The sequence below is a fragment of the Psammomys obesus genome, unplaced genomic scaffold (genome assembly GCF_907164565.1).
Source record: "Psammomys obesus unplaced genomic scaffold, mPsaObe1.curated_primary_1811, whole genome shotgun sequence".
Taxonomy (NCBI): domain Eukaryota; kingdom Metazoa; phylum Chordata; class Mammalia; order Rodentia; family Muridae; genus Psammomys; species Psammomys obesus.
In genome coordinates this window covers 26,281,185-26,353,273 of record NW_026585895.1, presented here as the reverse complement: position 1 = coordinate 26,353,273, position 72,089 = coordinate 26,281,185, and the positions used below count along the sequence as shown (strand labels likewise).

The window sequence follows — 72,089 nt, the reverse complement described above, 5'->3', positions numbered from 1 at the left end:
TGTCCGTGCGGACCACTGGAAAGGAAGAGCCGGGTTAACGCTGCGGCTGCGTCCCGGGATCCTCCGCGGAGGCAGAGGTGGGAGCTGAACCTGGAGGTCCAGGGCTCCTCTGCTTGTGAAGACTTTACTGACAAGAAGCACTAATAAAGGCGTGTTGTTTTATACCGTCCTCCGTCTGGGCAGCATACTTAAAGACGGGGAGGGCGCGGACGGCTTTCTGTTAGGGAGGCTGCGCCGCTTGGCAGCGGGAGCCTGGAGTCAGGGGGGTAGGGAGTGAGGCCGGACCCGAGGCCGCAGGCAGCTGGTGGCCTTTCGAGGATGCGGAACCAGAGGTCAGAGGCTTGCCCCAACCTACCTTCTTTAACCATCCCAACGGCCAGGCACTTCTGAAATCGACAGTACTGACAACGATTTCGGCGGCGCTTGTCCACTGGGCAGTTTTTATTCGCTAAACACACGTATTTCGCGTTTTTCTGCACCGTGCGCTGCAGAGGGAGAGAAATACAGGCCCCAAATTATTATTTGTAAGTTTGTCCAACAAACTGGATACATTTTTTTTTTTTTTAATGGCTTGGATCTGCCCTCCTTCCCTACAAACACAAACACTGCTCCTTAAAAATTTTTTTTCCTTTTCTTTTCTTTCTATTTCCTTTCCTTTTCCTCCCCAGGGCATTTACCAGAAGAAAATTGATAGCGTTAACATTTGAGCTAACCTTGCTGCTCCTTGCTGTGTTTTATATGCCAGGAGAAGGAGCAGGAGACGCTCAGTAAATACAAATCCGTGGGCATTCATATTATTTACATTCCTTGGAGACCTTCTCTATTTAAAATGATAAGATTATTCAATCAGGATGGCGAAATAAAGAGATCACTTAATTTGACCATAGGGAATTCTGTTCCACTTGGTTAGCTCAGACACGGTTCTCTGTCCTAACCAATTTCAATCTGAACAAGGAAGACAGCGCCTAACACATGCAAATAGCCCTCTTCCAACTCTGGCTCCAGCAATTTCGGGTGGGAGCCCGCCTGGCCGGCAAGTTGCTGTGGGGCCCGGGGTGGGGGGTGACGGGAGGGATGAGATCCTCCCGATCTTCCTCATTTCTTTTCCTAGACCCCCCCCCCCCAAGTAGCCCCTTCCGAGGCCCTTGAAAAGCTGCGGGGAGCTAGAGCTGGGCTGCCGACCGGGAGGGGAGGGCGCGCTCCTGCGCCTCAGGCACAAGGTCACCGACACCCGCCACGTCCGCCAGCCCGGCTCACCTTAAAGAAACCTTTGCAGCCCTCGCAAGTGCGGACACCGTAGTGCTGGCAGGCCGCGTTGTCGCCGCAGACAGCGCACAGACCCTCGTTGGAGGGAGAGCCCCGCGACGGCGGCGAGGGCACCTGCGTGTCGAGCAACTGCGACGCGTGGCCGAGCTGCAGGCCCGGGAAGCCCATGGACGCCGGCTTGCGGATGGGGTTGGGCACGGCGAAGGTCTGGCCGTCCACGACGTGGTGGCTGCCCGCGGGCTCCGGGTTCATGGGGACGTGCAGAGGCCCGTCGAAGCGCATCTGGCAGCTGGACACGGGAGTGCCCGGGGGCGACTGCTTAAAGGAGAAGAGTGAAAGGCGGGAGACGGGCGTCTTCCTCTGCTCGATCATGTGCGTCGTGGCCACGTAGTTCTGATGGAAGTTGTGGAGGGACCCCGGGTCGTCCCACATCGGGCTGTGCTGCACCTGGAAGCCCGGGGTGCTGGGGGTCGGGGGCGAAGAGGGCTTGTAGTAAACCGACCCGGAGTGCGGCATCATCTCCTCGGACTGAGGGGGCAGGTGGCTGTGCTGCTGGTAGTTGTGCATCTGAATATCTTCTACCTTAATGGAGGACTGCTGTCCGGACAGGGGCATTTGGTACAAGCAAGGTGGCTTCACGTCGTAGCCTGAGCTGTAGTTGTCCATAAAGGTACTGAAGCTGGGGAGAGAAGTGGTGGCAGTGATTTCAGTGTTGGTGAGGTCCATGCTAAACTTGACAAACTCTGGAGTTAAGAAATCGGAGCTGTATTCTCCCGAAGAGTGGTAACTGTAGCTCTGAGAAGCGGGGCTGGCTCCTTGAGGCGAGGACCCATACTGCGCCTGAACACAAGGCATGGCTGGAAACGAAACAGGGCGATAACAACACTCAGCCTGGTCAGCTCAACACTTTCTTCCCGGCTCGGGTTCACCTGGAGCTACACCAGCAGCCCGCGGCGTCGGGGGCGGGGGCGGCCGGGGGTGGGGCGGTGGAGGGGGGCGTCAGGGGCGCAAGGGGAAGGGCAAGAGAGGTCGGAGCAGAAAGGAAGAAAGGAACGGACCGACCCCCAAAGGACCCAGAGCCTGAGAGCTGGTGAGGGTCTACAGTCCCGGCTGTTTCCAAACTCTCACCACCACCACTACCACCACCACCCCCTTCCCACGACCAATTTCACTCTCGTGAGCCTCTTCTTTGAAGCTCAGGATCGATAGCATTTCTAGAACCCACGATCTAGAAATGGAAGTTCAACTGCACGAGCAGAAAATTGTTCTCTGTGATCATAATGTTCAGGCTTGGCCTGAGAAGATCCTGTTGCCCTGTTTTTTCTGGGTATGCAGGGGGACTCGGGAAAGGTAATGAAAGAGAAAGTTCACTAACCTTCAGCCGAGTTATTGGAGTTTTCGAGGAAATTAAAGGTGGACAGTGTCGTAATTCAGCGTAGGCTAAAGTTTCCAAGATTTTTTTTTTAAAGCAATTGGGAATCCAGCCCGTCAGATCTCCCTGAAAAACAGACACAGGAAGTTTCAGGATGTCTTCCCACCCAGACTTGGCTGGGCAGATGCAAGACTCAGAGACAAGACAGGCCCTTCAGTGCCTCCTTGGAAGTGAGTGTGAAGACTTTACCAAAGAGCAGCTTAACTGTGTGTGCAAAGCAACAGATAAGGCCACTCATCTACCGGTGAAAATCCCTGCAGGGAAAGCGTCCTGGAGGGAAGTTATCCACCAGTCTACCTGACACTTACAGATAATATGAACTGGCCCCTTTGCTCTAGACAGAAGGGTCATTTTCATTCTACTTTATTTCAAATCTGAGAAGGCTGGCTAGAGAGAAAGCAAAGCATCGAAGCTTTCTCTTAAACATTTTTCTTGAGGTCAAACGGACTCTTCACTTAGAAGGAGAAAGAAAGTTAGTAGCACTCAACGCACAGTGAAAGAAAAAAAAAGCGATAGAGATCACACCCTTAGAAAAACGTTAGCATTAGCGAGGCCTGGACAACCAAGAAGCCAGTTTGGGTGCAAGTGTGTGGCTTCTGCAATTGCTTTTGACCCAGCACGGTGGCTTGGGATATAAGTGAATTGGTGTTCCTCCAGAGAACTGGAGTTCCAACACCTTCAGTGGCTCAGGGATGACGAGAGAGACCTCTGCTTTACCAGGAGCATCTTGGGTCAACATCAGAGGGAAGGAGATATTACGCATATAACATTGGCACCAAAGTTAGAAGCGCTTCTCAGCCCAGCAGCTTAAACCCCTTCTCCACAACGCTTTCCACGGGCTGCCTACTCTCTTAGACAAGGCATTCTTGTGTCCTAGCTAGTTTCAGATGTCCCCACTTGCAAGGCATTTTAGAGCATAGACAATCTTGTTAATAAACATAAAGGAACACCGTACAACCGCTCCTTCTGCTCCCGCTCCCCCTTCTTTCATAATCTCACTTCAAGGAGTGGAGAAGGTTACCCAGAAGAAAAATAGAAAAGGGACTCCTTCCCCCAACCCCCTCCCCCATCCGCCGCCGCCCTTGGAAATACGTCTGAGCTGGATATTAACGCCTAGCAGTGTCTCAGTCGCCCAACTGGATTCTACCTCACGCGCGCGCTCTGACACACCAGCCAAGGACAGCACATATCAAAAAACGAGCAACCTCAGGCAACTCATCACCAGGACCCTCCACCGACAGCACCCTTACTCGGCGACACCCGGGGAGCAGCGGTACGCGGGCGAGCGGAGCGACACTGTTCCCAAGCAACGCAGAAACTTTCTGTCCCGGACTGTTTCCCCACACGCTCACGAGATCCGGAGTCTCCACGAGCCACAATCGAGTCCACACCGAGAGCAAACTTTGCGCACATCTCCGCGGCCAAGTCCGCATCTCCCTAAAACTGTGGGAGTCCCCCCCCCCCACTTCCCCATCCACCAATGAGGAGCCCGGAAGCCTCTGCCCACAGCCAACTCCCCCCCTAACGCTACAAGCCCGAGTTCCAGCCAAGGCTCGGCGGAGCCGCGCGCGCCCCCTCGCCAGCCTCCCCCGGGCCCCTCCGCGCCCCGCGTCTCCAGCGCCCACTTGCAGGGAACCGGCGGCCGGTACCCGGGGACCCTGAGCGCGCGAGACCGCGGGCGGCCCCGCCGCCGCTTCACTCACTTCTCCGATCCCTTCATTCATTCAACTCCGCCGAAGTGCAGTCCCCCCACCTCCGGGGAGCCGGGGCGCCGGGGTCCGCGGGGACACTGCGGGAGCGGGGCGCGGGGAGCCACGCGCCGCCAGCCCGGCGGGAGCAGAAGGCGGGCAGCCGGCGGGGCAGCCGAGAGGGACGCGCAGCCGAGCGGAGCCGCCGGGCGGACTGGCCCTAGCCGCCAATGTGCCTTTGTTTATGTGGCTCGCGCCGCCGCTGCCAACACGCACCTAAAGTCTGCGCGCGTCAGCGAGCGTCAGCGGCCCGCGGTCCAATCGCCGAGCCGCCGCGCTCCCCGGACTCCTGGCCCGCGCTCGCTTTGGTATATTTCCGACCTGACGTCACGACTGGGGTTGATTTTAAGGTGGGAACCGTTCCGCGGCTTTCACCTTGGTAGCCCACTTGGGTGGGTATAATATATATATTTTTTTATTTATTTATTATTTTATTTAAATTTTCCGAAAGAAGTGTGACTTCTTCTGCAACCCAGGAGTCCGCGGAGAGCTCGCGGGGATGCTACGCGTCACCTGTCCCCCCACACCCCCCCACACACCCCGGGCTCTAAGCCCCCGCTCCCGGGGAGGGTGCAACAAAAGCTTGAACGGAAAAGAACGCGGGCGTGGGCCAGGTAGCTGGCACCTGGGCCGCCCCGCCGACCTGTGCCCTGGAGCTTCCCAACATCACCCTCCACACGCTCCTTGGAGGAAGTGCAGACAGTTGTCCTGTGACTCTCCAGAGGCTTGGGCATTAGGTGGGATTTCCTCAGGTCATGCACCCGCTCCCCTCCCCCCCCCCCCTTTTTTTATCATCCGAGTCTTCCTCCCTCCTTCTAGGGATGAGGGGATGGGGCCTATTTTTCTCCCCTCCCCCCTTTCCTGAAATTAAAAAGATAAAATACCGACAGGAGTGAGTGGAGAGAGAGAGGGTGGGCCCTGAGTCAGGCCTTCGGGGACCCCACGCGTAGGAGTGAACTGTTTGCTACTTTGCTTTTGCAGACAATGCAGCAGAGAGTCAGGCAACAGGTGCGCCTGCCGCCGAGAGGTGATCTGACTCGTCCCTCCCCTCCCCCCCCACCCCCGCCAACTCTTAACACCGTTGACATTTCGCTGCGCCCACCGAGCCCTCCCCGTCCCCCCTTCAGGGGTTTCTGAAACGCAAAGGCTGTGGTGCCCGCAACCATGAAGAAAGCGTGAAGGGGGTGGGGGGTAGTGGAGCCCAAGGCCGTGGTGGGCTGCTCGGCATCTGGGCCAAAACGGAGAGAGTGTGCCCAGGGTCCCCGTGGACTGTGGAAGCGTGCCCTAGCCCCCCACCACCCCCACACCAGCCCCCTGAAGTCCTCCAGGTCGCCTCCCGCTCTGCTCTGCGAGACCATCGGGCCGCCGAGCGCGTGGATCTTTCTAGCCAAGGAATCACCGCTCCTCCGGGGAGCTGGCCCTCCTCCCAGCGGAGTTGGCCGGGCAGGCCTCCCCGGGCTCCTGCCGAGGCGGGGAAGGGGCTTGGGCCCAGGGTGGGTGACTTTGGAGAGTCTCCGTCTTCGTCCAGGACGGCGCTCCTCCTCTCCCCCTCCCCTCCTCCCGCGCCACGGCTCGCTCCCCGGCTGCGGGGGACCGGGGAGGGGGGGCGGGGAGGGGGGCCGTGCGCCGAGCGAACCCGGGGCCCCGTCTGGGCGATCCGAGCGCCGGCGAGGCGGAGCGCGGAACTCTCGGGGTCGCGGGGCGGGCGGCTGGTTCCCAGCCTGCGCCTCCGCCTTCGCCGGCTCGGTGCCGAGCCAGCCTGCGGCTGCTGAGGCGTTGCCACCGGGTGCCCTGCGGCTGCCCAGACAAGCCGCGGGCTCCGCGGTGCAGCAGCCTCGGGGAAACCTACGTGACCGCCTCAAGTTTCCCCCCCAGATGTTGCGGCTGCTCCTCCAGCTGCCGCCGCCACGGCTCGGCGGTGCCCTAGTGGGCGCGAGGGGAAAAAAAAAATTAAAAAATTAAAAAAAAAAAAAAAAACCCGGGAAGGGGGGGGGGGGGGGGGGGGGGGGGGGGGAGGGGAGGGGCAGGGTGAAGAACAGCTTATTAGTGTGAGCTCGGCAGCGTCAGCGCCCCGTGGGCAGGAGCGATTCCACGCGAACGAAAGGGAAAAAGTGAGAGTTTGGAGAGCGGTGGAGAAGGAAGGGGGTGGGGGTGGCGGTGACGCAGGGGCGCAGGCATTGACGCACCGGCCGGGCTGGGCCCAAAATAGCAGCGACTCCAGCTCACAGGCGCCCTCCCGGGTTCCCTTCCCCTTCCGCGAGGGAGCAGGGTGCGGTCGGGGCTGGGGGGGAGGGGGGAGGTAGCTCTCCTTGATCCACGCGGTGGGCCAGGTTCCCGGCAGCTATTTTCAGACCGTCGGAAACCCAGGCTTAGCTGCACTCGGGTGGAAGTTATTATTTTTTAATACAGTTCCAGGAGAGCGGGTTACCGGGAGAAGTTTAAGGTCGCAGCCAGGAGCCCTCCCTACACAAAAGCCGCCAGGAGATGTGCTGCCCTCAAGCTCGCTCCTCTCCCTTGGTCATTAACAACACATTGTTTGGGTTGAGTTGAGTTGGGGACATTTTGGAAAGTGCCCTCCCGGAGAGAGGAAGGGGGGCCTGGAGTGGTTCCACTGAACACCAGGAACCAAGCACAAGAACGTGACTTCTTTTTCTTTAGCAACTTGGAGTGCTTGGTTCCCTGAAAAGAGGAGCCCTTGCTCGCTAAGTCTTGATGCACCCAATCAAAAGGCAGTTGGCCATAGCAATTTACTACGATGGTAAGCGAGAGTACAGTAATAACATGTAAAGGAGAAAATGAAGGCTTCCCCCCCCATCCGTGTGTGCGTTTTTCCTCTTCAATCGTAGGTCCAGCTTCCTGGGATGTTGCCGCTGCTTAGGAAAGACTCCTCAACTCGCTTGAACTAATTCCTGGCTGAGACTCTTCTAGTGTTGGAGTTTGGGTCAGGGCTCGCGCGTGCTCCGAGTGGGAAGGATGTGAGTGCACAGATTGGAAAGGGTAAAAGGGTCAGGCTCAAAACCTCGGTCTGCTGTTTTTCCCCACTTGGTTCTGAAGGGGGCAAAGCTGCAGGAGCAAAGACAAGGTCTGCAATTGACTGGTTTTGACGGTAGGGGGCCCGACTCCACAATGTTCGAGAAACAATCTCCCACACAAGGACACGCACGCGCGCTCACACACACACACACACACACACACACACACACACACACACACACACTTAGCTATTTACTACGTAGGCTAACTAAGCCCCAGGAGAAAAGCCTGCAGGCACAAATGTTCATATTGTGTTGGAATTCATAAACAACAACAACTTTTTTTTTCTTCCTATTTTCTTCAAAAGGGAAACAGTTCAACACATGAAATTAGGTTCACAGTGGATTTTCTTTATTTTCTTCTGCCCATGTTTAACTCACTGTTAGGTCACAGAGGAAAAAAAATGGCAATAAAAATCTCTCATTTTATCTCAAAGCAGTTCAAATTGGCATACAGTTTGGAAAAATGAAAACATGTTTTAAAATCCTATGATTACATGTTTAAATAAATTATAGTTTAGAAGAGAATTCCTGTGGGTATATTTGCTAGTACATAAGAGAATGCTTTTGTGCATAGAGGTTTAATTACACATATAATGGAATCAAAATGTAGAAATGAACAACCTTTCAGAAAATGTTAAAACGATGCTTTAGGCTAAAAGAAACTGAAATTCTGCATTTATATGGCTGCAACCCTTCTGCATTCTTATACATAAATATTTCAAATAAAATATTTTATAACTCAATTAAAATGACAATTTTTTTCTGGATGTAACTTTAAATTATTGCCATGTTTAAATGTATAAGGTTTCCCCAAATAGAGGTCTATTTTCTTAACAATTTAAAATAATGGAAGCAAAAAATTGGTGTTATACATAGTAGGTCCTTTCTTATGTAAATTATAAGTTATTGCTATTAATAAATATAACGGTGTGACAATAAAAAGCATTGATGAAGGTAACATTGTTATATTACCTTTTATGATACTACCACATACTAAGAATAATATTTGCCTGTATGTAGAAAATATTTTATTAAAAATCAGTATAAATGCACATAAACTCACATCTAAACCTAAGTATTTTATTTTATGCATGGCTAAGCAGATTTTACTTAATAAAACTGAGCTTTTGGTATAATTTAGAGAGCAAACATAAATGTAATCCCATAGGATTTTCTATTTTAATGCATGGGGAAGAGGCCTTTGTGGGCTGATTTCAGTATTCTCCCCAAATGAATTCCGAGGAGACCTCACAATGCAGATACAATGAAACAAACATACCTGCTATGCTGTGAGAGTTGAGGCAACTTCAAGCTCTTTCTTTAAAATTATGTAGGTTTTGTAACTTACAAATGTTAAAATGAGATGTATTTTCAATTATGTTCGAACAAACTTTCATTCACAGCCTTTGTTGTTATTTAGTAGGCAGTCTTACAATAGTGACAGAAAAAGAATATTTCACTTTAAAACATGTGTTTCTCAAAAGAAAAAAAATAGTATTGAAGATGTTTTATTGTTTTGCTTTTGCCATTTCATTTGCATTCATGGGCTATTAATCAACCAAACTGCACCTTTCCTATTGGATACTTGGAGAAGTCAATTGCTTCTTTGATTTCCACATTTTGGATAGATGCAGCTTTTACTGAGTTTTACCCAGCCTGTTTTTCACCAAAGGCCATTGATTTTTAAAATGTCTTACTTTAATTCATAACCCAATTCTAGAAAATGTGTAAAGATGTGCAGGAGTAAACAGCACTTTTTTTTTCTAGAAGCTTCTACTTATAAATTAAAATCATAAAACTGAACATATGGTAAAACCTCATGCCACTCAAAAACTATTTTACATAATAAAAATCTTCATTTTTTTTCTTTCTTTAATACTTGGCTTACAGTGGTCCTCTCCTAATACTTGCTTTTATAGCAACGACTTAACATTTTCCTTATGAAAAAAAAAAAAAGCTCTTTTATTAGAAAGAAGGATAAGTTTGGTTTTGGAATTTATTTGCTTATTTTAATAAGCATGGAAAACATTAAAATTACAATGTCCTAAAGCACATTTAAAGATTCAGAAACTAAAGTTATACACTAATATAAAAGATACCTGAAATTCTATCAAGACCCAATGACATTATTCTAACAGTACTGCACAAGATAAACAGATAATATATATACACTTTGCAACGGTTTAATGTAAACCACAAGTGGCTTCTTTTAATGATAAAGTAACACTATTTTTATCTTTTTTCTCTCAAGCTAATTGGTAAAGAACCTCTTAATTTAATAAATAAAAAGAAAGATAAGGTATTGCTGTGCTCAGACAGAGATATATATGCCCTTTTCATCATAATTCTCAATTATCAAGTTCACAATTTGAACACTACAAAAGTAACTTATAGCAAGGACCCTTATAGTGATAAGAAATAAATCTAATTATCATATCCTTTGAATAGATGTAATATAAATTTCATTGCTCACTTAAAAGTTCTAAAGTTAACAGCATAAACTTGAAGTTGAGTAATTAAGTAATCCTTATATAGACACTTATTAAAGTATTTATACATATTATCTTAAATCTACATCTATCATTTTGCCAATTAAAATTAGGACTTTAATTGCAATTAAGTAATTTAATTGCCAATTGAACAGCAAAATTGCTAAGTGACTAATTTTAATGCCTATTTTAATTACCAATCATGACTGGGGAGGGAGCTAATCAAGTTACATCAAGCAGTACCAGGGTAATGATGTGAGAAAAAAAAAAAGGAGAACAAACATTCAAGTCTACATGCTTTAAAAAAAGAAACATAAATTAAATAAATGCAAACACAATCTTAAAGATGTATAAAAATACTGTATTTCAATACCTGAACTGAACATGAAAGAGAACAAGATTAATTAAAGAAAGGGCTCCTGTCAACCTTCAGTCAAAGTAAGGGCAACCCAAGTCAGCTTTTTATGTGATATTTGTATGGCACTCCTTCTAACCCATATAAAAACAAAGCTGCATATCGATAAGACTAAGAGGCTGCTTTCTGCTTGGCTGGGGTAAATATTACAGACTGACTCTTTTTTTTTTTTTTTTTTTTATAAAATGCTCGTTAAAAGAGAGAAACAAGTTTCCAATGCAACAACATGGGCTTTGAAATGGAAGAGCAGATTCAAGTGCAATGGGTCCACACTTTTTCCTGCTCACTCACAAGCCCCCTCGCCTGAATGATGAGTTTTATTAGAAGCCTAATGCCTGTTCATTACTTGTTCCGTGTCACCTTGAGAAAACCATAAACTTAGCATAACTTAAAAATCACAGAGTTATCTGTGGGTTTTTTGAAAAAAAAAATGGAAAAGCAGCTTGGGATCATATATCACAATTAAAATTACCGAGTATGGGAAATACACCTAGTTGTAAGTCTTGCCTTGTGTGTGTGTGTGTGTGTGTGTGTGTGTGTGTGTGTGTGTGTGTGTGTTGTTTAGTTAGAATAAATACAGTTCAAGATAAGGGCCCTATTTCTATGGGCAACAGAAATGCAGGAATATCTTCTTGGCCAACACATGCATATTTTCAAACTTTTTCGCTGTCTAAACAAATTCTCCAAGTAACAGCATGGAAAGGCAAGACTGAAAAGAGCAGTTTAAGTTTGAGGACTCTAAAATGTAGAAAGTGATTTCCTAGTGGACAATAGTAATTCTAGTACTCTCTGGTTCTGTTCTTTCCCCTTGGCAGCCAGACATGTTCTTTAGAGTAACAATGAATATCTATGAAATCTTTATTAAGTTGAAATGATGCTGACAGGTATGTACCTCAGGTTTGTTGCCATGTAAGTATACAAAAATATGCAGTTTGTTTCTGCAAAGGTGCCTGAGGTTATCCATGAAATGCACACATAATGGTACAACTGGAGACAGAGAGCAAAGAGTGCTGCTTGAGATTTTGCCTGAACTCTGAATGGAAGCCCAGGAGGCCTTTTGGCCTGGATTTGAAGGAGGAACACTTTAATAATCACAGGGTTTGACAAAAGGTTGCAGTATCTGCCCATGACAATAACAGCTTTATAAGGCAGGTTCTGTGTGGCTGATTAAAGGACACACTCACAGGTCATGAAGATGGAGTCATTACTGACAGGCTCACTCCTGATCTGGGTTTAAACTCATCAAGAAGGGCTGCCGCAGAACAAATGAAAACCTCGGCTATTGGAAGATTACGAAAAGCAGCCCCAGCAGAGAAGCTTGCCTTAAGTTAGATGTACCATCATTTGTTCTGCACAGGATATTTTCGCTATATAAATATGCAAAAGACGGTAATTACAATTACCAGAACGTCTGAACTAACCCAAGCACTAGTTACCAAAACCACCAGCCAATACAAGGTGTATGTGTGTTTGAAGGCGGGGGTGTCATCTTGTCCTTTCAAAATGATTCTGAAAGGACATGATGCATAAACTTTGAAAATGTTAACCACTTTCTGAAAAGTAAATACATTTTTAGACTGTCCGTGTCTATCTCATATGGTTTGGTAGTCTAGTCTATGAGCTCACATCAACTACCTCTTCACATATTGCTGATTGCATAAAAAGCCTAGAGTCTATGTCTCTAGCTTTAAGATATCCCTTCATATGTAAAAGTAAATGTGAAATTAAAATGTGGATGATGCTTTAATTTGTACCCTTAGGTTACTGCATGTCTATCACTGTGATCTGCATTTGTGAATCAAAAATACAGACTATGATAAAAAGACAATCGATGCTTATAATCCAAGCTTAAAGGCAGTTACAGTGTTTTATTAGCGACCAGGAGATTTAAAAATCTAATGTGAAATATTACTAAGCCGTTCCAGCAGGATTTCAGTGTGTCGATACTGACGTCCTGGGAAGAAAAAGTCATTATCTCCACAATCATGACTTGGATTAAGACACACAGAGAGGGAGCAGGAACTGGTCTGCAGAAAAGGTTCTACTTAGGTTATAAGTTCATTATTTCTTAGAACTGTTTTCCTAAGAGTTGAAGTGGGATTTTGTTGGTTTTAGGTGGAAAACTTCAAACAACTATCTAGGTTTAGGAGTTACACTGAAACACCTTTTCCTAGGGGTTGTTTGATTTTCAGGCTTTAAAGTGTGATGGTTCTTTGAAAAATGCTCACTGTGACTAACTCCGGAGGAAGTCGTATTTTCCACCTCTCCATACCTCACCTGCTAGGAGGTAGATTGGCAATTTCCAACACCAGTTTGGTTAAACTGTAACAATTTTGCATGTCTAGAGGTGGATGAGGGTGGAAGGAGGAAGGAACCGCTTTTCACAGCCAGAATGACGTGACAGGGCCCCTCAAACTTCCAATAGTTAATACAGAATTTGAAATGTAGCTCTGTAACTCAATTTATCCCACAGCAGTTGGGCGGTGCTATCTTCCTGTTGTTACAACGCATCAGGTCAAGGGATATAAATTGTACCAGGTAATTCATTTTGCTGTTCAGAGTCATTAGGTTCCTCCCAGAATATATACGATTGATATCCCTGGAGGTGAAAGGCTACAGGAACCATATGGCAACGTGTTGCATTCCGTCTGCTACCTGCCCATCCGTGCTTAAGCTGCCGTTAGCAACATCTGTACCCTACAGAAATCCAGCTGCGCCAGACGACGGCTGACGGAATTGTATTGGGGGCGGGGAGGGGGGCAAATCTAGCTTAGTGCCATTAACTTGAGACTTTGAGTCTGTCTACCAGGACGAATGGAGGCTTTCACAATTAGACAAGACGACACAAATGCTTTATTAAAGTTTAATTTTGAACTCCCAATTAGCGAAAGTGCATCACAAATCGATTGCAATTTCCTAGAAGGCGCAGCAAGTCCTCAGCCAGCCTGCTTGCCTGCCACGTGCGCGGGGCTGCAGAGCAGCCGGAAGGGCAGGGCTCAAGGCTGGCCTCTGTGGCCCACAGTCCCTAAAAGTCCCTCCCTGCGAGGGCGACAGTGGGGCATGTGGGGGCCAGGGTGTGGGCCAGAGGGTAGGGGTCCCTGGAGTGCCGCAGGAGGAGAGGAGGGGACGGAGTGGCTGGGGAGGGGCTAGCGACAGGGCGCCCGTGTCGCACCGTCCTCCCGGGAGGAGCCTGTTGGGACTGGTCACACCAAAGTTTCTCTCCAGCTCTGGCCTCCCACACCAACCTCGGCATCCTGCACGAGTGCAAGATACCTCGGGAACAGGAGTCCGAGAAGGGCTGCCCCCGGCCCTCCCCGAACCCCCAGCCCGGTCCAGTATACGTTACCTGCCCGGCGCTCCCGGCCCCAGGTCGCCGCGTCCCCGAGCGCGGAGTGGTCGCACAGCCGCCTTCAGCTCCTTCCGCGGTCCCGGCGCGCGGCGGGGAGTCCCGGGGCCGGGGCCGGTCCCCACCACCACCACCGCGGGGACGCGGAGCCGAAGGCTGGGGGCCGGCGAACGGCCCGCGGCGGCGGCGGCGGCGGCAGCGGCGGGGGAGGCGCGCGCCCCGGCCCATTGTCGCTGGCCGCGCGCGCCCCGCGCCCTCGGCCCCGCGGCCAAGCGCGTCAGCGGCCCCGTCAGCCCGGCCGGGCTCCGTGACGCGCGCAGCCGGCGCTATAAATAGCCCGCCGCCCGCCCCGGGCGCCCCGCCAGTGACGCCGGCCCGGCGGGGAGGAGCGGCCGAGGAAACAATGACCCGCCGCGCCCTGCAGCCAAGCCAAGCCCTCCGCGCTCCCCGCCCAGCCCTGGGGCCATCCCACCCTCCCGCGACCGCGCGCGCGAACCTGGCTGTATCCCTGGCTCAAGTCGTCACTAAGTTCCAACAAAGTTGTAGGACATCTCGAGGTTTCTCCGCCCCGGCTCCCCCTCCACTACCGGTCCCATGTGCTTTGGGGATAGTAAATTGTCAATGAAAACCCAAAATAAAGAACTTGACTGCTTGACTTCTTAAATGTCAGGGCAGGGAAGGACATGGCTACTATTCAGCGATTGTACCCAAGGGCCCAGAAGAAGCATCGAGGCCTGGGTCCCAGGACTCACCATCTCAGCCACAGTGTTCTTTATATCTTCATGGCCTTCATGATGGTGCAATCTGTAGTCCTGTGGCAACTGGGAGTCCATTTAAAGGAGGCTTTCCTTGTAGGTGAATATTTCTGCAGAGACTTCCATTGCCATCTTCATCTTCATGCTTATCTGTCACAACACTCCCTGACACGCGTCTTATTCATCAAGGTTCCCATATACAAATGAAGATCAGCTACTCGGCTGGAATTATCTATTATCAGTTGATTGAGACTGAACTCTTTATTATTGCATTAATACTGATTGTGCGTTTTGCATGCGTGTGCAAATGCGCGCATGTGGCCTGCTGGTGTGGAGGTTATTGGGTAACTTTCCAGCGCTGTTTTCGTCTGCCACGTTGATCTGCAGTATCCAACACTTGTGGACAGCCTTGCTGATAAACTCCCTTACTGGCTGAGCCATCCTCAGACACATGAACTATGTTTTCTGGGGTGCTGATACATAGAAAATTTGCAAAGCTAAGCAGGGCAGCGAAGTGATAAGACATGGAGAGTGCGTTATGAAGGCTACAGAAATGGTTCTTAGTTCCAAATCAAGGCGAAGTGGCGTGGTGACCCATCTCTGGACTGGAAGGCGGAAGGTCAGGAAATTTGAGTATTGTGTCTTCACTGCCCTCTTCTGCAGCATTGTTATTTGTGTATTTTTCCAAACCCTAAACATACTAGTACTACTTGAGAAAGGGACACAGGATATGGCAGTTATTAAAGAGTGGCCTCTGCTATTTCATTCGCATGCTAGTAGCCATGGTTACTGTCTGATGCTGCTCTAGGCCCTTTCCAGCGCCACTTCCTCATGAGAGAAACAGGTTGACTATGTACACTAGGACCACCTTTTTCTATTTTGTCCCCGTCTCTGACTTTTTTCATCTGAAAGATAATAGGTTCTCCAGCAAGTGGCTAACATTCGAGCAGTGTTCTCACTGACCTTCATAGATAGTCAATCAGAAAGAAGGTGCCTTATCCTCCTGTCTTCAGGTTGGTGGGGTGGGGGGAGAAAGAAAGAAAACATAAAAGAGGAAGAAACAGGTTTGGAGCCAAAACATTTGCTTCACATAGACACCACCGAAGTGTGATCACAACTAAAAGTTAACCAATATTTTTTCCAGTTTCAAAAGCGTATCTGCCTCCTTTCCTATCAAACGCCTCGTCTCTTCCTTAAAACTGCTTTACCGTCCTTGCGATGCTCAGAAGACGAATCTTTCTTTTGCCGAGGCTTTCCTGAAGCATCCAGCTACTGCCATAGTTTTAAAAGTAAACCACTCTTTTTTCTTATCGCTTTTAATATGATCTTTGCATTAGCATTGTCCTTACACTTCTTTTTATGTTTACAATTGATTAATTTGTCTTGTGTGTTCAAGGTGTGTGTGTGTGTGGGGGAGAGGTCTGAGCTACCTCTGTGCGCGCAGTATGCAGGTTAAAGGGACTCAGCTCTCTCCTCCACCAGATGGATTCTAGGAACCCAGTCTTCCTAGAAGACTTTACCCTCAAACCCATCTCACTGACTCTGCCCTTAAGTTTCTAGCCGAATGAAAATTAGCACAGCTTGGCTAAATATTAAACATGGCCAGATTCATTAGTGGCTGGGGATGTGTTATGGTTTTGCATCTGAAATGTCCCCCAAAGGCTCAAGTGTTGAAGGCTTGATCTCTGATAGACATATGTTCAGAGGTGGTGTTTTTGGGATATGATTGGATATTGAGGGCACTGACTCAAGTGATGGGTTCATAGTTTAATGGAATACTGAGAGGTGATAGAAACAGGAGGTAGGTCCTCTTTAAAAGGAGTAGATCATTGGGCACTTGCCCTGAGGAACTACATCTTCCATGAAAATATTATGAGAGAAATTACTATGCACTCTTGCCTTATTACTTAGTAAATCCTGACCATTCTTCCACTCTATCTTTGCTCTTTGGGTACCATAGACAAGCAGCCCCTACTTGTCCACACATTCCCCCACCAGGACATCCTGTCTCATCTCAAGCCCAAAGCAATGGCAGCATCGCACCTTGGGCTGAACTCTTTGAAACTAACTGTAAGATAAAAATTTTCCTCTTTCAACATGTTCAGCATTGGTAGTTTGTCACAGCAATGCAAAGCTGGCTAACACAAAACCACTTAATTCTAGAACCAGTAGAGAAACCCAAATAATTTCCTGACAATAAAAAACAATAGTACTGAAGTCCTTGAAACAGAGGAATAAAAAATATTTTATAAATATTTGGGTTTCTTTGGTAGCATAAAGCTTGTCACAGTTTTCCTAACACTGTGGTTTAGAATGTGGACCTTTCCCAGTATTTCCAAAGTTTCTGCCTACCTGAGATTAAATCCTTCAGCGGGCTCTTTTACAATAGCAGTGTTGAAGAATTTACAAGAGGAGCTACTGTGCACCCTTGCTTTATGGCTCAGTTAATCCTGTTCTGTATTTAAAGTGGTGCCTGTAAGCTTGAGATTTCAATGCTAGGCGCACAAACATTTGCCATATCCTGTACAGTGAAGCGTTGGTGACTGACACACACACACACACACACACACACAAAAATTACTGACATTATAATATAAGCAGATCTTAGGGACTGTCAAACAAAAAAATAGAAAGTTGGATATATAAGCCACAAAAATTTGAGTATTGCAAATGAAAGAAAAGAGACAACCTGAATTACAGAGCTACAAACTTTATTTAAAAAGACAAGTCAGCCAGGTGTGGTAGCACAACCCTGCAATCCAAGCACCTAGGAGTTGGAGGCCTCAGGGCTAGGCCATCTTCAAAGTCATTTCTTGGTTACATTGAGAATTTGAAGCCAGCGTAAACTACCTGTCTTAAAAAAAAAAAAAATCTACCGATCAATCAACAAATGGACAGGCAACATTTGTAAAAATAAGGATGATTAAATTCAGAAAAACTGCAAAACCTACCATCACTGAAGAATTTGGCAAAGATGCATAATTGATTTTTCTCATAAAATTGACTAGTTTTTTTTTTTAAATGGTTTTCCATTGTTGGAAAGAACTGCAAGCAACTGTGTTAAAGGTATAAACTAACAAACTATCATGTAGACAGTATTTTGAAATCCTTTGTGAGGCTGAACCAGAAACACTGACTTGGCTAGAACCCGGTTTTGGGAGCATATACAGGCTGTTCTGGGGTTAGTAACTCCCTCATCTCCAAACCTCCATTTCAAAAGAATCTTTAGTGTAGAAAATGGACGCATATAAAACAAGGGAGAGGGCACTTCAGTAAACTCAATAATCATGCCACTGTGTTGAAATAACCATTGTTACTATTTTGAAAGGCATTGTTTGTCTTTTCACTTTGCAAAATACTCACATTTTTGTCCAAATGGGCTCACGGTGAGCCCAATGTTTTTCATTTAACAACGTATTGTGAGCATCTGCCTCTCATTCCTCCAAAACAATCCTTCATGAGAGTTCAGGATCCTGCTCTATACACGTCTCTTGAGCCTTCCTCTGGTTCATAAAGCCAAAGCTCCATTTCCATGGCTTCCTTATGCACTGGCTTCCAGCTGCGTTCGACCAATCAGAGTCATGAACCAAGGATTAGAGAACTGGAGAAGAAGAAAAGCCTTAGTATTCTCCACCCCTCCCCCACGCTCCCACTAAATGACCAGTGACCCCTGACTCTGAGCTCCAGAGCCACTGACTCCTCCCTTAGGAGTTTTGGGATGTGATCTTGTTTCTTGCCACAGAATGATCCTTTTGGGGTTTCCCTCTTGAGCTCCTTGTTTTGCACACTACTGGAGTTTAAGAGTTTAGTTCTCCTTGCTCTGACTGTGACAGCAGTGTTTTCCTGCTTGGAGCCTGAATCCTCACTTGTGATAGAGAAGCATCATGGACGGCCTGCACAGCAACGCCAATTGTTCCTGGAATTTCTTCTGCCAGCAATTTTTTTTAAACATGGTGCTTGAATTAAGTGGCTCAGTCTTAAGAGAAGCAAAAAGAGAACTCACACACTTTGAAGAAATCAATTTTCCAGGGGTGTAATTAAAAAATTCTAAACAAAAAATGTGTAACTTTACTGAACATTAGTCAGAACCTGGTGAATCCTTCATTGAGACTCAGGCATAAATTTTGTGCTAATGAAAAGGGTGGCATATAGTACCTGTCAAGGCTTAATTTACATTACACATCTTCCACAAGACCCACTCAATCACCAGCTTATATTTGTCAGTGGTGTCTGCTTCCTCAGATCCTGGAACACAAAGAAAAAGACAAGAATTCTGTATTGCTAGTTAGAATTCCGTATTGCTAGTCTTTAGGGAAGTATTTTAAATCTACATGATATCCGTGGTTTGCTTCTCGCTGTATTTTCTGCTATTGCTTCTTTCCTGTTCCCCAACTCCTGAACAAAATAGGAGGCCATCACCTCACAGATGGCAAGGCAAACAGAAAGGGTCTATAAGGATTGCTAACTTTATAAAATTCCAAATTCTCAGAGGAAAGGGTTACTTTTTCCTTTCCTTTTCTTTTCTTTTTACTTTCCATTTTAAGACAGTGTCTCACAAAGTTTCTTAACTGGTTTTGAACTCACAGTGTAGCTCGGCAGGTCTTGAACTTGTGATCCTCCGCCTCAGCCAACCTCCTGAGTAAGCTGTGATATAACCCTGCCTCCCACCCCACACCTTTTTATGGCCAATGAAAATAAAAAAACAAGTCCTACAGAAGTGTACACATGCACCCTCTCCTGATACCACACACACATCACATGCACACAATATCACACACACACATACATACATACATACACAAACAGAGCGCATATATACATAGCCACACATCCCCACAGCCCCACAACATACCACAGCACACATAAACACATCACACACATGCCTACACCTAAACACACCATAAACATACCTCACACAAACGCCATAGATACACATCACCCATATATCACACACATACACACATAGACATACATGTCATACACATACTACATGCACACCACACATACACACACACACACACACATATACACACCACATAACATACTATCACCATTCAGAAAAAGCTTCAAAGGAGGAAACATTTCTTTGCACCTAGAAAAGGGACCCTGAGCAAGCAGAAGTAGAGACTGACACTGACAAGGATCTAGGCCAAAGAACAAACAATTCACTCAGAGCTGATACTTAAAGGAGTGATGCAAGAAAGAAGAGGCCCAGGGTAGACTTGGCAAAGGCGTCCCATGACCTCATGATATTGGCATCTAGGTGTGTCACAAGAGAGACACCATCATTCAAATGCTGCCCAGCCTGAATTCATTTGTACGAAATGTGAGACGTCTCCATTTCCCACTGGCCAGCCTGCATCCTGGGAAGCCAAAATGGCAAGTCAGAACTTGCAGAGACCATCAGAAAGAGACCACTTTCTGTTCTCTACACTTTAACCCAAGAAAAGGTTAACTGACATTATACCCCCAACACAAGGACAGTGGACCCAAGAGAGAGAGAAGAATGTCAGACGGAGTAGTAAAGACACTGAAAGCTGGAGCAAGCTGTTCCTGGTGCTGAAGGTGAATCGTCAGACAAGTTGTGTGAGTCGATTTTTGTTGTCTTTTAACTGAAGTAAGTTTGATTTGAATTTCCTGTCGTTTAAATGTTAAGAGACCTAACTGATACATCTAACCTACCCACTGCAAGCATAGTAAGCATAGGACTTATCTGTTGACCGATATCAATGCATACATATGATGTTTATTTGTTTTGCTTACTGATGCTGGGCAGGGGAAGGGAGATTCAACATAGCCACATGGGCCAGCTCTAAATCTGATGTAAGTTCCTATTTTAGGTTAAGATTTTAGTGTGGATGAGAATGTTCTTACCACACAGATATCAAACCCTTCTGTGACCAGCACAAAAAAAAAAATAGCTAAAGCTGGACAATTGATATATGACAACTTCCTTCGCTATCTCTGACATCCTTGTGGCTTCAGTGCCATCATCTGCTTCCTAATATCACCAATAGTGTTCCCCTGAAACAGCCCATGCTTTGGGTAATGGACTCTGTCCTCAGGCTACAGGGAACTTCCAGACCTAACTCAAGCACACAGCCTCTGTGGACTTCACCCGCCGCCAGCACCACATTGCTCCCCTGGTCTCCTGTGCATATATTCAGAAGCGGAGCACTCTACTTGCCTTATGGGCGCACTTCGGTTGTGGCCTCTGTTTAGGGTTGTTTATTTCTTTATGTAGCTCCACTGCTACCATTCCTAGTTCTGTGAGGAAGAGGGTCCTCTCTGTCATATTGCAGTTTTAAGCATCTGTTCATTCAGCCATCATCATTGGTCACCCGTTAAAATTCTCAATAAGTAATTTAATAAATTAAAGCACATGGAGGCAGAAAGATGTTGCCAGCTGTTGTGGCACACACCTTTAATCCCAGCACTTGCAGGCAGAAGCACGCAGATCTTTGTGACTTTGAAGACAGCCTTGTTTACACAGTCAGGTCCAGGACAGACAAACTACATAGTGAGGCCCTGTCTTAAAAAAATAAAGAAAAGAAGAAAGAAAGAAAGAAAGAAAGAAAGAAAGAAAGAAAGAAAGAAAGAAAGAAAGAAAGAAAGAATGAAGGAAGGAAGGAAGGAAGGAGAACATTTGTTTATAGCTGGGAGATTGGAGTTTAGCTAATCATTGTGAATTAAAATACATTTTATAGTAAGAGGCATAGACAATATAAATTCTAAAAGAAATGTATTACGTATCAGAACTCATCATATACTAGCATTCTATACTTTATAAGCATAACAGTATATTATAAATTTAATAATTCTTATTTAAACTTGCTTATCTTTTTTCTCTGCTTCAGACAGAACATATCCTTTCTATTCCTTTTTATTTCCTATGCATGGCTGATTATTCCCCAAATAGGTACAATATCTGTGATTGTCTATTTTGTAATAACCTGAAACAAAACACTGGGTCAACCAGTAAATAAACTCAAATCCTTAAGGAATCAGGCCAAGTAAACATGGTAAAATAAAACTCTGCCCACTTTGCACAAGCACATACGTGTACACACACATTCACACTTCTTAATAATCCCATGGTTTCAGTATCTTGTGTAGGAAGAGAGTGCTGTCACTTGAAAAGGTTACAGTAATGGATGCTGTTTCCTGCAGACCTGTATGAATCTGGGAAGGCTCAGAAACAGAAGGATGAGTGGAGTGGGAGGCAATAAACGTCTGTACGAAAATCTATCCAGTTATCCCCGGTTAATATAGACTCCTGCAGACTGTGTTATAGGAAGATAAACGCTTCTCTGTGTCTCTCTCTGCCTCTCTCTCTCTCTCTCTCTCTCTCTCTCTCTCTGTGTCTGCCTGTCTCTGTCTGTGTGTCATTGAGATATACCACTAGATAGCCTTGAACCTATATAAAACAGGATGGTCTTGAACTCACAGAGAGCCACCTGGCTCTGCCTCTCTAGTGCTGGGATTAAAGGTCTGCCTCACCCTACCAAGCTTTTCTTTATTAATGCAAATTATCTTTGAGAATATAACTGTCCTTGAAGCTGAGTGTAATTGTGCATGCCTCTAATCCTAGCACTTGAACAGCTGAGAAAAAAACAATTGCTCCAAGGCTAGATTACAGTGCATAGAAAATTCAGGGTCAGCCTAGATCACATGGTGAGTTTTAGGACAGCCTAGGCTACAGAGCAAGGACTTATTTTTTTTTAATATTATTTCCATTTGGTGTACATGCATTACGTATAGTGTGTGTGTATATGTGTCTGTCTGTCTGCCTGCCTGCCTGTGTATTATGTATGTGATTATATGCATGCCATTGAATGGATGATCAAGAAAAATAAGGTAAAGGCAGGTGTTGGCATACAACTGGAATCTAAACATTCGTGAGGCTGAAGTTCAAGGCTAGCTTGAGCTCTATACGAAGATTCACAGAAGACAAAACAAATGATAAAGCATTTCTGTGGCTTTTGTCTTTGGAAGTTGCAGAAGCTATTCCTGCATCTGGAGATTTAGGTTGTACAGAGGTCCTGGCTTGGGCCTTTTGTAGATCCATTTAAAACACCATTTTCACTCAGTTAAGAACGACCACTGAAGCTATTTGTCAGGCTAAGACTCCATTTAAAGATTTATCCATTTAAATAGTACCCAAATTTTCAATACTAAGACAGATGGCCCCACAGTAGGAGCTGTGGTGTCCTTGAAAAGCTGTGGGTTTTGTTAGGAAAAGTGAATTTTCATATAATGATCAATTAGGTTTGTGAGCTATGCATCTTGAGTACTTTTGTAATTGCATCACCATTTTCTGGTTCTAGATTAATCTGGGTCGAGAGTATGATAGAGAGCAACTTCAGGTGGAAGTGGACTTGTCACGTGGCATCTAGTCTTCATGGTGCGTGCAGACCATTGGATTTTCTTAAAGTTGCCTTTTCTGTTGTGGATGTTCGTGTGTGTGTGTGTGTGTGTGTGTGTGTGTGTGAGAGAGAGAGAGAGAGAGAGAGAGAGAGCGCATGCCAAATATCAAACTCAGGTGCCATTCCTCAGGAACAGTCCACCTTGTTTTTTGACAATGTTGAAAACACACCTGCACCATCAATCCTGACTTTTGTTTTTAATTTGAGTATTAGTGAGCCAACTCAAGTCCTCGTGCTTGCATAGCAAGCCAGCATTTTCCAACCAGGGTATTTCCCTGGCCCCGAAAACTACTTTCAACCCTTTTTTTTTTTTTCTTGTTTTTTTGAGACAGAGTTTCTCTGTGTACTCCTGTCCTGGAACTCACTCTGTAGGTCACACCAGCCTCGAACTCAAAGATCGACATGCCTCTGCCTCCTGAGTGCTGGAATTAAAGGCATGTGCCACCACTGTCTGGCCTACTTTTAATCTTTTCATAAGTTTCCCATGAAGCTAAGCTCATGCCCAAATTTTCACCCACACAATGGAAAGGGTTTCTAAATACATAGAAGAGAAAGGAAGACCATGAGCATGCACCCATTCTATCCATTCCAGTAAGACATGCTAGTAGAAGCAGTCAGACAGTTTGGACAGCCATGTAAATGTCGCTTTCCCTTTCCTGTCCAGATCCTTGGTCTGTTGTTGAATAGCACAAACTGGATTGCAGAATTGCCCCCAAGTCAGGACAGCAGAGCTGTCTAAGAGACTGTGTCTAGAACTTGCCCCCATTTCTTTGATAAGATGTCTTTACAGTTATGATTGACAGAAAATGTCTCCTATATCAACCGTGACTTTATAATCCAATCAACTCTAGTATTTAGTTTACTTCCCTTATAGTCAGTAGCTCTTTGCCACTGCTGCCCACACATGCCGACAACTGTTCACATCCCAGCGGGAATAACAGATTTGATTTCTTAAGCATTGCAGAATTAAACCAGAATGCTGGTAATGAAGGCAAGATCTCATACTGGTTTTACGATAGGCAGAAAAGTAAAACGAGATGAAAATAATCAAGGCTATTTTAAAATATCCCACATTTTCAAATTTGTAATTTAATTTGGTTTCCACAGGTGACACATTCAAAAACGCTCAAAATTCAAAAGGTCCAAAACCATAGACAGAGAGTAATTTTGTTGCATCTATGTTTCCATGCTCTGATTTCTTGCCAGGCTAAATCAACATTATTTACCGCTTATGTTTCCTCATAGAGATAGCTTATGTATATTCCCTCAAGGAAATGTGAGCACATATACTCTACCTTGTCTATTTTCTAATGACTTACTTTGGCAATAGTTTCATATCAGTACATGAAAAGTTCCTTGCCTAGTGATAGTGGTTCACGACTTTAGTTTCAGCACTTGGGAGGCAGAGTTAGGTGAAACTGTGGGTTCGAGGCCAGCCTGGTCTACACAGCAGATCCAGGACTGCCAGAGCTACACAGAGAAATCCTATCTAGGAAAAAAAAAGATTCTTAATTTTTCTAGTTGTATACTATTCCATTGCAAATATAATCTATTTCACCAGTAGCTAATGGATGCAAAATTTTTTTTTTTTGCAAGATCTTCTTACATCTACATTTTTCTGCTATAGACAGGCGTTTCTTTAGAATAAACACATAAAAGTGGAGGTCCTTGATTAATGCTATATGTTAGTTTTTAAATATGAAATTTTAATATATGTATTTGTTTTCTTTATATGCTTGTTTATTTATGTACATATGTGGAGTCTGAGGGCAACTTGTAAGAACTTATTCTCTCTCCTTCCTCCATTTGGGTTCCAGATATCAGACACAGATTGCCAGTCTTGAGGGCAAGTACCCTCACCTACTGAGCCATCTCTTCAGCCCAATTTATATATATCTGAATGGTGATTTTAAAATTCAAAAGAAACCAAGGGGTACATTAAAAAAAAATCTTTTTTAAGCCATGACCCTTGTTCAACTCCATACTTCCTTTTACCCAGAAGCAAATAGGTTAATACTTATATATTCTTTTACACACACACCCGAATTTATGCAGGTGTATTTCTATTCTCCTCTGCATTGCCATCTACAATAAAGAGGGAGCAAATGCAGTCATCAAGCAAATGCCAAAGCACTTGCTGAAGGGATTCAGTGTAATCATTTAAGATATGACTATGCCTCATGTAATAATATCCAGGATTAGAAAGCTGGGTCAGCAGTGAGGAGCCCATACTGCTCATCCAAGGATCTCAGCTCAATTTCTAGTACCTACATGAGACAGCTCACAACCGTCTGTAACTCCCACCCCAAAGCTGTTGTTTCTAGCCTCCCAGGGCACTACATTCAAGTGTATATACCTACACACACACACACACACACACACACACAGCATGCATGCACATATACATGCTCACATGCACATATATGCATGTTCATATACACATAATATATTTTTAAAAAATCAATGAAATACCACAGTGTTTATACTCTTGTAGCTTGTTTACTTCAGTTAGTATAATGGTTCCATTTTTCATCCATATGGTACAGTTTGTCAAACTTTTCTTCCTTTTTAAGATGAGCAACATCCCACAGTGTGTACACTGTTCCCTTATCTTTTGATGGGAACAGGTTGCTGCTACATTTTGGTAGCTGTAAATAATGTTTCTAGAAACATTAGCATTTGTATCTTTTTTTTTTTCACTTACACTGTATGTATTTTCAGAAAGGTCTCTTGTTCATTGTTACACTTTATGCTATTTTTTTTTCTTTTTTCAGGGTTTTTATTATTAGTATTATATATTAGGTATATATTTTTCATGCACCATTCTCTCTGTGTTTGATTCTTTAAGTATCTTGTTTCCATGATGGAACTGCCTTCATTTTCTTTCAATGGTTGATTTAAACTTTTTCATTTTGATGATGCTACGGATAGAACCAAGGGCCTGTTATTTGTTTGTTTGTTTGTTTGTTTGTTTGTTTGTTTAAATCTTTTGAGATACAGTTTCTTTATATAGTCCTGGTGTTCCAGATCTCACTACACAGACCAGGATGGCTGGCTTCAAACTCATAGAGATCTGCTCACCTCTGCCTCCTGAGTACTGGGATTAAAGGCATGAGCTACCATGACCATGACTGACTGCTGTACGGTCTCTTGCATCTCTATCACTGAGAGTGCCACCAGCACTAGTTTTTTTTTGTTCTTGATGAAAAATGAAAGAGAGAGAGAGAGAGTGAGAAAGAAAGCTGATAGGGACAGAGTATGTGGCCCAGAGGCAGAGCACTTGCCTAGCGTGTATGAGGCTCTTAGATTTAATCTTGACTACCAATAATAAATTAATAAGTAAATAAATGATAAAAATCTTTCATCCACCTATTTTGTAGTTTTTTAAAAGTATGACAGGCCAGAAATGCTGGAACAGCCCTGTAATCCCAACACTCACGATGCAGGAGCAAGTGGATCTCTGGGAGTTCCAGGTCAGCCAAGGCTACGAGTAGAAAGTCTCTGTCTTAAAAAAAAAAAAAAAAAAAAAAAAAGAAAAAGAAAAAGAAAAATATATATATGTTCTTCTCTTTTCCCTTCTCTTTTAAGACTCCGAGGGGCACTCTAGGGAGAGAGTTCAGTAGGCATATCTGGACCTATCTCCAGCATCCACACATAAAGCCCAGCATAGGGCATGGTTTATAACCCCAGTGCTGCCAATGGGTAGAGACTCAAGGATCCTAAAGGCTCTGGCCAGACAGGTTCCCCAAGCAGTCAGCCTAACCAGAACAGCAAGCTCCAGCTTTAGTGAGAAGCCTTGTCTCAAAAACTAATATGAAGACTCACCCTTGACCTCTACCTCCACACAGGCAAGCATGAACAGGTACATCCCATGCATACATGAATGCAACACACACACACACACTCTCCAAGGTAGGGGAAAAAAAGGCTAATGTCTTTCTGATCACTTAAAAAAGATCCAGAACACTGATAGCTACTGTGTGTATCCAATCCTCTCCTGAACCCTGAACCAGGCAGAGCCTATTCAAGGCTTGCCAAAAAGAAAGGAAATGATAATCTTCCAGTAGATTTAAAGATACAAAATGTAGCTTTAGGCCATTAAGTAAATGTTGCAGTATTTAACATTCTCTTGTTTCTTCATTTTAGGGTAATATTTAGGAATAGGCTTATTTCTGTAAAATGAAGGCTTTAAGCTTAGGTGATAATCGTATGAGGTGCTCATTCTGAAAAAGCAGTTTACATGTTAGCAAATGAAGCTATTGTTTTAAAAATGTGAACTGTGTGGCACCATGTTGGAAGAAGTAGCCATTCAGGACATGGTATGTGCTCATTTATAATGGATGCTGAGTTACAAGTGATTTCAGTTGTTTCTTCTCTATTTATCAAAAACGTGACCTCTAGCCTGTCCACGGCAGGAGTTTCATCTGTATCCTTTGAGGTCATTCATGCCAACGGGTCACGTCAGAGTAGTATCTCAGGAAATCAAGTGTCCCTACAAGAAAAAAATAAGTAAATTTAAAAATAAAAATGGCACCTGGTTATTAACCAGATATATCTGTTCCCTCTGCTTCATTTTAGTCATAGCTATTTAATTTCCTGAAACAAAAAAACAAACAGATTTTTCCCGAATGTCAGTACTGCAGAGCTAGCGCAGGAGAGAAGAGCCAGCTGTACCCGCTTTCCTCTCAGGCATCATCAACAAAATTGGCAGCTAAGTTCTGATTTCAGAGCCTCTGTGGTTTCTGACGATGAACAAGCTGTGCTTGATTTTCAGATACAAGACTGATACTTTGCTGACAGAAGAATCTATTTTTGATTTGTAAATTGGGCAAATTTGTTGCAAGATTATTGATGTAGGATAAACGCAGATCTTGAAGATATCATTTTTAGACTCCCATCTCTAACCCTTAAGCCACTTGATCTTATTATTATTATAATCATCATCATCTTTATAATTATTAGCATTATGATGATAGAAACTATTTAAATAAAATCACAGTTAAATTTTGTGAGTCATATATCGACAAGTATTATGCTAACATAGGAGCGTAATTGCGATGGAAAGGAGCAACAGAACTAATTAGCGATTGATTATATTAGCATCCCTGTTCTGGGTATAACACTAATTTAGAATCATGTTTCTGGTGATCATGGGTAAAATCTGACATTATGAAAAGAATGGTGGAGCAAAATATGTAAAAGAAGAGGCTTCTTCGATTTGGAATTCTTAGACAATGGAGATGGCATTTCAGCCATTGCTTAGGACAAACAATGTAGTTTAAAAAAAAAAAAGTACTTGTTAATTTGCACAGTAGTTAATGATATATGACTGATTTTTTTAGGACAGCAATACTGGCCGCAAACAAAATTATACAGTTGCAAGTTTTGTATTAGATGTTTTCTTAGCCCATATAGAAGTGTCCACTGTGGATGTCCCATTCCTTCATAATGCTTCTTTCCTCAAAGCAAATCCTCTCCCTCTCTCCTGCTCCAGACTGCCTCTCCCTTCTTCCACACCTGCTATATTCCTTATCCATTTCAAAGCTTACCTGTCACTCAACCCATTCCTTTAAGGTTTCGCAAGGACATGCACGTTAAAAGCCTGAAATGTTTATTTTTTTTAAATATGTTAGCTTCCTGGGAGTACAAATTTGCATTTTTAAGAACAACTCTTGAAGACCTCTTGCCAGCAGTTGAAATATCACATCTTCTGTCTGTCAAGAGTGGCAAAAATCCATATCCTACAATAACCGGCTTTAACTTATCGATTCTACCCAGCTTAAAATGTGTGTTTCTGAAGCATAATGAGATAGAGATTAAGATCAAGGGCTTTGCAGTCAGGCAGACCTAGTTTTAAAACTCAACTCTGCCACTTACTAGCTGCTAGTGAGATTTACTTATCTAGGATAGAATAACGTTACCCACCTCACTGGGCTGTTATGAGAGGTAATTTGGTCAGTGAATGTAAAATTATTGACGTAACATTGAATGATGCAAAGAGTTCAGTCATCATAAAGTACTATTATTATTTATATAATTGATGTTACTTAATTCAAGCATTTTTGACATTGTTGATTTTTATTTACTGGAGTGTAAGACCTGCATATTTGCACATACATGAATATTTGCAGGCTATGCAAGAAAGGTAAAAACCTAAGAAAACCACAGCATGAAACCTTGTTTAATTTATTTTCCCCAATAGTCTAACACACAAAATTCTGTTCATAATAGTTGCTAAATGAATGTCAAGTTTTAATCAATCCACTGTAAAATGACTCTCATGACAATATCTATTTCCTGTAAGACAATAATAACTTGCAGAAAGGAAAAGGCTAGGTTCAGACACTATAAATTAGCTTTAACTGTCAACTCCACCAAATCTAGAATCACCTGAGAAGAGAGGCTCAGTGATGGGCTGTCTAGATCAGTTTGGCCCCATGGGTATGTCCATAGGGATTTCTAGATTGCATTAATTGATATTGATGAGTACATCTCTGTAGGTTTGGATGCTGGGCTGTATAAGAGTGGAGAAAACAAGCTAACACAAACATGAATGCATTCTTTTTCTCTGCCCTTTGTCTTGAATGCGAATGTGATGTGCCTGTCTATGTTAAGTTTCAGTGGCCTTACTTCCCTGCTTTGATGGACTGTAACACGGTAATAAACTAAAAAATAAAACTTTTCTCCCCTGAGTCACTTTTTGTCAATGTTGTTATTATTGTTTTGTTTGTTTGTTTGTTTGACAGTGTGTTACTATGTAGCCTTGGTTGGCATGGAACTGGCTAAATAAATTAGGCTATCCTTGAACTAAGAGAGATCCACCTACTTCTGCTTCTAAAGTACTGAGACTAAAGGCGTGTACCACCATACCTGGCTTTGTCAGAGTACTTTATCACAGCAATGGAAATTAAACCAAACAATACACTGATGTGCTTCAATTAGATTAAACTACTTTTTTGTGTGTTTCTTTTACTTAAGAGCAAATGAAAGATTCTTTTAAAAGCAGGCCTGTCTTTTTTGTCATTAGTACAATAGGGATCTCATAAGTTATGAGCAATAAATTAGTATCCCAGGACCTAATTTACCATCCAGGAACATTTTAGTACCTTCAGATTGCTCAGAAAATATACCAAATTACACTCCAGAGGTCAGAAAGAGTTAATATCACTCTGTAAAGCACAGCCTGGTTTATTATCATGAAATAATGGAAGCACTTGGGGAATTTTTAAAATAACATAAGTAAAATAACAACAGCACTGATAATGTTTGGTCCAATTCTGTGGGGCACAATCAATGGTGTGGAGCAGAAAACAGAAAACGATATGAGGTGGGAATAATGATTCATGCCTGTGATCCCAGTACTCTGGAGGCTGAGACAGGAGGATTGCCGTGACTTTGAAGATAACTAGGGCTATATAACAAGACCCTGCCTCTAAAAAAATGGATGATAAAGGGGGTTTATTAAAGGGTTGTTTTGTTGTTTTTTTTTTTTTTTTTTAATGAGCACCCATGAATCTGTGTACAGACACAGTATTTATTTAACATCTGCAGTGGCTTCAACTCAGAGCTCTCTCAAAGTTGATTCTGCAGGTTGAGCTCATTGTACTATCGCAATGAATGACTTGTGAGTGACTCCAACTCTGTCTGTTGCAAACACCTGTTGTCCAAGTAGACCGTGTTATAAATGAGCACTCATGACATGAGCATAACTGTGTCAAAGACCCAATGCCTCAGACCAAAGAACACAGCAAGGCTTTCCCCAGAGTCAAGTCTGGATCTTGATGGATGCTGACAACGCATACAGAGAGTACCAACCACATCTTCCTCCTCCAGGATGACTGCATCCTGACACTGCTTCTCTACAGAAAGCCTTACAGAGATTAAGTGACCTGTCTCCTCACTCAGCTAGATCTAGAAGATACCCTGAGTTTCTGGGCTGCTGGCATATCGCCATCACAGCTCATTGGCGCGTCTCCATCAGAGCTCACTGCCCACTTGATGACAGCTTTTCTGTACACACTGTTTCTTCCTTTCCTGTCACCCCAGGCAGGTCAATCATGGTACCATGCAGCTAGTGGCACAATTTCATATGTAACAGCCCGAATGGCCTGAAGCTATAGGATATTTATATTTTAATTGTACATTGGGACACCTGAATGAATGTGAGAACATTTTGCTTGTTCCCATATTTACCAATGCTTGCTTTCGTCCCTCTTTAAAAATCCAAACTGCTTCTATGTGCCCTTTCACAAGCACGTGGGGTCTCCTCAGTCACAATGCTAGGCAGCCTGGTATCAGGGTCTCCCAAAGTTATGAATCTGGACTCCTATCCTGTAATTCAAACGGCATCCCCAAACTTCTGTTCTTCTTTCCTAGCAGCAGGATCGCACCAGGGCCGACACCACGGGGCAGCACGCTTGGCAGCTTTTCAGCTTCCATGGCAAACTGTCTTTCCTCTTGAGGAAACAGTCAGACCTCCCCTCTGGGGAGTGGGCAGGGAAGCATGTGTGTATACACGTGTGTGTATGTGCGGACAAGCCAGACATATGTGTCTGCTTTTCCTCAACTTTTTTTTTTTCCTTTTGGCTTTTCAAGACAGAGTTTCCCTAAGTGGCCCTGGCTGTCCTGGAGCTCATTTTATAGACCAGGTTGGACTTGAACTCAGAGTTCTCCACTGTTCAGGGGTTACAGAGACACTGTGCCTGACTTTTAGAGCTTTTCCATGTTACTAGATAAACAAAGTCAGGTCCTAATGTGTGAGACAATACCAACTGAGCCCCAAACACTCACTTTTTTGTTTGGTTGGTTATTCATCCTTCCCTATTCTGCAGTTCATCTTCTCTGGCCTATACTTCTACTGCTGCCACCTAAAATTGAAGCCACTCTGCGGCAAACCTGTCTGCATCCTCACCACCGTCTCTGAGGGGCTCCTTCACTTTCTTACTCTCAGTGAAACCTAGCTGGGCCTGCTGGAATCACCTCTGCGGTAATCAGAGGCAGGGGGAGATAGCATGCTTCTGTGCCATGTGTAACTGCAGGCCCAGCATGTTCCCACGTGCCCATCCAAGCCTACTCTTCTCCTCCTCCCCAGCCAGCTCCGCAGAGGTTTATATCATCAGAGTGTGCTGCCTCCTTGGTATCTGGAGAACTCAGTTACTCATTCGGTGATAATTTTAGCCCTAGATCACTGTCTGTTTGCTAGCCTGCTTTTTTTTTTTTTTTTTTTCCTCTCACTGGCTTTCGTGCTGACTTCAGTGCCCACATGGATAAGGCATCAAATGCCATTCGCTCTCAATTTCTAGGTCTCCTTCCTTTCCAATAGAATAGTGCAGCCACCCCACTCCTACAGCCATTCTCTTGACCTAGTGATCATCTCCAAAATCTCAAGTTCAAGGGTGCAGTTCTCTGGCTAGAGTCTCCTACCCCAACACACTATTAACATCTTGGCTTCATTAAGACTTTCCAAAATGGAGTCTAGGAGATGGTTTCGTGGGTAAAAGCACTTACTACACAATCCTGACAACCTGAGTTTGACGGCAGAACTCATGTAAAAGGCCAAATGTGCTAAATAGATGCAGTAGGTTAAAATAATAAACACATACCTGAAGAAAACCATACATGAAGAACATGAATTTGAAAGGACTCCCATTTGATGTGATGGTAGCCCTGGGGGCGGGGAGGGTTGAAGAAAATGAATGAACAATTAAGAAGCATTATAGGTGTGTACAAAATTTTCAAGGACTAAATAAAAACTAGAAGCAAGATGATGCAATGCCATTCTTCAAAAATCCCATCAGTCCTACGATGACATAAGGGATGGAGACAGCAGGATATCCTGGAAGATCTCCAGCTAGCAACAGAAATAAGAGAGACTCTGCCTCAAAACAAAGACAGAAAGGGGGAAACCGCCCCTGGAAGTTGTCCTATGACCTCCACACTTGCACTGTGGCATGCACCTATGCTCCTGTCCTCCCACAATACTACTGACACTACTAATTAATAATAATCATAATAATTCCGGTAAAAAATTGAACTTTCCGACCTATCGAGTTTATGATGGTACTATTATTAGGCTGCATCCCATGGGTCCTCAGTTCCTTCTATTCTAAGCCTGTGTTTAATAACATCCCTTATTCTGCCCTCTGCTTCCTCCCTTCAACTGGCTAAACTGATGGGACCCAATGCAGCCTAACACTGCTGAGGATGTACAGGCCACAGTTACTGATACCACTTTAAATGCAGTCTGTAACTCTCAAAGGAGTAGTCAAGACCAGTGGTTCCTTCCAGAGTACTTCTATCCCACTGCTCCAAAACGATCATGTCGCATCATGCTTTACTCCTTAAATCTTCTAAGCTCCTTTACTTTCATACTCTCAGTGTACAGCCTGAGACTACAGCTTCAAAAATATTGAGAAAACGAGTTCAATCAGAATTCCATCCCCTTTTAATTTAAAACCACACACCTTCCTTAGTCTCTGTCATTGTCTGCCTGCCTTATATTTCAGAACAAGTGCCCTGGCTGTTACCCGATAGTTGAACACTGGGTTCCATTCACAGCTTCCTTTTCAGGGGTTTGGCTTCTTGTTTGTCCTCCCTCTCACCCCTGAAGCACCATTCCCCTCCTAAATCATACCCAGCGTCACAAACCACTTGTGATTCCCTCCTGAAATACACACACGCCCTCATGCATGTAGGCGCATACTGACTCATGCATATACTGACGATTAAAACATTAATCTGTTGTTAAGTTATTTTTCTATTTTGGGTTTAGAGCTTTTATAAAACTTAGACTGGCCTTGAACTAAAAATCTTCCTGCCTTCCATTTCCCGAGTGCTGAATAATAGGCACACACTGCCAAACCACCCATAAGCATAACTGGTAATGGTAACAACAATAGCATCTTGATTCCACCCGATAATGCTCTTCATATGGTTTCTTGGTGCATAGCTTAAATGTCTTTAAAGACAGCCTTCTCTGTCCACAGATAGCCACCAGGAATTTTAACATGCCTCTTGACTGAAGTTTTGTACATTGTCTTTATCGCTGTACTACATGTACATACATTGATGTTTGTTGGCTATTTTTCATCTCCCTTCAGTATTGCACAAGCTCTGTGGAAGCCAGTGCCATGGTCTTCTCTCCTCTTTACTCTTACACTACCTGAAGACCCTCAGTCATGATTCTTGAATGATATGTGAATGAAGGACTCCCATCACCCGGCTACTACAGATCACAGCATTCTCCAGGGCAAAGGTCTTTGTAAATTGTGTCTTTATAGCTGGTGTTTGATAAACACTTGTTGCATGAGTGAGTGAATCATTGCTAAAAATGAGCAACAATCTAAAGATAAAAGTTATTAGCATGATATTCTACTTTTAAATTTTGCATTGGCGTTTTTACTTCTAAAGACTCAAAATGATATCTTTTAGGCTTCTTCTAAACCAGTGCTAATTTGTGGGACTTATCCATATGCAAAATTAATTTTTCTAACTTTAACTAAGGCTTATAAATAAATAAGTATACATATATGTATGTAGATGGGTGGCTATATATACACCTACCCACACATATATAAAACATATGTTAGTCCTGTTCTTGGGATCTGCCAAACTTTCTTGGTAAGACTTGCCAATTGCAGTCATGTGACAGGATGACACTTCTCTTCTCTGGGATAAGTCCAGGCTTCCAGTGTCTGGGACAGAAATAATATAGACCAAGAAACACATATAGCTGATGATGGATGATTTTTGGCTTTCACAGTGTGTGGTTTGGTTGCCTCATTGGAAGACTATGAAGATCATTAGACCAGAAATTATTTTTATTTCTACTGAGCTGAAAGAAGTTTTCCTTCCTGTTTTTCAGCATGTCAGCATACTGCAAAGACAATTTGCCTGGTCAGTATGGGTTTCTTCTCATTTCTATCATCGATGACAGCATAACATCTTTGTGCCAGTGTAGCTGCCTTATTTTTATTGGCATAGCAAGTATGTGTCCAAATATGCTCAATGATAGATGCTTTCCTGTTACCAATAATATGGCAGTGCTTAAGAGTGTGGATGTTTTTGCTCACTGGCAGCACTGAGCCCAAGCAGATGACAAGAGCTCTGAAGTGGCTGCATTTGTTCACAGAGAAGAGGTAATGGTTAGGAATGGTTTCACTGCAAGCAAGAAGGAAAAAATACACCTGACAGTGGCTTTCCCGAACTGGCGTTCAGGCAGAGAATCAAGGGCAACAGGGCTAGCATGTGTGCAGCCCAGCTGGCTTCCCTATGAGTCAAATGACAGTGCCAGCCCTCTGGTGTTCCGAATCACTCATCCGTGCAAATAGGAAACACCCAAGAACAGGAACCAGGAGCTGCCCTGAACTAGGGAGTTTCTCTTTGTGTGAGAGAGTCCTCTGATTGAGAGAAATAAAATTATCCTTGTAACTGTCCAACAGACTTTTCTTTGTGTCCCATTGGCTACAAATCTACCTATAAGAGTTCATATAACGGGCTTTAACAAGAGCCAGAGATGATTTTTCTTGTCCAGTTTCTAAGCAAATTGAGGCCCCATTTGAAAGGCTACAAATGAGATAATGCTAAACTAGGTATAGTATATAGTAGGGGCACACCATCATCCCAGTACTTATTAGGGGAGGGGAAAGAGGACCACCTGGCTTGGAATACATAGTTCAATCCCAGCCTGAGATACAGAGCAAGTTTCAGGCCAATCTGTGATGGATAGTAAAACCCGATCTTAAAAAGAAAGTGAAAATGAAAGATGGAAAGAAAGAGAGGGATTGGGGTTGAACCAGTTAAGATGTACCACAAACACAATGGGTTTCCAAAACACTTTCAGAAGGTTTCATGAAGAAAGGTCTCATATGGAGTCTTAATTCAAGTTGAAGGTGGCCAATTGATAAACCTTAGAAAGTTAATGAGGAAGGAAGATGTTTCTGCCAGTGTGTGGAGCAAGCAGAGAACTGTAAACAGTTATAGCTCAGCATCCTTCACAAACAAAACAATGAGGAGATTTTGGGGCTAACAGCAGACGTGCCATAAAGGTAGAATCAATTTCTAGTCTCTTCTGTGTTTTTTATTTATTTTTCCCTAAGGTTGTTATTAAAGGAACAAATCAATATATTTTCTTGGCTTTCATTGCATAAGTAAGTGGGAAAAAGAAAGGAAGAGAGGAAGAGAAGGAGGGAGGAAAGGAGAGAGGAAAGGGGAGAAGAAAATCTAGACCTTTTAAGCTATAAAAAAAAATGGAAAGTGGTGGGCAGCCACTGCTTATAAGACCCCCCTCCATCTCCTGTACAGAGATATTTTTTGTCCTTAGCTCATCACTAAACTGTATCTCACTCAATGCACTAGGGTGTCTCAGAAGGCTTTCCAGCTACACTGCTCCTGAGCTGATCAGCTGCTGTGAAACCAGGCTGCTGCATTGATGGATGATGACTCAGCCAAGGGACCGGAGCCAACACCTGCCCAACAAGAACGAACATGGTCTGGTACTGGAGAGCCACACAACCAGATCTGCTTACCTTGAGAAGGGTAATGGAGTGAAGAATGGATGGCAGATACGTCAGCCGCAGATTACCAAAGTACAAAGGAAGAAGAGAGGAGGGGAAAGACAAATAACTGGAGGGATGAGGAGAAGAGATGGTGGGCAAGAGCTGAGCTCCAGAAATCAACATGGAGAGTCAACTTCTTAGAAAAAGGGAGGAATCACAGAAATCATCAATTCTCAAAGACGCTTTAGTGTCCTAGGCCACACTGTCATCACTGTGAGGTGATCAGTCCCATAAAAATTGGTAGATCTATTTTTAGAATGTGGCCTATGTCTAGACCCTCAAAACAACATAATACATTCTCACAAAATTACTGATGAAAGGTTGGGTCATAAGTAATTTCCACCAAAGCTTCCAGAGTCTCTGAAGTGTGAGATTCCCTGTGCCATTGTGAAGAAAAAAAACAATAGCAAAACTGGAAAAATCATGGACTGCAAAAGAAATGCCATTGCTCCCCTAAACCAATGCCATGCGTGTGTGTGTGTGTGTGTGTGTGTGTGTGTGTGTGTGTGTGTGTAACAACTATCAATGAAAAAAAGAGGGCATGAATTTGAAAGAGAGCAAGCAGGAGATTAGCAGACCTGTTTGAGTATAGAGCCTGTAGTACAAAGGGAAGCTGATGGAATGACTACAGAGAAATTCCAGTGAAAGAAAACAAAGGGGACCTAGACTCACAGAAGCCAATCCTTTGTCTCCTAAAACTGACAATCTCCAATGTGACTGCTTGTCAGAATTATGTAGCGTTCCTTTGGAAAACAATAATTGCAGACTTATTTATGTCTTACCTAATTAAAATACGACTTTAGTATTTATTTATTTTGCAATTAACTCAGTCCCCAACTCCATCATGCATTCCTGGGGAGCCTACAGGCCACTCCAGTACGGGAGCAAAAAGACTGTCTGCAGAGCATCATCCCTCCCTCCTCTCCTCCAAATCCATACCCCAGTCTTATCCCCAGGTTTGGAGCAGACCACCTCATGTAGCAACCCCTCTAGGGGATCATATAGATTTTCTCCTCCAAATTTCCCTCTCCCAATTCATCACTTGTCTCCCAGCCTTCAAATCTAGTTGGCATTCCCTGGGAATCTGACACCTTTCTGGCCAGGGAAGCAGGTAGCCTCCACTCCTCCAAGCAAACAGACCTACAAAACAAGCTGATGGAGCCATCTAAACAAAATCCAAACACAGAAATTCTGGGCCTAACAACTAATGTTATGAACCAAATGGACCAAACAGATATTTATAGAATGAATAATGAACATGGTTTATATACTTACCAAAGTTAAATTAAGATCAGATAAGCAATTTAAACAGACCTAATAATACATAATGAAATAGAAGCAGTCATTAAAAGTCTCCCAAACAAAAAATGTTCAGGTCCAGATAGGTTTAGCAAACAATTCTACCAGACTTCCAAAGAAGATTTATTGCCAGTACTCCTGAAATTATTTCACAAAAAAAGAAACAAAGGAATATTGCCCAATTTGTTTTACAAGACCACAGTTAACCCCTTTCCACAATGCACATAAAGTCCCAACAAAGAAAATACAGATTAAGTTACCTCACGACCATAGACACAAAAATTCTCAATAAACTATTTGTAAACCAAATCCAAGAATATGCATATCAAAAAGATCGTTCTCCATGATTAGGCAGGTTTTCTCCAAGAGATACAGGGAAGCTTCAACCTATGTAAATTGATAAATGTAATCCACCATGTAAAAATACGGAGGGAATAAAAGCATGATCATCTCATTAGATGCAGAAAAGGCCTTGGACAAAATCCAACACCCCTTTATGATAAAAGTCCTGGGAAAATTAGGGATAAAACGGAGCTACTTCAGCATAATAAAGGTTGTTTATGGCAAGCCCATAGCCAACATCAACTTAAATAAAGAGAGAAAATAAAAGAATTCCACTAAAATCAGGAACAAGACAAGGTTGTCCACTCTCTCAATATCTATCTAGTAAACGTAGTACTTGAAGTCTTAGCTAGAGCAATACAACAACTGAAGAAGATCAGGGGGTACAAATTAGAAAAGAAGTCGCCTGGTGGTAATGATCCACAGCCTTAATCCCAGCACTGGGGAGGCACAGGCATGCAAATCTCGAATCCAGCCTGTTCAACAGAGTAAGTTCTAGGACAGCTAGAGCTTCATAGAGAAACCCTTCCTTGAAAAACAAGGGGGAAAAGTCTAGGTGTCTTTCTTTGTAGATGATATGACAGTATATCATCTATGTGTATATTATATTTAGTATACATTAAGTGACCCTAAAAACTCCATCAGGAAACTCCTACAGCACATAAACACTTTCAGAAAAGTAGTTAGATACAAAATTGACTCACAAAAATCAGTAGCCTTCCTTTATGCAAAAGACAAACAGAATGAGAAAAGAAATCAGGGTAACCACAACTTTCATAATAGCTTCAAATAATATAAAATATCTTGGGGCAACTATAACCATTCAAGTTATCACATCACACCTGTATGATAAAAAAACTTTAAGATAGTAAAGAAAGAAATTGAAGGAGATATTAAAAAATGAAAAATTCTTCTATGCTTTTGGAACTAGCAGGATCAATGTAGTAAAAATGCCAGTTCTACCAAAAGCAATCTATAGGTTCAATGTAATTCCCATCAAAATTCCAACACAATTCTTTACAGATCTTGAAAGGAAAATTTTCAGCTTCATTTGGGGTCATACCAAAAGGCTACAGAATTTTTGATGTATAAATTATGGCTTCTAGCTACGTATTTTCATGGGACTCCTGAGTGTGTGGACAAGTGGGCCTGTATGTCTATATCTATTTTATATGTCTTTTCTTGGGCCTTTCCCCATCTGTTTTGTTCTACTTGTTTCTGTTAGAATTAGAAGTTGAAGGTTATCCTAGGGTATGTGGTGAGAGATCTGGCCAGAAGCCTTGTCTCAAAATAAAAATAAAAGCAAAAAAGATGAAAATAATTAAATCTGACATGTTTTTATAAAGACGAGATGAAATAACACAGTAAGTCTGATACACAAAAAACACTGAACTTGTTCTCTCTCTGCCTTAGCTGTGAAATTTAACTCCTCTTGCCTAAGTCAGCAGCAGCAATGCCATGTTTCAGCCAGGGAAGCAAGTGTCTGCATCTTACCGTAGGTAAAACAGCTCTGTTCAAACTCAACTCAAGCTCTGATTTTCTATGCTTCAGCCCATCATCTTCTTTATCTTTTGGTTCTGCTTCTCGGTTGGTTTGGGGATGGTTTCCAGGTCAAGCCTTCTGTGTAGTAAGTGCTCATCTGGACCACAGTTCGTGTCTGTCTCTCACAGATTCATGTTGGAAGCACGATCGTCAGTATGGATTTTGAGATGATGTGAAAACAAGCTAAGGCAAGTGGGGTGTCTCTGTGAGCACTGGGCTTTGGAAGAAACTGCAATAGTTTTCCTGGGAATATAGTTAGTTTTGCAAAAAGAATGTTATAATAAAGATCAGAATCACTCTTCTCTCTAACCTGAGCCATGCCATGAGATCTTGTTCCAACCTACCCACCACATAATCCTGCCACTGACACGCCATCTTTCATGAGGCTGTCCATCCCAGGAGCTAATTTATGTCAGAGATCTGCTCTTGAGCCTCCACTTTTGTGTACTAAATAAACATGAAATTTTACGTAATAAACAGTAATTTCACGTCCCAAGTATTTCATTTAAGCAACAAAAAAATATTATGAGAAACTATGGTGGTCTTTCCCCCATGGAAGAAGCAAAAAAAATCAAGCTCTAAAGAGATTGGCCAATTCCTTAGCCAGTACATTCAACCAGAAATGCACTAGGTGATGTCCTGAAGCAACACTGATACTAAAGGAAATGAACTTGCCTTATTGAACATACAGAACCTACCCGTGAAGCTGGAGATGTTAGATTATCAAAGCCAGAAGTTACCATGAAATCGGAAGGAGGAAAGTCAAAAGTTCAGGGAACTGTCTCAATTCCATCCATAGACCCAATCTTAAATATTCTTATTTTTATCTACCCACATAGCAACCCCTTCATCAGCCATACTGTCTGTAATCAAACAGTTTGCATTAAATTTAAGTGAGCTATTAATGCCATCTTGACGATAATAAACAACAAAAATGTTGTTTGCTTAATATTTAGAAGCATAAAACTACTTCTATTAAAGCCTGAAGTACATAGAAAGCTAGAGGGAATTTAAATTCCTTATATCACTAGAGAGAATACTCACAGTTGAAATTTAATGTATTATTGGCTCTATTGTGTTCATGTTTATGTGATCTACAAAATTATGTATGTTTATAGTCTATTCTAAGTAAGGGGTTTGCATTAGTAAATGGTTTTGTGCATTATAAGAGAAATATTTGCCTATGTTTTTTTGTTTGTTTGTTTGTTTACTTTTTTGTTTTGTTTTCGAGACAGGGTTGCTCTGTGTAGCCTTGGCTGTCCTGGACTCGCTTTGTAAACTAGGCTGCCCATGAACTCACAGAGATCGGCCTGCCTCTGCCTCCCTGAGTGCTGGGATTGCAGGTGTGTGTCACCTCACCCACCTTCAGTTTTCTTTCTTTCTGCTGTTACAACAGTTTTGTGTAGCTCGGGCTATCGAGGGACTCACATCTTTCTGCTTTAGTCTTTGGATGGCTGGCATCACAGGCATGCACCACCTGACCCACCCTTAGTCAAGTTTTAAAGGTAGAAAAATACGGACAGATGTGTGAAATAAAGAAAAGGAAAAAGGGAGGTAAGGAGGAAAGGAAGGAAGGGGGAAGGGAGCAGGGAGAAAAAGAGAAATCTTACTCAGGCACCCTCTCTGATTTTTCAATACTCATCAAATACTTGCTTTATATACTTGTGGCAAAGTTATTTATACTTGTATTTTAAGCATAATTAACACACAAACATTCATTTGTCTTAGATGACAGATAATATCTACCACTGGATGGTTTATTAGTCTTTCCCAATTAAAAAAATGACTCAGGTAATCAATATAAGCTTTAAAGATGTGGAAACTCATAACTCACATTTCTTAGCAATAAAAATGACCACCCTGTTACTGAATGCAACTCCTAGACAGAGGAAGAATGGGAGCTATAATGATTCTTCCAGGTTGTGTACGACTTTGTAAATAGTTTAGCCAATGTTTACATTTTTTATCATGATTTTACATTTTTTATGAATATGCTGTGTCTTGAATGTTTATGTTGCCACCAATTCATATGCTGATATCCTAATTGCCGATATGATGATGTAAGGAGGTAAAGCTTCTATGGGGTGACTAAATCATAAAGACAGAACCTTCATGAGTGGGATTAGTCACTTATAAAGAATAAGACCTGGAAAACACTTTCCTCTTCCATCCTGCAAAGTCAAGAAGCTGTCTTTTACATACTATGAAAGGAGACTTCATCCAACAATGAAGCTTTGATTTTGGACTTACCGGCTTCCAAACTTGTAAGAAATATGTTCCTGCTGTTTATAAGCTACTATCTATCTTACTTTGTTATAACAGCTTAAATGTGGTACCAAGCAGCCTCTGTTCCCATCCCTTGCGGATCCGGCTCCTCTTAGACCGTCTTCTCCAGGATACGCGCGTGCATGCGCGTATGCGTGCGTGCGTACGTGCTTGCATGCGTGTTTGGTATGTATGAAGCTGCAAGTAGTTAACACAGCACATTTCAGGAAGGAGTTACAATAGTCTAACTCCCTGGGCCTCCCAGAGCAGAGATTTGACCTTTGGCGTGGGTTATAATTGAACACACACAGGATACCATCCTTAGGGAGATGTATTGCCCATGCCATGCATGCAAATTAACTGAGGGGTAGTCTTGTCGACAGTGTGTGTGAGCAAGCACTGAGATCCCTTTGTGAAGCTGAAGTAGGGTTGAATCTACAGCCCATGCTGTGCAAATACTGAAGGAAACACAAAGCACTCCAGTGCCAACACCTGCTCAGGAAAATGAGCCTTACGGAGATGGAAGAGCTAGACAACAATGTAACACTGAAAGCAATGCAGCATCTTTGTATGCAGCATCGATGTACGCCTGACTAAATTACACATAGAACATACTGAATTTGGGGTCATTTTTAGGTCAAGGAAGTCTTAGCACTAGGTAAGACATTGGCATTTTTAGATCATTGTCTTTCATTTATCTGGTATAACTGAATTTTTCTTTTTTTTTTTATTTTTTTATTTTTTTTGGTTTTGGTTTTTGACACAGGGTCTCACTAAGTATCCTGGAATGATCTCCGACTAACATTCTCTTTCATTAACTACCAGTTTGCTAGGATTAGAGTTATGTGCCACTAGGCTCAGCCTGGACTGCACTCCTGAACCTAACCAAAACAAGGTATATCAAGAACGGATCACCACAAATCACAACCTAGATATTTGTTTCAGCTTCAAGCCTTGCCAAGATTCTGTAAGAGCTCCAGCTAGAGTTTATGAGGGGCCTGTCTAGGGGATGGCCCAGCATTCCTGTCCTGTCCCACACTTGATCTCATGGGTGGCTCAGGATTTTCTAGCATGTTTCTCACGTCATCCTCCTAGCAACACAACGGCTCAGATTAGTTAAAACCAATCAGAAAGATCTCATTTGATTCCTAAACCTATCATGAAGTGGATGTCAAAATGTCATGTAATCACAAGTAAGAGCCACAGGAAGACCCTAACTACTTCCACTGTAAGATTATTTCTTTAGGGAGTAAAGTGAAATTCAAGGCGAGACATAAAAATTCCAATAATTTATAACAATTCCAGTAAAATAAATAGTGAGATAAAATTTTAAGACAATTAATTAAAAAAATATGTGGAGCTTATATCAAATTCCTGCCAAAATAGCCTGTGTCCTTGGAAACCCATGTTTGCCTTGTCCTAAGGTAGCTTTATCCTGGCAGTTATGTTGAAATCGCTCAGACTTGTTACTTCCATGTACTAGGCATGTCCAGATAAATTTGCATATACTTGATATTTATCCTCCCTTATATTTTATTATTTCTCTTTAGAAACCGAGGCATAGAGAGAATAATGACCTTCTCAAGGTTGCAGAGGAAGGAAGTAGCAGAACTCAGCTCCAAGCCCCAGCACTGTGGTTCCGGCATCAAAGTGCTTAATCACACACACACATAACACCTCTCGAAAATTCTTAATTTGCTACACATATTTATCAAATCCTGTGATTTTTAGAGTTTCCTGAGTGGGAGGGGGATGTAAAGGAGAGCTCCTCAAAAAAATATGTTAGAATCAAATGAAATATTGCTGTGTTCATTTCTTAAAATTCTTTTTCTGTCCTCGTGAACACAACGAAAAATGTCCTTACCCAGACTGACATCAGACGGAGTGTTTCTGAAATAGTTTGTACTCAGAGTCTTTGATGATTATAGACAAGAGACATGGGAGAACCCAACCTAATCAAGATGGTCTAAACTGAACACAAAGCTCAAAGCAATTGTGCAGCCTAGAAATGCTATCTGAAAGGCTAAATCTTTGGATTTTTATACTATTTGGAAGAGGATTGGGTTCTGTTAATAGGACAGACTTCGTGCAACATATGTTAAGAAAAAATTTGGAAGCACTTTAAAAATACAAGCTTGGAAGCTTAATCTTGCAAAAAAAAAAAGGGGGGGGATCCTTAAAATGTTTTGGAGCTTTTAGGAGAAAGTCAATATTAAAATTAGTACAGAGCATAGAGAGAAGGCTCTGTAAGTTCAGTGACTGTTGTTTTTCTAAATGTCAGCATGGAAACCCAAACAGAAAGAGGTGAGTTGGGTCCCTGGAAAGACTGACTGGGAAAGCTGAATGCTATTAGTGGCAACCAAAAGTTGCCAAGAGTGTGATGACAAGGTATTTCCTGGCTCTCAGGGAGGCTTCAGGTCATACTTGAGGGTGCTATTGAAGGGTCATGGGCTTTAAAACAAGAATCAATGGATATGGAGAAATACTACCAACTCCTTGAGTGATGTCTTTGCAGTCTGGAAAACACTCATAGATAGCTTGAACTGAGCTTTATACTAAAATGACAATCATGTACACAGCAGAGGAAAATAACCAACCTTAAACATAACTTGTGGTCTGCTTTTATTTTAACAGCATGGAAAATAACCAACTTTAAAACATAACCTGTGCTTGGCTTCCGCTTAACGTCATGTTTTAAAATATATATATATAATGTTTGGGCTGTTAACAGAGTCTAAAAATTTCTTTGTCATGGCTTTAGAGCTTTACCCTGTACACAGTATTTTATTTAGCAGTAAACTTTAATTAAAGACAACTTCCTCTAAAGTTGCAAACACTTACACTAAGAAAAGAAAGGAAGAAAGAAGAAAAGAAGAAAGAAAAGACATATGGATGGAAGGAAGGAAAGCTCAAGTTAAATTCTACTAAACTATGGCTCTTATTTTTCTCATCTGTAAAAGGGAGGAGCAGTCTAATTCTCTTTAAGAGTTTATGGGAAGCGGGCAGAATATGGTAACATATAGCTTCAATCCGAGCACTTGGGAAGCAGAAGCAGTAGAATAGAGGGTTCAAGGCTAACCTGATTCAATTAAAAACAAAGAAAACAACAACAACAACAACAAAACTTTCTTTTAAAGAAGAATAAAAGGAGGAGGAAGTGTAGGAGAGAGAGGAGGAAGAAAGGAAGGAAGGAAAGAAGGAAGAGAAAGAAAGAAGAAAAAAGAAAGAAAGAAGAAAAAAGAAAGAAAGAAGGAAGGAAGGAAAGAAAGAAAGAAAGAAAGAAAGAAAGAAAGAAAGAAAGAAAGAAAGAAAGAAAGAAAGAAAGAAAGAAGAAAGAAAGACATACACACAATTTCTATCTATAGCAAACCATCATTCTACCCAGGCTTTTTCTTCATCCATGTGTAATGTATTGAGGCCATTATATCAGGTGCTTGAAGGCCACTTTCTAATCCATTTCTTGATTCATCCACATATTTTTACAATATGCCACATGAACTCACATAGGCAGCATTCTTTTGATGTATGAATATAGATAATAGCCCCTGACTCAAAAGATCACTAGTTGATCAACTAGTGCAAGAAGAACAGGGAGGAGGTTTGATCTTAACCTCCGCAATGCCCCAAGTTCAGCACCAAGTATTCAGAATTGAACTTAATGCCCACAAATTCCTTGAGCCCCCTCCTCCCTCTAACTCTGGTTGCATAAAGTTGTGGAGTAGAAACTTAAGTAAGGGGGCCATATATTAGTTAGTTTTCTGTTTTTGAGATAAATACTTCAACCAAGGAAGTTATAAAAGGAAGGATTTATTTGGGATGATGATTCCAGAGGGATAAGAGTCCATCATCTTAGCAAGGCATGGCAGTAGAAGCAGAAAGTTGGGAGAAGACTTCTCAGCTACACACACAGAGTGGAGAGAGTGAACTGGTGGTGGCTTTTGGTTTAAACTCTGAAAGCCTGCCTCCAGTGACCTACAACCTTCAGCAAGGTCTCACCTTCAAAACCTCCCCAAACGCTGCATTCCTCTGAGGACCAAGTGTTCAAATGCCTGAGCCTTTGGGGAACAATTCTGATTTAATCTCTCACAAATGTTGCCTTTGTAAAGAGGATTACTATATCCTCTCTAGTCCCTTCCCTAAGGTCTTAACTTGTAGCAGTTCCAAGGGAGAGCAGGGCAATAGGACTGGCTTCTAAATTACAGTCCTACATGCTATTTAGGACCTTGGCCAATCTGCTAAACTGGGCCTCCTCCTCTCTAAAGCCTATAAACATAGGGAATTTGATTTGTTCTCTGGATCTCTTCCGCATTCCAGCTTCTCCAGGGTGAGTGGCTGGCATTACAAAAGGACCTGATTACCTGAAACAGGAAACTGGAGAGAGACAGACAGAAGGAGGGAGGGAGGAAAAGTGAGAGAGAGTTGGGACATCCTGATTTAAGCTCAGATGTTATTCACATGTCTCTGCCCTAGAGTAGCTCTCAGTTCCAATAGAGAGACAGAGGACTAGGGATGTGTACCAGGCACACCCACACATATAAATAAATACTAACAAAAAAAGTATCATGCTTCAGAAATTAACCTCACTGGTAAGGCCATAATGAGGAAGCTACTACTGTTGCTTTGCTAAGATGACATTTACAGATAGAGGAAAAGAAATGTATACCATACCACAAACAAAGTCAAAAACCTTCTCAGTGAAAACCTAGAAAAGAGCATAGCTTCTCCCGTAGTTCTCTCTTTAGAACATTTTTTTCTCTCCCCATAGAGTAAGAAATGGATTTTTTTCAAAGCATCTAAGCCATCAGCCTAAACAGTTGTGATTCTCCAAAGCTTCCATTGTCCTGCCACACGTACCTTTATGAGCACAATTAACTGTTTCTGTTTAACAGTCTTCCCCCTCTAATTAAACACAGATAGAACTGAGTCAACAGTAGAGTTCTGGAAGCTGACAAACTGAAATGTCAATCAGCTCTGTCCAAGGATATTAGGAAGCTGCATTGATTGATCCTGCATTCTTAAAAGAGACAAAGACCTTTACATTAGAAATAGCCTATGGAGGAGGCAACTTACCAAATCATGATTCATTTCCCCTCACAGATATCTTCTGATTCATAAACTAGAAAGTTGAGGCCAAGGCTTGTCCAGCTTGAAGGAAGGGGAAAAGACTCCATGCTCTGACCTCTGTGTTTTCTCTGTAGTAGCCTAGCCTTGTCCTAAAGCAGAGGACACTGGTTTAGAAGGCTACCATTGCTAGGAAAGCAGAGGAGGAGGTGGTGGCTTGCGATACTATGTCACTTCTGTCTTCATTCTTGGGGATTCTTTACACACCGGCCACATCCTCAGCCTCCACAGAACTTTTGCATAGCTCCATAGGCCCAGATAGTTTTTCTTTTTTTTTTTTTTGTGCTGTGTTATTTAACTTTTAATGATTATATATATTATTTAGCTTTTAATGATTTATATATTTCTTTTTTTTCTTTTTTTTTGAATTTTATTTTTTTCTTATCAGTTACATTTTATTAACTCTGTATCCCAGCCATGTCCCGATCCCTCATTCCATCCCAGTCCCTCCCTCCCTCCCTCCCTCATCTCCACCGTGCCCCTTGCCAAGTCCACTGATAGGGGGGACCTCCTCCCCATTCATCTGATCCTGTTTTATCAGGTATCTTCAGGACTGGCTGCAAAGCTCTCCTCTGTGGCCTAACAGGACTGCTCCTCCCTTGCGGGGTGGGGAGGCCAAAGAGCCAGTCATTGAGTTCCTGTTAGAAATAGTCCTTGTTCCCCTCACTATGGGAAACCAATTGGTTACTGAGCTACCACAGGCTACATCTGAGCAGAGGTTCTAGGTTACATTCATACATGGTCCTTGGTTGCATGTCAGTCTCAGAAAAGACCCTGTGCCCAGATATATTTGGTCCTTGTGGAGCTCCTATCCTTTCCTCATCAGACTAACTCCCCTTCTTTCTTATGATTCCCTGTACTCTGCCAAAGGTTTGGTCATGAGTCTTTGCTTTGAAAACACTGATAGTTAGAGTCTTTCAAATATGCTCAGTAGACTCCTGTCATATGTTCAATGTGCATCCCATCTGTCTTTCTAAACGAGGATTGATCATCTTACCCCATGTCCACTCTCTTGATTATCTTTTTTAGGTGTATAGATTTCATTATGTTTATCATATCTTATAGGTCTATATAAGTGAGTATATACCGTGTTTGTCTTTCTCCTTCTGGGATAGTTCACTCAGTATGATCTTTTCTAGATCCCACCATTTGCCTGCAAATTTCATGATTTCCTCCTTTTTGATTGCTGAGTAGTATTCCATTGTGTAAAAATACCACAATTTCTGTACCCATTCCTCCATTGATGGACATCTGGGTTGTTTCCAGGTCCAGATAGTTTCAAGGCTTTGTAAACATACATAAAACTGCTGATATGTATGCTTCAAGTGGGTGGCTTGTATGGCATGTAGAGTTTTTTATAAAATTAATATGGGACTTTTAATCCCAGCTCTCAGGAGGCAGAGGCAGGCAGATCTCTGTGAATTCAAAGCCAACCTGGTCTACAAATCGAATCCAGGACAGCCAGGGCTTGTTACACAGAGAAAGCCTGTCTCGAACAAACAAAACAAAACAAAATAACATCTATCTATTTATTTTACTGGTTCTGGGGATTGAACACAGGGTTTTGCGAATGGTAGGCAAGTGCTCTACCATGTCTCCCTATAAACACACACACACATCCTTTCTGAGACAGATTCTCATGTAACCCAGGCTGACTTTGAACTCCTGATTCCACCTGCCCTCACTTTCAAGAGCTGGGATTATAGGCATATGTCACTACACATGGAAAGCTAGATGTTCTTGACAGAGGATCTTGAGGAGGTTTCGGGAGCAACTGTGGAGGTGCTGGGTGCAGGCAACTGGCTTAAGATGTGACCCAGATGACACTGAGGAGGTGACCCCTGCTTCTAAGAACACACACAGAAAAAGAGATGGTGATGTTAGGATTAGAGCTTTGTAGTAGAGCTTCATCTACCAAGCGCCAGCTGGAAGTTCAGTTACCAGCACCATGAAAGGAGAATCTTACAGAAACCCCATAAAACTCAAAGTTGCCAATAGGCAAATAGCCACTTATCAAAAAACCATAATTCTAGAGGCTTGAGAGATGTCTCGGGGGTCGAAAACACTGAGTGCTCTTCCAGACAACCCTGGTTTGATTCCCAGCAATCACACGGTGGCTCACAACCATCTGTAATTCCAGTTCCAGGGGATCCAAGACCACCTTCTGGCCTCTGCACCCATTGTGCGTGTACGTGAAACATGGGTATATATGCATACAAGGTACCCATGCATATCAAAATAATGAAATTTTTAAAATTATAATTCTGTACTTTAATCTGATTCTTAACACCGGTAATAAAAATAAATTTTAGCAACACAATAGCAGCCGTGATTTTTGAAAAAAACAAATCTTCATTATTTAATCCCAATGCTCTGAAGGGAAAGGCAGGAGGATTGCTGCTAGCTCAAAGCCATCCTAAACTACCGTGTAAAAACCTTGTGTCAAGACAAAAGGAAACATCTTCACTAGAGGGAAGGCAAGAACCTCTGTCATCTACCAAGTTATATGTGCATTTTACAGGTTGCAAAGGCCCTTCCTGTGCAGCGTTCTACTGAATTCTCACAAAGGTGAAGACATTTGTGACATTTGAAGAGCTGTTTAAACCACTTGGCTTCTACAGATGGGAAGGTGGATATTCAGCAAAGATAAGTGTCTTGTCTTCCAGGCCCATATGATCACCGCACCATCGGATTGGAAACCAGGTTATCTGACTCCTGGTTCAGCAGTTGTCACCATCAAAATCTGCTGCTAAAACGCTACTTCAGGATGGGCCTGGCCGGCCTTTAACCTCTAGAGCTAGTGTTTGAGCACAATTTGAAGTTCTTTTGCTAGTGCTACAAGACCATCTTTTCACTAGCTGCAATGACCAAAAAATATGTACATGATAAATTTCCCCAAAATCTTCAGGAACATTTTTGTCTCAAAACTTGTATTCATATATTTTAGTAGGGACAAATGTATGGGTCTCTGCGTGTGTGCCTGTGTGCGTGTGTTGAGAGAAAGATGAACCAATTTCTATGTATTTGTGGAAACAATACAATATGATTCTAATATGAAATTACAAAATAGAATCACTTATTGATTTTTATGTAAGCTGTTAGGAAAAACTAATATTTATTGGATGACTAAAGTGTTATAAATCAACTCCCTCATCACTAACCCCTTCCCCATTCTCTCTCTCTGCCTCTTTCTGTGTGTGTTTCTCTCTCCCTCTCTCCCTCCCTCTCTCCTACCCTCCTGCTGTCTCTAAAGAAAAGCCTTTTCATACAACTGTATTCCATTGTGTTTAACAAACTTTGCCCAGAACCCATCCTGCTGCTTTTCTTATTCTATGGTTTAAAAAAAAAAAAATCTTATGCTATGATTAAAAAAAAAAAAAAAAAAAAGTCTTCCTTCTCGTTAAGGAGTGTTTTTTATATGTTCAGAGATCCTGTCTGATACCTTCTACTTCCATTCAAATATCTTGCCTTTTAAGATGTTTTACATCTCTCATCTTAAAAGCAAAACAAAGAATTTCTTACCCCAAGTTTTCTGGAGTATTCTCTACTTTTATGGACATGCTCAAGTGAGAACCTTGAGATTCCTTTTATTCCTTCCTCTTGCTTCTCTTCTATGGGCCTGGTTGATATGTGAGTTCTGTCAAACCCACTTTCTATCTCTTTATTCCTAGACTTTCTTTTTTTCATTTCTGCTGTGAAGCTCCAAACCTGAACCATCCAGAAGAAATACAACATGAACCACACATGTAGATTTTGTTTAATTTTCTGAAAGCCACAATATATATATGTATTTAATAGCAATAGTAGATTGTGCTATCAATACAACAGACCTATTACTAGATAATAGATTTAATAATATATCCTATTTAATGCAAATATTAAAAATATTGCCATTTCCATATACATTCATTATAAAACTTTATGTGTATGTTGCTAGCTGTCACTATAATGGACTGCATAAGCTCTCTAAATCAATTTTTTTTTCTCAAAATGGACTTTTTTCTGTATTCAAAGAAGCTTCCAGTTGGGGCTGGAGAGATGGCTCAGTAGTTAAGCACTGGCTACTGTTCTAACTACACATGTACTGAACTTATGTACAACATGTACATACAAGTAGGCAAAACACTCATAGAAATACATTAAAAATAAATAAATCCTGTGTAAAGTCGCCAGTGATCTTCTTTCTTTCTGTAGGTTGCCTTTCTATTCATCCACTACATTACAGCTGAAATAGTTTTTGTTGTTCGCTTTTATTTTGTTTGCATTTATATACTGATTTGTATGTGAGTGTGTTCACCTATGTGTATGTGTACATATATACACTCAGCATGTGCCATGGCACACATGTAGAGGTGAGAGGATAACTTGTCTGAGTGAGACTTCACCTTGTGGGCTCCAGGAACCAACCCAGGCCATCAGGCTTGGCCATAACCTTTACCTGATGATCTTGACAGCCCCCGTTTTTCTAAAATAAAATTTTATGCTGTCGCCTCCACCAAACCCAACATAGAGCTTTCTGAGCTATGTGATCCTTACAAGGCCCTGCATCAGCTGGATCTTGTCTGCTTCTAAGTCCCATCTCTTGCTTTTCCTAGCCCACACTAAGGTGCACACTTACACAATGGCACACAAGCGCACCCAGCCACACGATTTCTTTTCTTCCTTAAACCTATCATCACGGTTTTGGCTTCTTAGTCACTGTCTCTTCTGCTCCTTCTGTTTAGATGGACCTTTCCATTTCTTTATTTAGCTTCAATGTATAACTGCTGCTCAGACTTTGTGTCATCAGACTGTTCCAGATACCTTAAATATGGACCAAGCTTTCCCCTGGGCGCTCATGTAGAACTCTTGGCCCTTCGCGCCATATGTCTTCTGAACTGTTAATGGCCTCTTTGCAATTCATTCGTTTGTTTGTTTATTTATTTATTTACTTTGGGGGCATGGTCTTCCTATGTAGTTCCAGGTGCCCTCAAATTCATGGCCAATCTCCTGCTTCAGCCTCCCAAGTTCTTGGACTGTATATATACACAAAACTACACTACCATATTCATCTCTCACGTAATTCTTCTGCCTTTGGCTGTTAATCTTTGACCTTAAGTGTAATGAGGTCAGGAATGGCACTGTGTTGCCCCACTCTAACATAGGGCTGAGCGTTTGATAGGTGTTCAAGAGAGAGCTGTTAACTGAGCAAATGAATAAATATTATTTAGGGGTAGAGATAAAAACAGTAGAGTAGTGATTTATCCACTTGTCCTTTCTTATTTCCAGATGAATTTACTTCAAAGAAAATTTCTTTGAGGTAAGTATTAAGGGGTAGAAAGCATGAAACAGCTGTTTCAGTAAAAGAAAGACAGACAGTTGTCCCAGAAAGAACCACTGTAAATTGCATAGAAATTACTAGGAGAATTAGCACTCAATTTTATAGTGAAATAACTGTTACTAAAGATAACCAGATGTTCCTTATGTTTCTTACTCTAGTGGAAACATTAACTCTGGACTTTGCTCTCTGATTCCTCAGGTTGCAGTTTTTTAAAGCTAAAACTTTCTTCCCTTTGCAGTTCAGAAGTTTGTATTTCCCATATTCTAGGCCAAAGCTCTATCACTGATTCCAATCCCCACCCTTACACCTTTTGAAAGCCTTCTGTTTCTACTGGGATCTCTGAGATGGTCTGGATTTTCCTGTCTCTGCAGCCTTTCTTTTTCATTCTTTCTTGATCTTTAGGCTCCCTATTCCTTTCTGTCTGGTTCTTCATGTTCTTCTCAAGTACTCTCATCCAACCCTATGACTTTATTTACTCAACAGTAGAGCCTTTCAGTAACAGTGTCCCTGGCTTGTCTGGCTGGACCTCACTATCCTCCTGCTACAGCCTTGAGTGTTATTTTTAGGCATCCATTCTTAAGCTTGACTGACTCAAGTCCATATACATATTTCAATGCCAAACACCTCTTCTTGTCTCCAAAAATGTGTTAACATCTATGTAAGCTCTCCTGTGGGACAGACCGATATATTCCAAATTAAAGAAAATAGAAACGGAGTTAATGACTACCACTAAAACTCACTGTCATCTGGATACAGTGGTGCATGCCTATCATCTAAGCACTTGGAGGTTTAGGCAGGAGGATCACCAGTTCAAGGGCAGCCTGGGCTACATAGATATGTCCTACTTCAAAAACAAAAGCAAAAATAATACATACATCTCTTTGAATACTTTCTTTTTCTTTGGCACTTTGTGTGAAATTGTTCAAGCCAGAAAACTAGATAATACCTCCTTCTCTCATAATTTCTATTTCTAGTATATTCCTGATCAATTAATAGTGGTTGGTATTAGAAATGTCTTTCTTACATTAGTAAATTTTTTTTCAGTGATTTTAAAGCATATGTGTAGATATATTGTCATTATATAATTATATGTATTCTAAATTTTTTTTTCTTTGGAATTTCCCTCCTGAGATTGTATACAACATTTGCAGTTTTATTTTTGCTTTTGAAGCAGAGTCCCAGTTTTTAGATCAGGCTAGCCTAGAACTCATGACGTAGATCAGGCCGGCTTCCTGAACTCCAACTCATGGTGATCCTCTTGTCTCTGCTTCCCAAGTGCTGTGATTACAAAGGTGAGTCAACAAACTTAGTAAAATATTTTTCTTTACTTTTTTAAATTAAATTTTTATTTTTTATATATTAATTGCAGTTTATTCGTTTTGTCTCCCAGCTGTAGCTCCCTCCCTCTAAAATATTTATTTAAAAAATAGATTTTATCTTATTTTAATTTTCTATATGTCCATGCATATGCAGGTGCCTAAAGAAGCCAGAGGCACTGAATTCCTTGGGGACGGAATTTCACAATATAGGTAAATAAACAAATGAAGAAAGAAAGAAAGAAAGAAAGAAAGAAAGAAAGAAAGAAAGAAAGGAAGGAAGGAAGGAAGGAAGGAAGGTAAAGAACTTAGTGTCTGGGGATATAGCACAGAGGTGGAGTATTTGCCTAGAATGTTCAATGCCCAGAGTTCAATCTCCACCACTAAACACAGAGAGAGAGAGAAAAGAAAGAGAGAAAAAGAGTGGGACCCAGGAGGGCTGAGTAAACCTGAGGCTGTCCCTGCCAGGCACCATACGGAGCAAATACGTGGGGGAGAGGTGGTTGAGAAAGAGAAGCAGAACGGTGTGTGCACAATGAAAAGAGGAGAAACAACCTGATGTGAGTAGCCAAAGATGTCATCTGAGGTAATGGTAAGGTCCTGGCCCATGCTGCAGAAGCAGGGATCTGTTACCACCAAAGGCCATGCGGAAGTCCCTCGACTGGGCTGCTGCCTAGGACCAGGTTGAGGGGTGGGGGCTGTGCAGAGCTGGCTACACCCCGCACTGGCTGCAGCACCCAGGAGAGGAGCCCAGGAAACACAGTAGGGCTGGGCCTGGTTTCCAGAGTGCGCCTGCCAGGAAGGTGTGAGTGGGAGAGTTGGCTCCACCCCTCACTGGCCAAACAGTGGTGTGAAATCTCTGAACAGATGCCCCCCTCTCTCTCAACCCCTTGGTGCCTATGGTAGGCTGGAGAAATGGCCGAAACCCTAGCCGGGGCAAAGTGGACATGAAAACAGAACTATTCCCCACCCCTTACTGGCTGCAGCACTCAGGAGAACACCCCCGCACTTCGTCTGGGCATCTCACTAGAGCTGATACTGTTGGTGAAAGGATTCATAAGCCAGACTGAAGGCATGAGAGCAGAAGAGTTGTCCCTGCATCTTGCCAGCTTCTGCTTTGGGTGAGCTAGCATGGGAAATGCTAGAGAGCTCGGCTGGTGCTGTAGGTGTGGAAGAGTTGGTAGGTGTGCCAGCTCATCTCCCACCAGGCCCAGATCCAGGGCTTTGAGGTGGCCCATCCCAACATGTACCCCATTTCTAAACTGCTGGAGTGTGTGAAGGCACCAGTTCTGCAGATCCAAATCTGCAGGGTCTCCATGACACAGGGCAACAATAGGATATCTGAGAGGAGTCCAGTATTGATAGTATAGGAAAAGGCATAGGCCTTGAACCAGACCAATGACTCATTGCAATGAACATTTGCAAGGAAAGATGTGTGGACAAAAGGGTACACTGTGGGACACACTGTGACACACTACAGCTTCCACGAAAAGATGATTTTGTTGGTGCATTGTTTTGTTTTGTTGGGTTTTTGTGGGAGAGGAAGGCTGAAAGGGCAGAGGGCATATGTGAGGAAATGGAGAGATGAGCAGGATTGAGGTACACGATGTGAAATTCACAAAGAATAAAAAAAAAAGAGTTACAAAAAGAAAGAGAATGAAAGAAAAAAGTGTACACGTAGAAGAGAAGGCAGGCGTAGTGGCACATGCCTTTAAACCTAATACTCAAGAGGCAGGCAGATCTCCGTGAGTCCAAGGCCAGCCTGGTCTATGTAGTGAGTGCTAGGACAGCCAGAACTACATAGAGAAACTCTGTCTCCAAAAAAAAAAAAAAAAGAAAGAAAGAAAAAAGGAAGGAAAGAAGGAGGGGAGGTGTAGAGAGGAAACTGAGGCCTTTCTTTGGGAAGTCAAACTTCTGAATTCAGAAAAAAGTCTGTGGTATCTCTTCCCCTCTTACTGTGCTGATAACCAATCACAAATAAGAGATGATGCTGAGGACGATTTTTTCATTACTGCACTCATTGCCTTCGCATCCTTTCCACGGGATAAGTAAGCAAAAAAGTAGTATATATGTTCCTTGCCTAGAGCTACCCAAAATGAAATTGCTGTCCGCTGGTGAGCTTGTCCGTACCAACCATGGTAGCAGTGTCCTGAGCCCCTTTCCTCTCTTGACCTATAAAAGCAACTAACACTGCTTCAAACACTTATGTCTGTTGAGTCGCTTTGGCCACACTTATCTGTGTGTTTACTTTGGCCCCGAGAGAATCATAACATAAGTTTTCTTTTTATGAATTAGAATTTAGGGGAGAGAGGGAAGTGAGTGAGGGAGTGAGGAAGAGAGAGAGAGAGTTTCTTAAACTTGAAGTGTATTTATCAACCATTGGAGTTCTGGTGCAGCCAGGTCAGGGTTGGTGATAAGCCTTCATGCCCTTCTCCTTTCTCCTTCCACATTCATTATGTAGCTTGAATTCGATCAGGTCCAGGCTTCTAAAACACCAAGAGAAAGAGGTTCACCATTTCTGGAGCGTGTCATCAGAAGACCTGCCTTGGGATGGTACTGCTCTCGGTGGCTCTGAGGCCAGCTGTAGGTAAGAAGATCTCCTGTCATAGAATGGGGAGCGAATTTTAGGAATGAACAGCATTCTTGGAAGGTACAACATTGGGGTACAAGTACAAGGGTGAGGTGATTTTGGATTAAATTTTTGCTTTCGGCTTCTCTACTTTTGTACACATAGGCAATTTCTAATGTTCTTGAATGTTTGTTTCTGTTATGTTGCAAATTATCCCTGGGCTCCTCTTGGCTCAATTCAGTAGCCTGCACAGGTATCACTCACCCTCTATTGCAGTTCTTGGGTGAGGTGCCATCTGAAAGCAGTTTCCTATCTATGCCAAAGATGTGCTCTTTTGCTTCTGCAGGCATGGGAACGGCTGTCTTCATCCAGTCTCCATCTTCTGTGCATCATCCTATGACTTTTTCCTATCTACATGAAACACAATGTGCACGAGGAACTTCCCATGGGATTCCATTCTACTGTTGACACAGCTTGATACACACTTCCCTTTCCTTACAATTTTCATGTTGTAAAATTTACCCATTCCACTTGCAATCATGTGACCCGTAGAGGGTCTACTAAGTTGTGCAGCCATCACATAACCCTGTTTCCAAATACCTTTCTCCCTCGCGTAGAATCCATGTGTCCTTTTGCCCTTGGGCATTCTTCTTACCTTTGTATCATTGAACTGTAAGGAAGCATGTGTCACAGGCATGCAGAGAGCTCAGCAGTGCTTATTTCTATGAGAAATCCATACAAATAAAACTCAACACCTAACCTCAGGGGGATAGCGATCAGAGACAACCCATCAGGGACAACCTTAAGCAACCATGAACTCCATGTCTAAACATGGGAGGTGAAGGCTACAGAAATCCCTATGGTTGAACAGACCATTTAAATTCAGAAAAATCTTTCCTAGCACGCTGAGGTAGTTATTATTTTAGCCCTTCTGGTCTTAAAATAGCCCTCCTTAAAACTGACCATTCATTGACACTTTCCAGGTATGCAACAATTTTGGAATATCTTTCTCCTTTTAAATATGCCCCTCCTGTTTTTAAGCTATTTGTAACTAGAATCTAAGTGATAAAATCTGCAACTTTCCATGTTAATATCTAACTTATCGTTAGATGAATATTTCTGACTCTACATGTAGATTATAATCACCGTAATTTTTCACTTTGGGATATGTATTGAACAGGGTAATGTTTATTAACTTTCTCTGTAATAAATGTAATCAGCAGCCTTCTTGGCCCTCAGATTGTTATTAATGATAATTAACTGTGGTGATGAAGAATTACTAATAGTTATGACCCTGAGGAACAAAACAGTGTGTTGGAAAAACTGCTTGAGTAAAGCAATCAGGATTTTAACTGAGGAAGTTCCCAAAGCATGCTGGGTGCCAAGTACAAATCACACCCCTCCCACACATCGCCTAGCCCCTTCTGGAGTTGGCAGCAAAGCGGCAGGGTCACCTCACTTAAGGGATCCATTCTTAAGAATGTGGGGTAAAGAACAGAGAGGCCGAGGACAAGAAATGCTCATTTTTAGCGCTGAAACACCTGCCTCCACCAGTTTGCATTGAAGAAAATAAGGACGAGAAATTGGAATGAGTCAGCTCCACCCTCCTGCAACACTAATTCCTGAGCATGGGGGAGCTCCGGGCAGTGTGCCTTCCGCTTTTAGAATTATGGCAGCCTTGGGTGTTCACACGAAGGGAAGAAGTTGAGAAAGTATGCACTGAAATCCGGTAATGCTCTACCTGGAAGCCTCTCAGACACCCTGGACCCAGCCTAAGCCGATGAAGGTAGAGCACTTGGGGCTGGAGTTCAAGGATCAGTGTGGCTTTGCAGCCTTCCTAGTGAGCCTAACCTGCGGCCACAGTTGAATAGCACCCGCTTAGCTGTAAGCTTCTCCTGCCAACACGAAGGCGGGCGACTCTCAGCCTTAGCTACCCAAGGCAATCGTCTGAAAAAAAAAAAAAAATTAAGATACTGCTGTGAGGAAAATGGAAAGACTTGAACACTGAGCACACATTTCTAGTTCTAAAATGAGCAAGTTCTGGGTATCCAGTGCATGACACGGGCTTTGATGGATACGTTAATTAGGCTCCAACCACCGTGTGATGTGTACACATACCAAATCATCACACTCCACCACACACAGACTCCTCGTCAAATACAGGCACGTGTGGACAAACACACACAATTTCAAAGGGACTGCTGCTGGACTCGCCTGTAGAGAATTTAACGTGGTAGGTCCAGGTTTGGGCTCAAATAGACAGCAACATTTCCTTTGTTTGTTTGTTTGTTTGTTTGTTTGTTGTTTTTTCGAAAGGTGTCCCAGTGATTCAAACGCATAATCAAGAATTCGGATGAGGAGCCCCTTCCTGGACTGAGAATGGACACCTTAACTTGTAACTGGCTCTAAGAGAGAGATGAACAAGGCTTGCCAGAACATGAGTGCTAAAAACTGAGTTAAGTGAACCCATTACCAGAGATAAATACCGTTTGTTTCAGAAGGAAGTCTGAGCTGCTTCTAGTGGTGCAGGCCTGAGATTCTGACTCTTTGGGAGGCTGAGGCAGGGGGATTGAAAGCCCAAGGTCTGTCTGAGCTGGAGAGTTCATGGCCACCCTGGGAAAATTAGTGAGACCCAGTCCCCAAATATTAAAGTGAAAAGAGGACTGAGAACGCATGTCAGCTCGGTGGTAGAAGAGCTGCCTGTTACCCCTGAGTTCAGCCGACGGTATCGGAGGTGAGGGTGTAGAGCCTGAGGGAGCACTGTGAATGCGTGCACGCGTGTGTGTCTATACACCTCAGGGTCCAATGTACGGCAGGAAAACAATCTGGGAACAAAAGAAACTTTTCTCCAACCAAGAGGAATGTAAGGAGCACAGAACCCAAATTGGTCTGGTTTTGTTGTTTGGGTGGTTTGATTTTATTTTACTTTTTTTAATTCTATGGTTGGGGATATCTAATTAGCTTTTCAAACCTTTGTGCCTGCTGGGACCGTTTTATTTGCATACAAAATAGATTTGATCCAAGGAATTTTCTGAAACGTGCCTCCGTGCCTCCTTCTCTCTCTCTCTCTCTCTCTCTCTCTCTCTCTCTGTCAACCACAGTAATAAAATGGTCCAGTAAGTTAAAGCTATCCACCTGGGCTAAGCTAGGCCACTGACGCCACTTCACAGCCTCTGTTGGTTTTAGAGCTCAGGCTCGTTTCCTTTATCAGGTGAATCTCCAGGGGCTTTGCATGTGCGGACTTGGAGGAGGGGATTTAAGATGAGGCTTCCTCGGTCTTAGCTCTGAAAGCCTCAGAAATTGCTGAGATCCTTGCAAGCGTGCCTATTATCCAAGCACTCACCAGGTAGACAGGAGGACTGTCCCAAGTTCAAGACCAGCCTGGGCTATTTATTAAGCGTCTGCTTTTGCAGCCACAAACCCCGAATTGCCTGAAAAAGAACTCTGAGAAAGGGAAGGCTTCAGGTAGTAGACATAAAATGAGGAAAGGAACCCTGAGGATAGCAGAGAATGACCGGCTAAGCATGCATCCTACCCAGTTTTCCTGGTGAAAACCTTAGGGGCAGAGACCCGAATCTGCCCCCAACGTCTGATTCAGAATCAGCTTAAGAAGTGTGTATTCCTTTGGTGTTCTTGACACCAAAGGACAGTGGGACTCTTTCCCTCCTTGATGTGATGGTATGTGCCTCGCCTTACTGCAGCTTGTTATGATGTGTTTGGTTGATGTCCCTAAGAGGCCTGTTCTTTTTCTTTTTTGGGGGGGGAGGAGGGTGGGGCTGGGGGAGCGGGGAGTTGGAAGGGAGAGGTTGGGGGAGGAGGGGGACGGGAAACTGTGGTTGGAATGTAATATACGAGAGAAGAATAAAAGAAAAAAGAAGAAAGAAATTTGTGCTCTAGTGCCTTGGGAAGGAATGCAGGGATATTCTTAAGTACAGAGCAGAGTACTTGATAACTGCCCCCCCCCCCCCAGACATTCACTATTATTGCTGAATTAGATCCGAGTGTGCCTTGTTCCCATTAAAAACAAAATCAGTTGCTTAAATTGCTGTAAGCAAACATGGTCATTTACTTGTTCTTACTGCACAATGTGATTCTGAAGAGTGTGGTATACCCACTGACCTGGACGTTTCCGCCTTCCCTCACAAGCCGAGAAGGGCTAGGAAACTTGAGCTCCTCACTCCGTCGCAGCTTTTTGGCCTCAGCCTTACAGGGTAGATGGAAATAGCCGGATTGCAGCTACTCCTACACCAGATACTGCCCTGCTACCATTCGTGTCTGAAGCTCCTGCCACTCAGCCTCCCTGGAACGGAGTCAGTTTTAAAGGCACCTGGAAGGCACACACCTACCTCATTCCACTCAGAGCTTGCACCCAACCAACGGGAACTTCAGGGCGTGAAAAGAGTCTATCAATCAACTTTCAGTTATACACATACCAATCAGTCCGATTAGCCCAAGGTGTAAATGCCGAAGGGGAGAAAAAAAAAAAAAAAACATCTAGAGCGGGTTCTCCAAGCTATCATAAACATTTACACAGGACCAAGACTCCAAAATGGGGGCAGCATCGTTTTCTTCCAGTTTGAGCCTCGTGCAAATAAAGAGCAAATAGCAAAATCATCTTTCAGCTGCAAGAGTTGGCTGTAACCTCCATCTAAAGAATCTACGGGTCACTGGGTTAACCGCAAGTCTGACGTGGTGTCCCTGAGACTTAGGGGGTTTCCAAAAGCTCAGGATGCCCAGATAAATCCAGAAACCCTTCAATGCTGAGACAGGCACGTGCAGCAACAGGTCTCCTGGGCCGCAGGAGTGGTGCCCGCGGCGGCGTGCTGACGCCCCCACACCCCCCTGGCCCTTCACTTTCCTCATCCCCGCCTGGACTTGCCCTCCTAGTTGAGGCCTTAGTTTGTAACCTAGCTGCAGGCAAAGCTCAGCTCCTGAGTCACAGGCCTCGAGGTTGTCCGGCGCCTGCGCAATAGGCTCCTGGAGCGGGACTCCGGCGGGAACTGGGCGGGGCGCGGTCCCGCCCCTCCGGCGGTTCAAGGCCCCCGGCTCCCGCAGCCCCGAGGCCGGACCTCGCGGAGGCGCGGCCGGCAGCTAAGTTTAGGCTACCGGCTCCCTGCAACGGAGTCGGTCCAAAAGCATCGGGGACACAGCCTGGGATGGGGGTACAAAGGAAGAAATGCGTCGTAGAAGCTTCTGCGGAATCCCTGCTCTGGTCGGCCGACTCGCGCTCAGTTCACTGCATAAGTAGATGCATGAGGGGCTGTCTCCCCGGCTGGGGGATGTAGCTCAGTGGTAGAGCGCGCGCTTCGCATGTGTGAGGTCCCGGGTTCAATCCCCGGCATCTCCAGGCAGCCGTGCTTGTTTTTATTCTTTTTTTTCCCCTTCACAATAAAAAAAAAAAAAAAAGATTTTTACTACATGCGTTCTTACAGTTGGCTCACAACCAGAACGCTGAAAAACCAAACAAAGATGCCGGGAAAAAAAATCGGAAACTTTTGGAATACCGGCGCTAGAGATCGCTGGAGAAACAAGTGAAAGGAAAAGTTCAGGAAGGAAAATTTGTAATTCTTTTTCTCAGTAAAGCTAATGTGTTAGAAAATTGAAGGTCCAAAGAAAAGATATGGTTGCATTGGCCGGGAATCGAACCCGGGCCTCCCGCGTGGCAGGCGAGAATTCTACCACTGAACCACCAATGCAGGCATAGAAGCTTATCTTCTCATACTATACTAGGATTTGATTCACTATGAGCCCTTAAATGTTGTTTATGTGTTCATACACTCAAAAAACCAGAAAAAGTAACTTTTTTTTTTGGTTGTTGTTCTTGTTAAGTTTTTTATCTCATTTACAGGCACTCTATTTGAAGATATTTTGCGGATCACAGAATCTTAGGACAGAAAGAGTTTCTATGTGTATCTTTGAGCATGGCACAAAATTCTTAATTCAGTGATTGTTAGATATGACAAACACCACCACTTTAAAATTGTCACTATTCCAACTTTTGTTAAACTTTATGAGGTTTTTTTGTTGTTGTTACTTTATTTTGTTTTGTCTTTGGCAAAGGATGCAAGTGAAGATTTTGTCCTCTGTGTAGGGTTCCATGATCACCAGCCCATTTTCAGATACTTTGGTTCTATATGTGACTGGATGACTGTGGATTTGGGCATCATTGGTCTCTTTTCTTTTGGAAGGCAAATTCCAACAATGTTGAAAGACCTCTGACTAGCCAAGGAATAGTTGAGGAAAAATAAAAAAATAAAATAAAGTAAAATAAAATAAAATAAAAGCTATACTAGCAGTTGCTCTATTCGAGGCTGTGTAAGTTGCAGGTAGACTTCATCCTAGTGAAGTAAATTACCGCAACTTAAAAAAATGATGAAGTCGAGCCTTCCAGGGGGAAGACTGGGACCTGATCGCTATTATTATGGCTGAGGGCTTAGCCACTGCCCACCTGAAATATTGCTCTGTAACTCAGGATGTCATACATTAATAATAGTTGAGTGCAGAAAGAGAGCGATCATACGCAGCCACTGAGATAATGTAAGGGTTCATACGCTGAGACAGTTTCTAGGGAAGTTTGAGTATGGGGGCAAACAGCAGACTCTGAAGGTAGATGAAGAGTAGAATCACAAACAATGAGGAACATAAGGTATTAGAAAACAGGAAAACTTAAGCTCCAATCCCAAGCAACCTGTGAGAGAGCAGGTCAAACTATTTTACCTTTAACATAGTTTGTTCTTTGAAGTGAGAGACATGGGGCAAAATCTGCTTTAAAATATTACTGTTGAAAGGACTTGACTTTCCAGTGCTAGTCCAGGCCTGTGAGGAAAGCCACTGCTTCCTTCGCTTGCACCCTGATTTGCCAGCTCATTTTAAGCCACTCAATTATTAGCATTTTGCTTATTAGTTTGTAAGCCATAAATGTAAGAGAAGAGGACTGGGTGGAGGGGAGGAGGATTTGAAAACCTCACATTTTCCTTAATATCTGCAGTCCAGATTGACTCTGTATGTGTGTGTGTACATGAGCAAATCGCATAATTCACATATGAAATTGTCATAACTGAAGCCCATTGCTTTTGTTTATGTGAAAAATAAGAAGCTGGAGATCATGGCACACACCTGTAATCCTGGCACATTGGAGGCTGAAGCAGAGGAGATGGCTTCAAATTCAAAGCCAATGTCATTGATGGCACAAAGGGGGAAGAAAAAAAAAAGAAATTACAAGAAGGGGTTTACGACCATATGAGTGGTTGAAGAGAAAAATGATGATTCAGGAGCTAATGGGTAGAAAATTGAGAAAGTGCCCCTGAGGGGTGTGGGGGCACTGGGTTCCAAAGAAGAGCCAGAAATGCTGCATCGGGCAGTGATTTTGCTGCCCGCACCATCAAAGATCACAAAGCTGAGCAGCTGTGCTGGAGGGTGAGCACACACTCACCCTTCTTCCCCGTCTGGTCTGCCCTCTGTTTCACAGAGATGATCCCCGGAAGAGAGGAAGAGCAAGCACAGGAGTCGCACTGAATTGTGAAATGTTACACAGCGTCCTTGACCATCCTGACCACTGTCAGTGGAACAGACCTGGGCTAATGCTTCAGCAGAAACATCTTTGGGTACCTGCCACGAGTACCAAGCCCAAGGATGGAGCTGGCTTGCCGCTGAGATGCAGTTCGGCTTATACCACCTGAAGGAAGTAAGCCGTTAAGAAATAGCAGTAAGTCAGTATAGTGCACTCAGCAAAGCAACGCCTTTTTTTTTTTTTTTTTAAGCTGTGAGTGATTGTATTGATTTAATACACGCAGCTTATTTCTGTCCCAGGTTAAAAACTAGCCCTGGGGAAATGGAGGAGCCTGTCATTTGGATTGCCCTTTACTGGCTGGGAATTAAATCATTACTTATTCCATTTTAGAATCACAAGTAGTACCCCAAGGCCTACTTTCCTAAGGATGAAAATCAGGGCATGGAAATGAAGAACCCAGGTATAATTCTCACGTGCAGACACTGAGGATGTGGAGACGGTTCCTGGAAGGCCCTGGTCACAGTCATCTGCTTGAGTTTTCCAGTTTTTGGACACGTCTAATTAGTCAACAAGCCTGACTTTCCTATCTTAAAAAAAAAAAAAAATCTGAATTCTGTTCTTATTCCTCATGTCACTGTCTCCTGCTCGGAGCAGACAGTTACCACCTTGCTCCCTAAGCCGAGAACACCAAATTTCCATGCTACATGCAACTAGTAGTTGAATTCTCTCTCTCTCTCTCTCTCTCTCTCTCTCTCTCTCTCTCTCTCTCTTCCCCTCTCTCTCATCTACTCCTCACTTCTCCTATCTCTTCCTCTCTTAATTTTTGAGAACTCCGTTGTTCCTTTATTATTGATCGTAAAATTGAATTTGTTTTAAAGCCCTAGAGGGTATGGAATGACTCATCACCCTTCTGATTCCACTATTTTGGCAAGCATTTCTTCAGAGTCCTGGTGCTATATGACCGGCACCGCCTCTTGACAGAAATGAATGTTGCCTGCCTTCCCTGCAGCTCTCTTCCCCTCAGTTCATGTTGTGTCGGGAGCGTGTATACCCACACATCTATGCAGTAAGTAATCTATGCCTATGGTTCAAAAGTCAGCTAATCTGAGAGCACAGTCATCAAAAAGTGGTCTCTGTCCCATCTCACCTCAGGAGATACAAATATTAAATGAAAGCAGAGACGGTATATGGTGTTCATGACAGAATACACATGGTTGTAGCTAAAAGCTTTGCTTTTTTTTCCCCCAAAAAAAATTATCTTAGAAAAATTTCTCTTAATATAGACAGCTACATCTTACAGAGGCAGGGAACTCTATGTTCATTCTTTAACTATCTTTCTATAGATGAGGAAATAAGACATTTTTTTTTTTCCATTTCTCAGTTGTAAGTAGTATCCTAAGGCCGAGTTCCCTAAAGATTAAAATCAAGGCATGTAAGTGAAGAATGCAGCCACAATTGTAAGATGCTGGAAGGTGGTGAGAAAGTGCATTTTGTAGAGGCCGGGTCCTTCCTTCAGCCTGGTCCTTAGCAGAGGGTGTCCATACCGATTCCCGTCTCGTGTGGCCATACAGTGCTGCAGCCAATACTTTGAATTCGTGCCACTTTGCACGATGATAACATCTGCAGAATAAATTCCTTCAAGTGAAACCGCTGAGGGAAAGCTGAGTATTTTAAGGCAGAGTATCCCCCTATAGCCCTGTCTGGCCTTAAACTCATGAAACACTGCTTGCCTCTATCTCCTGGGTGCTGGGATTCAGAGGCATCTACCCCCAAGCCAGGACTAACCTGGATGCACTGTTGTAGAATTACAACTCAGAGAAATCTACTTTTTCCACGTTTGTAACACTTCATTATATTAATTACCTTAGCTTGTATTCTATTACTATATTAAACACTATGCCCAAAAGCAGTTTGTGGAGGAAAAGGTTTGTTTCAGCTAACAGTTTACAGTCATGAAGGGAAGTCAGAGTAGGAACTCCAGACAAAAACCTAGAGGCAGGAGCTGAAAGAGAGGCCGTAGAGGAAGGCTGCTTGCTGACTTGCTTTAGGCTCCTATTTAGCTACTTTTCTTATACCTCACAGGACCACCTACCCAAGGATGGCATCACTCAGAATGGGTTGGGTCCTCTCACATCAACCAGCAATCAAGAAAATGCTGTACCAACATGCCTATAGGCTACCATGATGAAGGCATCTCAGTTGAGGCTCCTTCCTCCCTGGTGACTCCAGTTTGTGACAAGTGGACAAAAACGAGCCCGAACATTAATCTTCCATTCCCAAACTTCAGTGGTTTCCAGTTTCAACCATTTTCTGAAATTTTGCTAGACTCAAAGGGGAGTTTTATGAATGTGTAACATATTAGGTTGAATAAGGCTCTGAACTTATTTCATTCTCCTCTCTTGCCATGTTGCAGTTCTTAAGTTTTAAACAGATGTTTTTGTGTTTTCATCCTCCTCGGGATCATGCAAATTAGGTGGACCAGTCCTGGGTATATTGTCTAGACTGACCAAGTACCATCCTCCACATTCTGTTTGTTGGTTTGGTTTTGTTCTTGTTTTTTAATGACAGGGTTTCTCGCTGTAACCTTGGCTCTCTTGGACTCGCTTTGTTGACCAGGCAGGCCTTGAACTTACAGAGATCTTTCTGCCTCTGCCTCCCTGAGTGCTGGGATTGCAGGCATGTGCCATCCTCCTTTTTCTATGCAACCATTTATTCTTGTTTCCATCATCTCTCACATTTGCAATTCTGCCAGCACAGGTGTTCACTGTAGTGGTGCTTGTGGAAACCAACTCAGTGTCCTGTGGGAGAGTAAGAAAGTGAATCCTTATAGCATTTACCCTGGTCTTGTCTCAGAGCAACATGAGAATTTTCAGAAATATTACCCAGTGAATAATATGCACTATGAACTGAGATACAACACTACACTTGGAAAAACTATAAAATCATTTCCATAAAATGTACATGCTTTTCCAGGTCTCATATAAACAACAGGATGTGTGATATTATACACTAAGATAGTTTATGGGAAGACAAAGGAAATGTAATAAAGATATAAAGAAAAAAATAATAACTAATTGGGCATGGTAGCGCTTATCTTTAATCCCAAGACTCAGGAAACGGTCAGGCAGATCTCTATGAGTCTGAGGTCAGTCTAGCTACAGAGCAAGTTCCAAGCCAGCTAGGGCTACATAGTGAGACCTTATGTAAATAAATAAATAGGCAAATAGATAAATAAAAGTATACACACCTGCTAACATACAAATAAGAGAGACTGTGGCCTCATGATAACAACCTATCTATCATGAACAGGAGTGCCATTAGGTTACCTTTTGTGTTCAATGAATGAGTTGCCTCAACAGAAGGAAAAGAGATGAAAAATAAAAATAAAGCAAGTGCTTTCTCATAATTAGTCTTCAGTGTCAGCTTGACTGGATTTAGAATCGCCCAGAAGACATACCTCTGGGAGTGTCGGTGAGAATCTTTCCAGATAGGTTTAACTGAGCATAAAAGACAAACCCTGGTCGTGAGTGGTACCATGGGGATGGGGGCGGGGTGGGAGGGTGTCCGGGGGCGGAGCTGGGATAACAGACTAAATAAACTGGGCAAAGGGAGTGGCCCGCACTGCCCACAGTTTGTCCTGACTGCACAGATGTAAGGAGTCCTGCCAGCACCCTGTTCTGCCCAGTTCACGAACCCCAAAAGACCAGGAATAAACAGACTCCACTGTAAATACATGAGGTTCTTTTTATTGTAAATACAAGCTGCAGCTTGGGCCCACACACCCCCACTGCCAAAGCGGTGGGAGCTGAGAGCCGTCTGCTCAGGTTAGTTGGGTGATATATAGATTCTGGTCCCTCCCAGCATTCCCAAGGCAGGGGCGATTCCTGCCTGGCAATCATCTATTGGTCAAAATTTTGAATTGATTGGCTATAGGAAGGTTCCGAAAACCATTAATGATCTGGTGTCCCTCCCTAGGGGGGGGATGGGCCAGTTTCCTAGCAACTGTATCTCTAGTGGGTGGGGAAAGAATGCAGTATGGCAGGTTCTTCCTCTCAGGGCATTACTGGACTTCTCCACCCACCTAGTTCAGGTCTTAAACTTTAATAATAATGATGGCTGATTTTTAATCTTTTGGTCTCTCAACCCCACCACCTGCGCCTGCCCCCTCACCAGCTACCCCACAAACTGTGACATTAGAAACCTTGTTTAGGTTTCTTTCTTCGGGCATTTTGTCACAGCTTATGACTATAATAATTAACGCATAGATAGCATAACCCTCTATGGGCGAGCCCTGTGCTCTGGAATGGTTCTGACTTCTTTACTGATTTTCTGGGGCTCTTGTATATTAGCAGATCTTGTTACTATTCCTGTTTCCTAACCTTCAGCAACAGTTTTGGCTCCTGTCAGAATATAGCTCTTAAAGGTTTACTGCTTTTGGTTGCTGTTGCGGTAATCTTCTTGTGCTCAAAGAAACTCTTGTCTGCCTGTCTTTTAAGACAAGGTCTTCCTACACAGCCAGTCCCTGCTTACCTCACACTCAAGATTCTCCTGCATCCACGGCGCTGGGCTACCGGTGCCCACAAACCGGGCACAGCCGGAAAGCTTCTCTAGATGTCTCCTTGGTTGGCTCGCTTTCATAATTCCTAATGCAATATGGATGTAACGTCTACCTGGCCGACGTTAGCACCTATCGACAACCACAGCTATACAATAACAAGCGTTTGATAGAGAACCCACAAAAGGAAAAGAAAACCACAAAACAGACCCCTGTTCATAGCTCACAGGAGTAAGCACGCGTGCCAGCACCTTGATATTGAGTCTGTCCTCCAGAATCAAGGCCATAAATTCTGTGTTTTGAGCCATACAGTTACCAAGCCATGTGCTAGGCTGTAAGAGAAAGGAGGCTCAACCAATTAGGAGGACACTGTGGGCTTTCATTTTTGCCTAGGCAGAGGCCATTGTACTTGTGTATTAATAACTTTAGCTTTATTCCTCAAATTAAGCAGTGTCCTGACACCAAAAGTGACAAAGTATTTAATAGCAATAGCCAGGACAGAGGACTGAACTAATTAATTATTAGGTGTGTGTGTGTGTGTGTGTGTGTGTGTGTGTGTGTGTGTGTGTGTGTAGGGGGGTGCCTGAGTGTATGTCTGTGAACCATGCTGGCAGTGGTCAGGAAGGGCTCCTTTTGATCCCCTAGAAAAGGAGTTACATATTCCTAGCTGCCAAGTAGTCAATGAGAAGTGAACCCAGCCCCTCTATAAGAAAATACACACTCCCAAACATGGAGCTGTCTCAGGAATGACTGAATTTGTTTCCAATAATATCCTAGATACTTTTGAGGCGAGGAACTGAGATTCTGAGGTCAGGCAGGTACATGAGACTGTGTTAAAAAGAGAAAAATTAAAAAACAGAATTCAGGGCTTCTTTTATTGAAGACAAATGACCTGGTCGAGGCCGTTCTGTCTTATTTGATTCTTTATGTATTTAGAAAGGCGAAAAAGGTAGGAAACGGTGGCAGCATTCACAGTGGACTGAGACGTGGCCAACACTTGGCTCTATTTATACTATGCTATTTCTTCTTCATTTGCTTCTAGTCTTGTCAAAATTATCACTGGCTACTTCTGTTGTCCTTTACTTAAGATGAAATAGAATTGAAAATTAATTGCCCTTGTGTGTAAATACGTAATTTGTGAATTAAAAAAAAAAAATTTTACAAGCGAAAATAAACTTATTTGTGTGATAGAACTATTTCATGCTTCCTGGATACCTTGATTCTAACTGCCAGTGTTGCACTGGTCAGTATCTGAAAACACTACTCCAATCTACTATTCACAGTTATTTAAAAGTGCAAGAGGGGTTTATGGAAAAGACACTCTCTGATTTTTGAAGTTGCAGTCACACGCATGACACCAGTCAGTAAAGACATGATCATGGGTAATAATGAAGATGAGAGTGATGTTTTGATTTTGAAAAGAAAGCGATTACCAGAGATGTAACTTAAGAAAGCTTAGTAACAAATTGTTGTTGTATGTGTTTGTGTGTTTTCCTTGAGACAGGGCTTCTCTGTGTAGCCTTGGCTGTCCTAGGGCCTACTCTGTAGAGCACACTAACCTCGAGCTCCTGTCTTCTCCAGGTCTTTCAATCTCCCCCTTCTTCCATAAGATTCCCTGCTTTCTGCCCAAAGTTTGGCTGAGTCTTAGCATCTGCTTCAGATACCTTGCCTCCTGTGGAAGGCTCCTGTCCTATTTCCTGTAAGCTCTGTAAAGCAAAGGACATCATCAACAGGACAAAATGACAGCCTACAGACTGGGAAAAGATCTCCACCAACCCTACATCTGACAGAGAACTTAGTAAATATTTTAAAGTATTTAATAATGTTCTAGTAACATTATTAAATTATTATTTAATAATATTATCTCACATTAATATATGTGAGATAATACTACAGCTTTTGGAGGAAGGAGCTTAAAAAATATAATTTTGAGAAATGCTTTTTAAAAACAGCTTTTCTAATCCCCAGTATCACAAGCTAAATGAATAAAAAAAAAAAAATGTAAAAGTAAAACAAGAACTGCTTGCTGTAAATAAGTTTCTCTAATAATTTCTTGTGTAAATGTTACAATTCTAGTTTCATGCTTGTGTGGAGACTAACTAGAAGCAAGTGTAATCAGTAGTCACAAAGGTTACAATCAGAGGCCAAATACAAACGTTAGAGTGCATGGAACTTTAGGGAGGGCATGAAATATTTTTATTTGCACCGTCCATCTTATAGATATTGTTGCAAAAATCTGTGCATGCTTTGTTTATTATTAATCTTGGTCTTTCTAATTTTCTGATTTTGTTATGCATGTGTACACACATACAAATATACATGTGTGTAATAACTCTGACACACTCCCTAGAAAAAGAAACTTGGAGGAGAAATCCATAAGGACTGTTTGGGAATGAGGCAGATGAGAGTTAGACCTCCCTTGGTGCTCATTTTTATACAGCTTTTAATTTTAGACCACTTGGTAGGAACTAGAAAATATCATGAGTGAAGTATTCCAGAAGCAGAAAGACACACATGATATATACTCACTTATAAGTGGATATTAGACATATGATATAGAATAAACACACTAGAGTCTGTACACCTAAAGAAGCTAAGCAAGAAGGACCCTGGGTAAGATGCTCAATCCTCACTTAGAAAGGTAAACAGGATGGACATCAGAAGAGGGAGAAAACAGGGAACAGGACAGGAGCCTACCACAGGGGGACTCTGAAAGACTCTACCCAGCAGGGTATCAAAGCAGATGCTGAGATTTGTAGGCAAACTTTGAGCAGAGGGCAGGGAATCTCATGAAAGAAGGAGGAGATAGAAAGACCTGGAGGGGAACAGGAGCTCTACAAGAAGAGCAACAGAACAGAAAAATCTGTGCCCAGGGGTCTTTTCTAAGACTGATACTCCAACCAAGGACCATGCATAGAGACGACCTAGAACCCCTGCACAGATGTAGCCCATGGCAGCTTAGCATTCAAGTGGGTTCCCTAGTAAGGGGAACAGGGACTGTCTCTGACATGAACTCAGTGGCAGGCTCTTTGATCACCTCCTGCTGAGGGGAAAGGGGGGGGGAGCCTTACCAGGCCACAGAGGAAGATAATGCAGCTAGTTAGTCCTGATGAGACCTGATAGACTAGGGTCAGATGAAAGCTGAGGAGGACTTCCCCTATCAGTGGACTTGGAGAGGGACCTGGGAGATGAGGGAGGGTAGAATTGGAAGGGAATGAGGGAGGGGGCTACATGAGGGATACAAAGTGAATAAACTGTAATATAAAAATATTTTTAAAAATTTAGACCACTGAAAATATTAAAATGGTAAAATTTAATAAAAATTGATGCAGAAAGGAAACTATATTTTGAGTACAAACAGAAACCAGAGTCAGGTGGCATATTAAAATATAACCACAAATACATAAAAGAATTAGCTCAAGTAATTAACACTACTTTAACATAACACTAATTACTGCTTAAAGGGCTTGATCTAAAACAAAGAAATTGCAAAGCCAATAGTGACCTGTGACTGGAGCTAAGTGGAACTGAGAAGGTTTCCAGCCTGGAAAACTGTCTTTAAAAAACAAAGGAAATGCAAAGAGGCCTCAGGTGCTTTGAATGAGGGGCCCTTATCCTGGGGCAGTTAAACACTACGTGCTCAGTAGGTGGCCCTATGGGTAGGTTAAGGAGGTGGGAATTTGCCACCAGCTATTCCCAGTATGTTCTCTTTGCTTCCAGATTGCAGTTTCAGAATGTGAGTTTCAGCTGCTCCAGGCACCTGCTGTATGATGTCCTCCTCA

General features: G+C 42.9%; 1 protein-coding gene and 2 non-coding genes across 6 annotated transcripts in view; 1 reads left to right on the top strand and 2 right to left on the bottom strand.

Moving 5' to 3' along the window:
* Nr4a2 (nuclear receptor subfamily 4 group A member 2) overlaps positions 1-4,514 on the bottom strand; it is a 7,047-nt gene extending 2,533 nt beyond the window's left edge. For 2 of the 4 annotated variants that reach the window (XM_055600342.1, XM_055600344.1), the window contains exons 1-5: positions 4,402-4,514; positions 2,642-2,764; positions 1,258-2,123; positions 356-485; positions 1-15 (exon numbers count right to left, since the gene is read on the bottom strand). The exon at positions 1-15 is cut by the window's left edge and continues 149 nt beyond it. In XM_055600342.1, the coding sequence (XP_055456317.1) occupies positions 1-15; positions 356-485; positions 1,258-2,121 (1,009 nt within the window). In that variant the 5' untranslated portion in view covers positions 2,122-2,123; positions 2,642-2,764; positions 4,402-4,514. Of the gene's footprint in view, positions 16-355; positions 486-1,257; positions 2,124-2,641; positions 2,765-3,948; positions 3,980-4,401 lie in introns of those variants that run through there. The other 2 variants (XM_055600345.1, XM_055600343.1) reach the window with 2 other exon arrangements.
* Positions 4,515-61,517: 57,003 nt separating this feature from the next.
* On the top strand, positions 61,518-61,589 carry Trnaa-cgc (transfer RNA alanine (anticodon CGC)). Its single transcript has one exon. It is a non-coding gene; the product is annotated as a tRNA-Ala (tRNA).
* Positions 61,590-61,867: 278 nt separating this feature from the next.
* Trnag-gcc (transfer RNA glycine (anticodon GCC)) lies at positions 61,868-61,938 on the bottom strand. The gene has a single exon. It is a non-coding gene; the product is annotated as a tRNA-Gly (tRNA).
* Between the last annotated feature and the right edge of the window lie 10,151 nt (positions 61,939-72,089).